The sequence below is a fragment of the Pinus tabuliformis genome, chromosome 7 (genome assembly GCF_031772625.1).
Source record: "Pinus tabuliformis cultivar Carrire ecotype Pingquan chromosome 7, CPIR1, whole genome shotgun sequence".
Lineage (NCBI taxonomy): Eukaryota > Viridiplantae > Streptophyta > Pinopsida > Pinales > Pinaceae > Pinus > Pinus tabuliformis.
Window position 1 is genome coordinate 601,831,376 of NC_142293.1, and position 72,089 is coordinate 601,903,464.

The 72,089-nt window shown below is 36.9% G+C and overlaps 1 protein-coding gene across 1 annotated transcript; it reads left to right on the plus strand.

The window, feature by feature from the left end:
* Window positions 1-20,906: 20,906 nt before the first annotated feature.
* On the plus strand, window positions 20,907-57,596 carry LOC149248878 (UDP-galactose/UDP-glucose transporter 4-like). The gene is made up of 6 exons (XM_089451302.1): window positions 20,907-21,115; window positions 56,185-56,422; window positions 56,512-56,747; window positions 56,880-56,988; window positions 57,144-57,251; window positions 57,345-57,596. The coding sequence occupies exons 1-6, from the start codon at window positions 20,907-20,909 to the stop codon at window positions 57,594-57,596; spliced, it is 1,152 nt and encodes a 383-aa protein (XP_089307428.1).
* The last annotated feature ends 14,493 nt before the right edge of the window (window positions 57,597-72,089 follow it).

Consider the following 72,089-nt stretch of genomic DNA (forward strand, 5'->3'; position numbering starts at 1 on the left):
TTGTTGTGCATGGGAACAAGCCACATTTATATTGTATTCCTTTCTATTCACATGTGATGTGCATGCCTTTAGTTTTCTTTAACCGAATTTGGCACTATGTCCCAATAATTTTGTCTCGGCCTCAAATTTTCAATTGGACCACCAATTGTTATTGCTTTCATCTCATACTCTTTTGTAGTGTCAACCCATCAAATACCATGGGCATCAATCCATTGATTTTACCCCTGAGAGTTTTTGTTGACTGTATTACTCTGCCGGATCGTTTTACTAGTTCAACTTTAGCTAGTTACTTTGCTACAAATACCTTTGGTGCTTTTAATTGTATTTGGTGCTCAAACACCAAAATTTATTTGCATTATTCCATCACTTCTCCAGCCTTTTTTTGCATGTGTTTAAGACCTGAAAACCACACCCTTAACAATGCCACATGACATCCTTTGAGTGATGCCACATGTTATTCAAAAATATGCCACTTGTCCGCCCAATAGGTTAAATTCTACCTGCCACGTGTATCTTTGTTAGTGTGCCATGCCATCTCTATGCCACGCAACTACAAATTGTCTGTCTGCCACATTATGAGTCCCACGCCAATTTTGTTCACCATTCATGAATTTACGTCTATCACTGTTGCCACCTCACTTGATATGGAGGAAAATCAGGTATCTGGTTGTTTTCCTGTATTTTTCTTTGTTAAATATGAAAAGGTTCAGATATGTGGATACAACATTTTACTACAAAACCGTGAAAAAATGTAATTGTGACAATCAACATTGAATTTACGTCAATAAACTCACTTCTTGTGATGGAAGTATTTTCCATCTCACCCTCTGGTTATTATTCAATTGCGTCAAATCTTTGTGAAACACTTTAACCTAAACCTCCATGACGCGACATGAAACTATGTGTCTTCTAATGGAGATATTTCTTGTTTAGAACTTACCGTCAACCATGCCATCACATTAAGTCTACGTAAAACTCTCAAATTACACTTTCGTAGCATCAGAGGAAAATGTGTGTCTGCTAATAGAGATATTCCTTGTTTAGCGCTTTCTGTCAAGTGCACCATCATGCCATCACACCAAGTCTTTGTGAAACACTTGAGTTAAAACCTCCACGACACTACAAGGAATTATGTATTTTCTAACTGAACAATTTCAGTCCAACACCACCTGTCAACTGCACCATCCACCACTGAGGAACCGAGCTCCACAATAACACCTTTTGTAAACTGCACCATCCACCACTGAGGAACAAAGCTCCATAATGATGTCATCATGCCATGTGTCACCCATTAAATATCCACTTGGGCACCCAAAAGTGCCAAATTAACCTGCCACATGTGACTTGCCACATCACCATTGTGTTGACCTATCATGCCAACGAGATGTCACATCATCTATCAAGCCCCTCATCTTCTACCACCTCATCTATGATTGTACATTGGTAGGACATAGTGGAACCATGCACCTTTGAATCTTTCCAAAAATTTAAATTGAGATAACTCATGATCCCTTAAGAGTTATAGGTCTCAAAGAGGACTATCCAACTACACACTTTGCAAATTTTTTTTAGCTAATTAAATACAGAAAAAATACCTTCAAATATAGGCCATTAGATCATACATCCAATAGTTGACAACCACTGTAGAACTCTGTAAATACCAAAAAAAATCAATAACTATTTCAATAGACTCCTCCTAAACTTGTAGTCCTTGAAATCAATGACAACCATCTTGCAATTTTCTGACTGAGATAAATAACCGTAGAAGGTGTTTCCCACCCCAAGGGGAAGTGACATGTCCCAAATTAGCCCATCAATCCATAGGTGTGTGTGAAAATGGTGGCTACAAAGTGGGAATGGCTTTAGGGAAAGGTGCCATTGTCATGTGGCCAACTAATGGAGGTACAACATCTTGAGTGTATAGATGTAAGGAGGGAGTAATCATGGAGGCATGAGTTACCTCTCTCCTTAGCCTTCTTTTTTCACTCCTATGGTGCGAGTTTTACTTCTTTATGATTTTATTTGATTTGGGTGCATAACTAAGTATTCTAAGATTAATTTTAATTTTTTCCATTACATCTTAAAGATGAGCCAATTTATTTCTCATCGGGGTTGGGACAATACAATATTTCCTTTTATGGATGAAGCATCACATGCTTTAGGAATTGGGTGATGGAGGATGAGGAGGGTAAGGCTCATGCTAAGATTTTTCCTATGTTATAATCAATTGTACTAGACATATTTTTCATTTTATTCTTTCCTTTAATTGTGTATTTCTTATTCTTTTATCTTTATTTTAGTTTCATCTACCTCAAGGGAAATTTTTTCTGAGCCTAGACTCGAGGATGAGGATCAAAGGGTTCCAATTCCCAAAAAATGACCACTAGTCTGAAGAATAAACATGAATAGTGGAAAATATATAAAGTGGTAAGAATGGAATATTCATGGAAATACTACCTCAATCAGATCCTCCTAGTGTTTCCCTTCCTAAATACCTAAGACCTTAGAAGAGATCCCACTAGAATAGAGTAAAAGACTAATAAGAATATAATCAAGATTGGGAAATCATCTAATTTTCCCCTTCACCATATTGTATACCCATAAAATTAATTGAAATCATGACATGATTAAAAAATGGTCAAATTACTTGTCGATGGATGACCCACCTTCCTTTCATAAATAATGCTGAATGAGAAGGATAAATCTGACCAAATCAAGAAGTGAAGTATCCTGGCATCATGTTACATGATAATGATATAGGATTGCTGGTTGCTTGACTGTCCAAGGAGGAGAAAAATTTCTCCTATGGGTCACCCACATTTTTGTAGGTAACATATAACAACTCAGGGACATGTTCCCATTGTAGAGTGCATGGTCCATGTGGTTGAATGAGTGCATGAGAACTCCACAAATCCCCCGGGGAACCTATACACTCATAGCAACTTGTTGATAACAACTGAGCAGGGTGCTGATCATCACTCTTTCATTATAAGATAAATATAATACCAAAAATAAAATTTTAATTAAAACAATTCATGATATATAATTGCTATGCATACACACAAGCATGAACAATATCGACAAAAGGATGCACACACAAGAATACAAGAAACACAAATGTAATGCACCTATTTACTCTATAATGAATAAGGATCATTAAAAGATGTGAGATTCTTGGCTTCTACAAGTTATGAAAATGGCTCCCCTTCAAGGTTGGCAATGTAAAATAACATACCACTTCTTTACCGTGGACCTTATAAGAACAAAGGTCATTGTCCATAGGTGATAAATCTCCAAATTGGAAATATTTTCCTTGCGTTTGGACCTATTGTTTCTTTTTATTATTTTGGTATGTTTGTATTTTATTTTTGGAGGAAGGTATTGAGTTTCCTTGACATACATTTCCTCCTATTTCCTTAAATATTCCAGGTCTTTCGAGGATCTTTGGCTCATAGTGATTCCAATTCACTTGTAGTTTAAAGAGTTTGTGCCTACATTCAATTTTACTAGGATGCTTGGAGAAAGGAAAATGGTTAATATCTTCCACATGCTCAACCACATGTGGTTCTCAATATAGAATGAACGTCTTCCCATTGGTGGTAGGTATTGTAGCATATGATAGATCCATTTGTAAATTCCCACCAATAGACGATGACCATTTTCTTCACGAGATCATGCCCCAAGCATATTGGACATCTATGAACATTAGGTCCATTAACATAGATATATATTTTCTAGTAGCCAAATAGATTTTGACATCCTTTATTAAACCATGCATAAGTATGGAATTTGATTCAAAGCCACACACATTCCTATATGGGTCAGTAATTTGCATCTCCAATTGGTTCATTACTCTCAAAAGAATATCATTTACAGAGGCTCCAAAATCAAGCATAAAATTGTGTAATATGAGATTATTGATTACCAATGATAACAAGAAAGGTGCATGCCTCTTGTTGTAGTGACTACTACCACCCTCCAAAATTTTTCCTATGCTTCAATTTTGGATCCTTCCTTCTTAACCACAAAAGCTCATCTCACACTGATACAGGTATTCGCGCTTTGATTGAGTCTTATTATTTTAATTTTTGCTTGTGTTTACTTAGTTGATTTTCTAACTTACAAGCTGATTTCCCAACTTGGCCCCACAACAGTTTTGGGATTGCCTCTAGAAATTATGAAATCCTTGACGAAAACCAACCATGCTGATGGGAATTGCGCAGTCCTGACTACCAGTGAGCCTTGAGTTCATAAAATGTAGATTCATGAGGAGGAAGCCCAACACTGAGCCTAGAAATTGGCGCGCAACCCTCACTGAGCTCAGAAACTGCGCAATGCACTGAGCCAGAATGTTGCCAATTCTTGGAACTGCACTGCCTTTCTCAACAGTGCACATGGAAAGTTTCCATAGAAAAAGAAAAAATAAAAAAATCCAAAAACATTGCTAAAAAATAGGGATCTATTTTTAGTATCCCAAAGGAGGCACTTGCACTATTTTTAGAAGCTTCCACCAAGTGTTGCTTTTTCCTTGATTTTAGGCATGCGCGTCATAAACCATAATTTTTCCAAATATATCTAATTGGAGCTCATTTCCACACTCGATCTTGGAGCTCTAGCATTCCCGAGGAGATCAAGGAGCCTTCGGTGAGATCGTCGCCGCTTTTTTGGGTGAGTTTTTCTTTTGTCATCTTTTGCCGTTTTTATGTTGCTTTTTGTTGTTTGGTTTGTGTGAGTGTTGTTTCACTTGTTTCTCTGAATGGTTTATGGAATTTTAACTTTTTTTAGCTTGTAGAAGTGTTGTTTCAAGTTATAGATTTCCTTTCCCAAGTGTCGCATCAATTTTCTTGTTTTTGAACCAATGGTCGCCATTGCAGCAACTCTCCTCACATACTTCGTTTTCCTTCCATTTAATCAATTTCTAAACTTGATTCACATGAATCTACCCACACTTGGTCAGATCTACACTCAAATTCACACTATCTTTAATATCTTCTCATTTTTCACACTTCCCTTGGGCATATCTAGGTTTCCCTTGGCTGGATCTCACTTTGCACAATTGGAACTACGAAATCTAGAGGCTTAAGCCACAAGCTTGACCTATGGAATTGCGCACTACACAGTCTAAGCTGGCTCCAACTATGTACTTCATAGTTCCAGGAGCTAGCCTCTCAAATTGGCCACTGAGACCACGTAATGCGCAGTATCTCCTTGGCCCTTTCCCAGGTTGAACTACGCATTGCGCAGTTCTAGTCATTAGGCTTCCACCTTGGCTGCAGGGACTGTGCTATGCACAGTTCCCACAATTAGCTGGCCCCCCTTGTCCATAAAAACTGTACAATCCCTCACATCTAGTGCCTGACTTACTACTTGAACTTTCCTTGAAATTGTTTTTATTTAAACTGACATTTGATTGCAATGAGTGTCCTCTCTGTCCCACAGGTACAACAGTTGTTGAGCATATCTCTAGCAGTCACAATTAACATGGAATCTAAGAGGGTTGCATCAAAGTAAACCACCGAGAGTAGTATTGGGGAAGAAGTTGAGAAAATATTAGTTAATTTATTAGTGTATGCTGATACTAAGCCACTTATAGACAAGGGAACAACACTAACATTGAAACATATCAAAGAAACTTTTGCAAAGGACTTTGAGGAATATTTAGAGGACCGTCAGGTTTATCTTAGCATCCGGAAGTTAGGGTTATACAAGGTTTCATGAAAGTACCCTGCTTTCTTGTGTGTGAACATCATCAGCTGGATTGTCTAACATAACGATGAACAAAATATGACATTGAGTAGTGCCAACGGGCAGAAGCTTGCCACCTTTAGGGCATAATACTTTCATCAGATGTATCACTTTCCCGAGTGAGTGAAGCACATGGAATTACTCTTCTACGTAATCCACAACTATGTGAACACAAGAGACATTTTCAAGGGCTAGGTGAAAGAGCCATCAAAGTTTCGACAGACACCCACTCATGTGTACAAGACAAAGTCCCTCAAGAAGACTTACCAATTCTTGATTATCTTCGCTTACAGAATATAAGGCCAAGAGAGCACAAAAACCTTTCCTGAAGGGTGGGCAGTCTTAATAGACTAGTTGTTAAGTAATGGGAGGTCATTCAACTGGTCAAATATGTTGGCTCAACACTTGAAGTCCCATATAGCTCAAGATTTAAATCCACCCAAGGATAAGCGAGCAAGGTTCTATATGTCCACATACTTACTGGATGAAATCTGTGCACATCATCATTTCCCTAGCATGAAATCGACATGGACACCACGAGATACTTCCGTGAACATCTATTGCAAGTTACTTTCAGAATGTAGTTATCGAGGAGTAATGGAATGGCTAGCTGACTACTTTATCATCCCGCTATACAAGCTTATATTTGAACAAGATCCACCTTTCATGTCCCGAGAAGAAAAGGAGTCGATAATAGACATTGTAGATTAGTATGCCTCACAAAGTGGCACCTTCATCAGAGTGTTTGGTGGAGAGAAGCCTGTGCATGTCTTACCAAGGTATTCCATAAACAAATTGATCATGAAAGAAGTATCATACCACCTCGCTATAAGGAAGAAGAACAAAGGCAAGGCGTGATGATAGAGGAAACAACACCGATACAGGTTGAAGAGTTGAAACAACCAGAAGCTGAGGAGGAAGGTGAACAAATGTAGGATTGGGAGCTTGCTCAATAGATAGAGAAATTGATTGAAATGACAAACATGGAGTTGGAATAGGATCTGCAACATGAATATGTTGACCCCATGCCAAGAGCACCATAAGTCATCCTTCAGTCTCCACTACCTCCAATAGCAGAACCAACCTCGAGCGAGAAAGGAGATGATGTTCTCCTTGATGATGATCTGGTCATGGATGTGTACAATCTATCATTCGATGAGTTCCAGAAGAGGATTGTACAAGCACAAAGGAAGAACTTTCCAGATGATCACGCATCACCTGCATTCATCAAAAAAATGGTAAGAGTTTCAGACACTAGGAAGCATCCAACTTCCATTGCTAAAGCCAGCTTGGCTTATGCAAGAGAAAAAAGATCAAATGTTCAATATTTGATGGCCGAGAATGAGCAACTTGGAAAGAACTTGCAGGCTACCAGGAAAAGGTAGAACAACTCTGAGCAACATCACAGAATTTGGTTTCCACATTGGGGGAGATGAGAACAATGATACTTGCTAAAGTATCAAAACTTGGAGGAACCACACGGAAGCTCTATGATAGGTTTGTCACCATGCATAAAGAAGTTGTCCGCTTGCATGGCCTACAAAAATAGAGAAAAGAGTTTGTTAAAACTCTTAGAAACATATATGCTTCTATTTCCTATGTATAAGAGTGGACAATGTGGTTCAAAGGGGCCCCGCTTAACTTAGTGAAGAAAATGAAGCCACATGTAGAGCTGGAAAAAGTGAAGATTCAAATGTTGATTCATAAAAACAAGCAAATTGTCTCATCATTGGAAACACACATGCCTCATATGTGCAGTTGTACATTAGTTTAGATATCCTGGTGAGAACACACTAGATCCCATCGACCGGTTCCCTCACCAAAGCGAAACCCAAGAACCTATTCTGGCAGGAGGTCGAAGAGTACTTGGAGCAGCTAGGACAGGAAACCACCAGGGAAGACTTGGAACTGAACGCACACAACATGCCGAAGTTCATTGGTGGTCCTGTCAAATTAAAGGCAATGATGCTCATGCTTTAGAATGAGTTGGACACAGATTCCAAGACAATATATTCGGATGCCATGGAGGCTAGAGTGCGCTTCTAGCAAGACACCGTGAAGCAATTTGAGGACACCATCACGCGGTATGAATCTTGGCACAAATAAGTGACCGAGAAGTAGCAAGTGGAGGTTGCTGAGCTAGACTTCTCCCAAACTCCAACATCATAGTGTTGTGTCTTGTTAGGCTGTCTCTACCCTATTTTGTCTTATATGGGTATGAGTGGAAAATGTAATATTATTTGTAATTATGTTGTAAGTGAAATTCCAAGTGTCAATATTGGAATATGAAAAGTCACCATGTAATGTAATGTGTCATTTTGTAAAGAAGTTGAAGAGTCATGAGGGTAGTCCAAAGGTCACAAAGGGGAGTTGAAGAGTCACCCCCCTCTTGTTATAAATAGAACCTCATAACTCATAGAACATGCTTTTGGGAGCCAAGCTTTTGGCTAGGCTTAGGCTTAGAAAGAGATTGGGAGTATTTTGAAGAGCCTTAGCTTCTCCATAGTGTAGAGCGAGTATACTTCTTTGGAGGAGAAGGTGTTATTGACTATAATGTTCCACTATTGGGGCTAGTGGTCATCAATGGTGTATATATGGATGAAACTTTCACTTATAATAATAAAATCAGAGCCAGCAGACTTTCATGCATATTTTGTTAATATATTAGGCTATTCTTGTTGTATTGTGAATGTATGTTATTTAACTTACGCATCTGCTTATGAATTATTTTGTTTGAATTTGTACGAATCTTGTTGAATGTGTGTTATTGGATTAAATCATCACTTAAACTTGTGGACTATTCGACATCTTAGCTTGCGATGTGATTTTGCTTGTGTGTTCCTTTCAAGCTACTTGCTATTACATGCTTCCAAGGGGTGCACTTCCTTTTCCTTTAATGTGTTGGAACCTTCATGCATCACACTTGACTCTCCGCAGGGCCATACACTTTCTCTCACCCAAAGTTATCATACTTTCCTTTATACATTTCCATGGTAAAAGCATTATATTACCACACATTGCTGGGACTCCTACTCCAAATAGTGTGAGGTCTAGTTGGGAATTTATATTGGGGAGATCACCTGAATTTTGGTGGGTCCAACACCGCCAAAATTTATGGCACTAGAAGGAGGACCAAATGACAAGATGAGCCCTTGAAGTCTGTTTTGAATTTTTGCACGCATTTGATGACTTCTCACCAAATCATAACCTCGACATGTTTTTCTTACTCTGCAAATTTGAAAGTTCCAGCCAGATTTTTAAATGACTTGTCTAACTTTAAGTTCAATTGCGAGGGTGGAATAACCTTGCTCATGCACACAATTTATTTTCTTATTTTCTGTGACAAGCATGCCATCCAATATGAGGATGATGCACATGGTTTGTTTTATCTCATATTTGAAGGGTGCACAAAGCAATGGTGTCACACATTACCCTTGGCCTCCATACACTCTTTCAAACATTTTGTTATTGAATCATGCCGCATTTTCATTCTCTATGATCATAGATCCCTTAATATGAAAATTTTAAAATTGTGAAAAACACCTGATGAATGTCTTAAGGATTTTCACGATCGTTTTATTCATTAATGTTTTGAATTTCCTGAAGATGAAGTTGATTGGGAATTTTTAATTGTAATATTTCAATATCTTGTTCACATTTATGAAAATCCACACGAGTTAGATATTTCGAACCTCTCCCAAAAAACCTAGGTGTTAGAGCTTCTAAATCTGAGGTAGACAAGGTTGTTGTTCCAAGTGACCCTCCATCCGCTACTCATAAAACAACTCTAGCTCCGCAAGTTGAGGTGGGAGAATTTGGGAATTCACCTGTTGATCTTCTACCATCTCCTCCTACCCCACTTACTCAAAATTTCTGCGTAGTGTTGGACTGTGATGCCAATCGTTGTCATGAAGTGTTATCTCCTTGTCATCTGTCCTTCGTTCCCTCTGATCCTCTTGATGTTGGTGTGTTGTGCTCACTTGTCGCAGATCTCTCTTGTGATGTTCATGAGGATCAAGTTCTGGATGGAGTTGGTGTGAACAACCAACTTGCGATATCATTTTTGATGAGTATGTGCGGGAGTGTGAACAAGAATATGTGGTGAAGTATGACCTGCTTCCATCCACACCTCTTCCATATTATCCTGACATCTTCCATGATTTTGTCATTTCTATTCAATCTTGTGAAAATTCATTTTCGGACGTTTCTAATTTTTATCATTCGTAGAACACATGGAATGCTAGTTTAGTGCGGAGAGGACAAAGCTATCTTCTCTAATCCTCCCAATCTCTTATCTTACCTCTCTAGAAACATAGAGGGTGAAATTTATCATTTTTCATCGTCCCCTTTTTATGATTCATCAGATCATGAGGACGCCTCTATTCGTGATCTTGAAATTTTTGATCGTGGCTGTCGTGATATTGTCATTCACTCATCTGATCACGACTCTGATTCTTCCAATATTGATCTTTCAAATCCATAGATCTTTGATGATCCATCTTATAATGAATTGGAACATCCCCAAGCTATTGAGGCACTTCGAGCTCGAGCTGATGGTTATGTCAAGTTCTCGTAGTCTTAAGGTCAATCCCACTTCAGATCAGAAATGTGTTGAATCTTTCCAGGCTCCTCATCACTCTATTTCTCACAGTGAAAATCAATCTATCTTACCAGTTTCACATCCTCCATCTATATCACATGATCCTATTGCTAAATCATTGGAGGAGTTGTACGTAGCAAGCACTGTTGCAAAATATAAATTTTCTTCTTTCTTCATGTTTGCTCATTTTTCAAGTTCGAAAGTGTGTACCTACTTTTCTTCGACTCACAATGTGTTAGGACACCATGGTACATATGTAGAGTGCCTTTCATGCACTTTTCATTTTTACTTTTCTGCGGGTTCATTCAAGCTTCAGACATTCTGGTTTGTATTGTCTTATCTTTCTTGTTTGTTGGTTTTCTTGTATATCTTTCTTGACATGCATGCTCTCACCTACATGGGCCAGCCAATGCACCGATGGATGCATTGGAAGTATCACTTTACATGAGTTGGCCTATGTTTTGCTTAGGTTAGGAGTAGGAGTAGTTATTTTCTTTTCTTGTTTATTTCCTTGATTTGGTTTACTTTTCTTTGCTTTCACTCAACTTCTTTCCTTTGTTTGTTTTATTTTTAGTTGTAGGTTAGTTTTCACATGAAATTGTGTTTGGCTTCTTAGACAAGCAAGGTGAAGTTCAAGAGGAACTTGTACTGCTATCAACACTTTTTTATCTGTCTATTCCCTCTCTTTATGTGAATCTTGAATTTCTTCTAGTCGATGATACCCTGATGGAAAATACGTTCCTTTCAAATAGAGTGATGGTGAAATCGCGAGGCTTGCACTTTTAATGAGTACCGCCTACTCTAATTGGTTTTCTATTTTTTGTTAACCCTTGTCAACTAAGTCAAGTAGAGTAAGGAAAGGAGGAAAACCTTAACAAGTATGTCATAGGTATATATAAATAACCTTCTCTGAAGGGACAACCTTTTCTGTTCTCAATAAGTTTGGATCCTCTTCCACCCCATGAAATAAATAAGTGCCTATGCACAGTTCTTGAAAAAATAAAAATGAAAAAATGGAAAAGGAAAAAAGAGGTGAAAGAAGAGAATGGATTCCTACACTGGGAGGTGAAGCAAGTAACTCTGTCGAGGTATTGTCCAGGCTCATTGGTAGCAGAGAAATTCTCATGTTCCCGAAGTGACTCCTCCGGGGTATTGTCTAGGCTTGCTGGTAGCGGAGAAACACTAGAGATGAAAATAAAACTTTGACAGTCTATCTTACTTTTGCATCCATATACCCCTCATCCCCAACAAAAAAAACTCAGTTTGACTTGGTTTGGTATGTGTGCTACCAAAAAAGAGAATGGTAGGGGAATACATATTTAACTAAAGCTAAGTGAAGAAGCTATGATAGTCGAAGAAATGAAAAATACTTCCGAAAGAGTTAGAATTGGTTTGCATGATACAAGGTCCACACAGAGAGCTGGAGTTCTACCAGTGTGTCACCAATGTTGTAGTGGCTACAACCATCCTCCAAAATTTTTCATATGCTTTGATTTTGGAGCCTTCCTTCTTAACCACAATATCTCATCTCAAAATGATCTATCTATTCGTGCTTTGACTGAGTCTTATTCTTTTTCATTTTGGCTTGTGTTTGCTTACTTAGTTGATTTTCTAACTCACAATCTGATCTTCCAACTTGGTCCCACAACAGTTCTGGGCTTTCCCCTAGAAATTGTGCAATCCTTGAGGACAACTAGCCTTGCTGATGGGAATTGCGTAGTCCTGACTACCATTGAGCCTTGAGCTCAGAAAATGCACAGTCATGAGGAGGAAACCCAACACCGATCCCAAAAATTGCGCAACCCTCACTGAGCTCATAAACTGTGCAGTGCACTGAGATGGAAAGTTTTTGAGTTCTCAGAACTGCATTGTCTTTCTCGGTAGTGTGCATGACAAGTTTCCATAGAAAAATAAAAAGAAAAAATTAAAAATCATCCCTAAAAAATAGGGATCTATTTTTAGTATCCTGAAGGAGGCACTTGCACTATTTTTAGAAACTTCCACCAAGTGTCACTTTTTCCTTGATTTTAGGCATGCACGTCATAAACCCTAGTTTGTTTAAATCTATTTAGTTGATGCTGTTATAACTCATTTTCACACTTGATCTTGGAGCTCTATAATTCTCAACAAGATCAAGGAGCCTTCGGTGTGATCGTCATCGCTTTTCCGGTTGAGTTTTTCTTTTGTCATCTTTTGTCGCTTTCTCTGTCGCTTTTTGTTGTTTGGCTTGTGAGTGATGTTTCACTTGTTTCTATGCATGGTTTCTAGCATCTTAGCTTGTTTTAACTTATAGAAGTGTTGTTTAAAGTTATATATTTTCTTTCCTAAGTGTCACATCAATTTTCCTGTTTTTGCACCAATGGTTGCCGTTGCAGCGACTCTCCTCACATACTTCATTTCCCTTCCATTTAATCAATTTCTGCACTTTATTATCATGCATCTACCCACACTTAGTCATATCTACACTCATCTTCACAATATCTCTCAGATATTCTTGTTTTTCACACTTCCCTTGGGTAGATATGGGTTTCCCTTGGCCGGATCTACTTTCCACAACTGACACTGCAAAATCTGGAGCCTCACGGCACAAGCTTGGCCTACAGAATTGCGTAGTGCATAGTCTAAGATGGCTTCAACTATGGACTATGCAGTCCCAGGAACCAACCTCTTATCTTGGCCATTGAGACTACACAATGCACAGTATCTCCCAAGCCTTTTCTGAGGCTAAACTACACATTGTGTAGTTCCAGCCATCAGGCTTCCACCTTGGTTATTGGGACTATGCAGTGCGTAGTTCCCATAGTCATCCAATCCCCCCTGTCAAGAAAAATTGTGCAATCCCTCACATCTAGTGCCCGACTTCCTACTTCAACTTACCTTGAAGTTTTTTTTCTTTAAACTAACATTTTCTTGCCATGAGTGTCCTCTCTGTATGACAAGTACAATAGTTGTAGAGAATTTCTGAAGTAGTCACAGTTAACATGGCTTTGAAGAAGGATGCATCAAAGGAAACCACTGAGACTAGTACTAGGGAAGCAGTTGAGTAGACATCAATTGATTTACCAGTGTATACTGATACTCAGCTGTTTATAGAGAAGGGAACAACACTGACATGGAAACAACTCAAAGACACTTTTGCAAAGGATTTTGAGGTAGATTTAGAGGACTGACATGTTTATCTTAACATTTGAAAGTCAGGGTTATACAAGGTTTCTTGCATGTACCCCGCCTTCCGTGTCCGGATATCATTAGCTAGTTTGTCTCACATATCGATGAACAAACTATGCCATTGATGTAACAACCCTGGTTTAAAATTCCATGTAAAAATGTATATATGGCACGGTTGATGGGACACGTATTCCAAGTTGAATGGTGGGGGAAACACCCTAGTGGGCATTGATTCAATTTTTTATCGCTAAGGAAATTGGAAAAGGCAGTGGCTAAGATTTTGGAAAGGAAAATATGAATTAATTGGCATTTTATTTATGAAAATAATGGAAATTAGGAGAAAAGGAAGGTGAAAGGTCACAAGTTGCATGTGAGGAGGAAAATTAAGGAAAATAATGGAAAATGAAGAAAATAGTGGTTTCATTAATAAAAAAGCTTCTTAGGATTAGTGGGCAAGACTTGATCAGTTCAATTTTGGATCTCACTCATTATTCTCTCTCTCTTATACTCTTGGAGACTTAGAGTTTTCTTGGAGCACTCTTGGATTGGCATACTTGGTTTTTTGGCGCAAGAAAGCAAAAGAAGAGAAAGAAAGCGCAAGAGGGAATCATGAACATCAGCTACATCAGATTTTCTTACAGGTATCGATTTTCATGTATGTCTTCCTCACTAGTTTTGGCATGCATGACACATGCATGTGGTTTCGTAGATATGATCTGTCATTCACATGTAGGATTTCCTGGATTGAGAGTGGATTGCCTAGCCTTTCCATTTCCTAGATAGCCATGGAGTTTGTGGGTTTATTTCCTTGTTGTGTTTTTGGTTGTGTTACACTAAAAAATGTCACCATGACCACTTACAGTTAGTATGGCTCAAATCAACAGTCATGCTACCCTCTTAGGCAAGTCTTATGCCTCTGCTATCCATCTCAAACTCAAAGAAGAGAGAAAGTCTTGTCAAAAATATGTTTATCTCTGGGGTCGCAGGTTCTCTCTAGCCTTACCTGCGGGGACACTGACCATGTTCACAAAAGGTGCGTCCTTGGACGCTCTGTATGTTAAGGGACAGGTGCGTCCTTCTGTAAAAGGAAAAATGCGCGAGTTTCATCTTAAAAAAGTTACTTGTGGTTACTTCTAGAACTTTCTAGAGGTCGGTTTGATGAATTGGATGCGCCTCCAGTTGGTTCATGTATCTCTATTAAGGGGGAACTTATCCCATCAATAAGGGAGCTATCCCACCCAAAGAGGGGGATTATCCCATTGATGGTGGACCTGAATAACCTCTTTACAGCACTATAAATAAAGACATTGAGCCAGAGGGAGGAGAGGTTGGAGCTATACATTTTCTTTGGGTAAATGCTGCAGGAATTAGGACTCCCATTTAGAACCTTGTGAGGAGAGATTGTCTTTGCTTGATTCTACTCCCCAGTGGAGTCGCCAATTTGTCGTGGCGGAAAAAGTCGTTTGTGCGGACACAACTGACCTCCCTAGGAGTCTAAACTCTCTAGCGACAAACAAGACAACTAGCCATGTGATTAAATGATTCGATGTCGAACATGTTAGAAACCACTTGATTACCAGTCGATGATGCAAACTGTTAACAAGCGTGAGAGAAACCACCAGTTCGGGAAGTAGAAGTGAAGACCCTGGATCTAGTTTCTACCATCCAGGCTGCGAGGAGTTTTGTATTCATTATCTATGTAGACTAATCATAAACAGATGGCTGCGTCCATACTGTGTCTACAAAAGTCTATAAAAAATGATGTACTGCAAGATCATTCCTGTATCAGAATAGTTAGTCCATTAGTTAAAGTTTTGAATCTGAGTATGGGAATGCCTACCTCAGTGATGATATAATCTTATCCATGTATTTTGTGTTGAAAATTGCAGGTTCCAACCAGGCCATCCACAAGACAATCCTTGAAATGATAAAGCGCTTCACCCTTCCTAGAATTACAAAACCCTAAATCTATTCCAGGCTTCGCACTTTAGGGGGCAATCTGTTACACTAAAAAATGTCACCATGACCACTTACAGTTAGTATGGCTCAAATCAACAGTCATGCTACCCTCTTAGGCAAGTCTTATGCCTCTGCTATCCATCTCAAACTCAAAGAAGAGAGAAAGTCTTGTCAAAAATATGTTTATCTCTGGGGTCGCAGGTTCTCTCTAGCCTTACCTGCGGGGACGCTGACCATGTTCACAAAAGGTGCGTCCTTGGACGCTCTGTATGTTAAGGGACAGGTGTGTCCTTCTGTAAAAGGAAAAATGCGCGAGTTTCATCTTAAAAAAGTTACTTGTGGTTACTTCTAGAACTTTCTAGAGGTCGGTTTGATGAATTGGATGCGCCTCCAGTTGGTTCATGTATCTCTATTAAGGGGAACTTATCCCATCAATAAGGGAGCTATCCCACCCAAAGAGGGGGATTATCCCATTGATGGTGGACCTGAATAACCTCTTTACAACACTATAAATAAAGACATTGAGCCAGAGGGAGGAGAGGTTGGAGCTATACATTTTCTTTGGGTAAATGCTGTAGGAATTAGGACTCCCATTTAGAACCTTGTGAGGAGAGATTGTCTTTGCTTGATTCTACTTGGAAGTGGGTGAGCTTTGTCAAAGTAGAGGAAAACCCTTGATGGACCCTGGGAGGAACTTGCACAACACCAAGGCCAGGTTGTAAGAGTTTCTTTGTTTCGTTATTAATACAAACTGGTTTATTTTTCTCAATAGCTTGTGTTAATGAGTTATTTCATGTGTTCCTTGGTCTGCATGTTAAATATATGTTTTATTATATGAAATGCAAGTGCTTGGTAATTGTTTGATTGTTTGTGGTTGCAGGAATTGACTTGAAGGAGGAGCTCATCCGGATCGGCAAGGACGGACTACAACAACTGCGTTTTGGAATAAGGTAAGCCTAAACACTTGTAGTTTTCATGTGTTAAAAGATATATTAAGAGAAAGATCACTCCATTTTGTCTTGTTTGTCGCTAGAGAGTTTAGACTCCTAGGGAGGTCAGTTGTGTCCGCACAAACGACTTTTTTCCGCCACGAGAGGTTGGTTCTCATGTTTCCTTAGCTTGGGTTGAGTTATTAGTTCCTAGAGCCTTGGTTGGACAAACACTCTTGAGCCCTGTAACAACTTGGGTTGAGTTACTAGTCTCATAGCCTTGGTTGGACAAACACTTTGGAGCCCTTGGTGGGTTGATTTACTAGTCCTGGAGCCTTGGTTGGACAAATGCTCTGGAGCTCGACACAATTGTGGGTTGAATTACTAGTCCTGGAGCCTTGGTTGGAACAAACACTCTAGAGCCATGGATGGTTGGGATAAAGCCCGATCTGATGATGGTTTTGTGATGTCCGATCGTGAGGTGGAATCACTGTGTGGTGGGTTGAGGTGGATGGTGTTGTAGTTTTTTTGGAGCACAAGTGTACCAAAAAACACTCCCTTAGCAATGGATTGTTACCTGCAAAGGATCATAGTCAAAATTGGTGCTATTATTGGACAAACTTAAATAAAAATAACATTGTAAATAGTGGAAACAATGCATACATAAACATAAACTTAAAAAAAGAGGTGCATGAACAAAACAATGCTCAAATGGAGCAAACAAATCAATAATATATGGAAAAATATCCCTTTATTGATTGCTGGTGGTAGAGGTTGAATACAATTAGAATCTCAGACACTTGAAGAGAATTATTTGAGCTGGGGAGCTCAAAAATCCTTAGCAAGGGGGTTTATTTCCTCAATATCTTTGCAAGTTTCTCCTCTCCCTCAAAGAAGTGTGAAGACTCTCCAAAGGGTGGATTCCTCTTCAGTCACTAAGATGTTGGGTTTCTTAGAAGAAATTTGGCCAACATGCTAGTGCTCTTCACTTCCTTTGTTTTAACAATGTAATGGTGGTTTTTTCAAATAGCAATTTGGCCAGCATAACAACATCTCTTGTTTTGGATTTCCCATGGTTTATTTATATAGAGTTTTTTGAATCCCTCTTCCCTCTTTTGGTACTGATGTATGATAAATACACATGAGTAGGAAAAGAGGACTCCATTGAGTGTTGCACTTCTCCAAGGCGACTCGAATTCAGCTGTACTATCTCGATCTAGTATCAAAAAATTGGCTCCATGTTTGTGGAGTGGTCTTGGACTGCTAAGTCATATTTTCTGCAACCGTGCGGATTTTTGATGATATTCCACTTGTGCGTTTATCAAAAAAATATATGTGTGACCTTAATTGATTTCCTTTATAAAATATGGACCTTAGGAGAAATTTTGATTTTTGAATCTTCATAATGTATTTGGCTGGAAAAATGTCCACCTGTGCATTTTGCTGGACACTTTTAATGTCTTATGATTTGTACTAGCATGTGTATGATGTTTCGGTGTTAACAATTTCCCCCTGATGTATGAGGTTAGGAGAACACGTATAGCCGAAATACATCATGTTTTCATTTCCTTTGGAGAGTCTGATTAACTTTTTGAGAGAGAGGATAGCTTGTTTCAGAGATGAGTAGAGAAAAAACCCCTTGACTGATTATGAATGATATCCATACTCTAGTAAAAACTAAAATAATGGTGTGTCTATATGAGGCGGGCATGTCCCATGCTCGTTAGTATGGTTAATTGGAATTGATTACAATCGGAAAATAACTGATTTTTTTCTAGTCAACGTGCTGGTTGTTGACGTGCTAATAGCTGACGATGAAAAATTTCCAATGCCCTCAGGGGCGCTTTCTGGTCAAATAGATGAAATATTGTTTTCCAATGCATATCTTGGTGAAGTAATTTTTTGATGGGTGCTGTGTTATGCATAGGTATTTGGCAGTAGATACCTGCCCCACATCATAATATAAGCACCGCTGAATGAGGTTCCTAGTGATTGGGGGGTCTTCGACTAAGTGAATGAATTGCAACAATAAATAAGCATAACACCACCTTGAAATGAATCATTGAGTTGATGTTGAATGTCAAGGGGACCGATGGCATCACTGGGAAATAATGGTTCCCAATGTGCCACCTGAGGATATCCCTATTAAGGGAGGGAGTATCCAAGGTACTACCTCTTTCCTGTAATATATTTTTTGAAGTCAACAGGAAAGGGGTGTCATCTGCCCAACATGGTGAGTTGGGAAATCAATGTGAAATATTAACAAATTGTAATAACTTGGGTTAGATAGTCATGATAGAAATGGCTATCGACATTTGGAGGATACTGATAGATATTCTGAGGTTAGATCTTGATATACAAATGGTGGCAGTCAAAAACATGCTTTCTAATGATCCTAGAGTTGGTAGAGTTTCCAAGATGCGTGTAAGTGATTTTTGATGGACGTGAAAAATGCGGGTGATTTGATGATGAGCTGTGACCAAAGGTGATTAGAGACTGAAGATGGACGAGAGTCATGAATTGTAAAAATCAAATGTGGATGGGAATTTTTTTTTTTGTTTTTCGAAAAAATCTTTGTACACTTGCCAAAAGAATAGGGGTTGGTTTGGATGTACAACCACAGAGATGGGTGCCCCATGATGATAGTAACCTACATGAAGGAGTAATGTATCTAATCAGGGTGGGGGCCCCATTATTTGGTCTCCATGTTGGGTGGGTGGGTGAAGTGGCACAAATGGGTTATGTGATGTGGATGAATGATATGCCAAATGTAGGACGCAGAGGTGCATCCGTTAGTATTGTGAGAGGGCCTGGGAAATGGGGTGAAAGCATAAGGAATGAAGCATAATGAGGCTAAGATTTCAGATATGCATGTGAGAGGGTTCCTGGGCTGGAGTGAGTGGTCATGGCTCCTTTGTGTGAAGAAGGATCTACAATGATCAAGGGAGCCATGGGGGAGGAGGGGTTTCTATCGACCAACGTGAACGATTATCATGTACAAGTGTGAGACGGTGATAAAAATGGTCGAGATGTTGGAAATTATGGCACATTTAAAAGAAATGATGTCAGGATATGAAAATCTTTTTAGGGGGAAGCCTATCATGCTGAGTGGAGAATGATACCTGCTCTCTTTTCACTTGTCGAGGTGTTGGTTGAAGTTGACCATGTGTGATGTTCCTGCAATGGATACAACCAAAATATGAAGTGAAAGAATCTTTCAAGGCATACATATGCAATGAATGTGATGGATTTAGAGAGCTGGAGAAGTACCTGACATGTGCAATAGGCCAAAAAATGATTTTTTGTGTTTACCAGAATGGAGGGTCCCATGGTGAGGATGTTGTGGGACCGATCTTCACGTCTCTTTCAGTTTTGTCAACGGATATCCCAGGATTCTATAATGTACCCCAAGAGATGGAAAAAAGGATAATAGATAGGGCCATGGGGCCCAAATATCAATCATTTTCATTGCTGAGTTGTGGAGGTCAGAGAGTTTTTCTGGAGCATTTCTTGCTCTTGGAGTCAGCTTGTGCACCCGGGATTTGTGTGGAGAGAGACATGTAAGAGCTTGAGCCCTAGACTTTGTGATTTTGATTCTTTTAGGTTAGGTGGGTTGAACAGGGGTCCCCTATATGGCCTATTTAAGTTCAACCTAGGTGATCGCGCGTGCGACTCTTCTTGAGTTGCACGAATTTTGTGCAAAACCAGAGTTTTGCATGAAGACCCTACGTTAAAGGAATACTCAAACGTGTGAAATGCATGTCTCAGTTTTGGGTTTGGGCGACGAACCCTTCCTGGGCTTGTTGCACATTTCCCAAAATTTTATGCATCGTGAGCGCGCTTGTATGAAATACAAACTTACGCACTGTTCTCAAGGATAGGTGCGAACACTGTGTACTTGTTTAGGAGACATGCACGCGGTGGGGGAAAATTGGTTTTTTGCCCCCATCTTGATTTTTTGAGGACCTAAGGAGTTCTCTTTTCTGACTTGTGGCATCCTCGGTGGCAGGATGATCTGGAGAGAGAGAGACTGGGTGCTTCACCGAAATGATGATTCGCAGGATGCTGGAGTAAGGCATCAGTTAGTGCAGTGGGGGTTAATGAGTTTCTTAAGAACCCATTGATGAGGTCACAGGACAGGTTCCTGGGATATCTGGTTAGTTTATAGGATGTAGATTGTCAGGTGATGAATATCTGCCATACCAAATTCCCAATATTGGTGCAGAATGATATCTGTTTCATTACTGTGTTGATGCTGTAATGGGTGGTGCTTCCTTATCCACTCCCAGGATGGGATGCTGGCATGAGGGTTTGGACTGATAGGCATTGTGGTGCCAACCCTATTTCAGATGGCTATGTGAGGATTGCAGTGGTGGAGGATCTAGCTGAGTGAGAAACACTAACTATGATTGTCAGATTGGTGGGGTCGATGTCCCCCAACTAGTGCTCGGGGCCGCATATATCAATTTTGCAATGCTACGTGCAGGGGCATTCTTTGACTGGGCATGTCTATTGCATCAGGGGATGATGTATCAAATTACCTGGGTTCATTGTTTGAAACTGAAGAGTTTTTTGCTATAGGAGTGTTCTTTGCAGCATACTCTATGAGCGAGTGGTTATGCTCTGCTCTATTCTTGCAGTACTGGCGAGGCCTTGTCAGGAGCCTTGCATGCACCGTTGGGGACGGGAGATTCTGCGGGAGGGCGAAGGAGAGGTGGGTCGTTACTAGGAGGATGTGGTTAAAAATTGGTTTGAGTCCAACCCCCAACTGATTTTGGACTACTCATACCATGGAGTTGACTTCTGGGGAGATCTGGAGATGGGGCTTCCTCCAGGTGCTACAAGGGGATCACCAGGTATATGCTTGTTATGGTTAGCTTGGTGGGATATTCTGTTGCGGTGTTGGGAAAGGAGAATATTGGTTCTCTTGTCCCTGGTTAACATACTGATTCGGGGGAGTAGACATCTTATCCATACTCCAAGAGGAGTATTGATTTCCCTAAGGGGGATGATACGAGCCTCCTTATGGGGGCTGGTGTTGGTTAACCCTATTGACTATATTCTGCATAGGTACGGGTTGACCATTATAATACCTTGTATTTTTCAACGGTGGTGTAGCATCATATGATGGGCCATTAACTGGATATGCAGGGTATTGATAATTATTGTTGTGATGTCTTTGGGATAGGGCCCCAATTAGTTTGTCAGTAGTATTGGATGCACCTGAAATTTCTCAATAAGACTGTAGATGCGGGGCATATGAAAGCACATGATAAATGTACCAACACTGGTTATAGATCATCTCCAGTTGTTGGGCTTTACTAATGGCTTCTTCCTCAGTTTGTTGGAATGTTTTATCCATGTATTTAGAGATTTCAAAGGTGAGGGATCTTAAGAAAATGTCTAGGAGGAATTTATCTTCAAAGCTAGTTTTGCACAGGTTGCGACATTTATGTGATTCATGGATATGATCTGAGATGTGTGTAGCTTGTTTTTTTTTTGAATTTGGTTAGGAGTTCTAAACCCTAATCATGGCAGTCTAGGAGTTGGAAGAAATTAAGGAAAGCAGTAGCTAATGAGATAAAGGTTCCGTGAGATGCATAGGGATGGTTTATATACCACTTCGTGGTGGGCCCTGTTAGGGTGAATTGAAATTACCGTAATCTAATAGTATCTTTTGTGATAATATTAGATGAACACCACAGGTGAAACTTCATGACATGGTTCCCTGGGTATTCACCCTGATTTTCCTTGAACTTTGGAATATCCGAAGGGAGATTTGTGGGCATAGCTAGCCAATTTTGGTCATGTTCGATCGGGTCATTGGTGAGGTTGCTTAAATTTGGATGATTTAACGAAGCTAAAATGGGATCTGTGCATTACCTGCCATCGCAAAATGATTCTGGAAAACTATATGCAATGGAGTCCTCTGTGGGGATGTCACAGGAGGATTAACCTAATGGGTATCTTGGGGATTGTCCAGAGGAGAGGTGTGTGCGCTCCCAAAGGGGGTAGTGTGTGGGGATCCTTCAAGAGTGGTGAATGGTGTACTTTTTCGAGGAGGAGTTCCAAGCAAAGTTACACCAATAAAGGAAGATCCAATAATGGTGGTTGAGTGACATCCTCTCTGCCTAAACAGTGGGAGTCCTAGCACACCTCCTGACAATGGGGGGAGGTTTAAAAACCACCTAGATCAACAGGGTGCTGTGGGGTCCCCTATGGTGTTAATTTAGATTTTGCGCTACTTTGTGTTTGGTGAGGAAAGGAGATAAATATCAATGCAATTGGATCACATACATAAAGAAAAGCGAAAATATAAATGTTTTATTTTCCTTTAATTTAAACTATGTGACCAAGTAAACACGAAAAAATGGTTTTTGTTTATTGCGTATGATAAAGAGTCCTATGAAGACCTAATCATCTTGTCCTCTCTCAAAGTAATTGGGCCTTACGGAGATAACCTTTGATGGGTCCTAGGGCAATGTCCCGAAAAAACTAGCGACACCTTCCAGTAGCTGAGGAATCAACCAAGGTAATGTTAATGAGGCTCAAGTGCTTCCTACACTGTCACATATAGGGAAAGGATGCCATAGATTTGGTCACTAAGTACCTTCGTCCCACATGAGCATTCAAGTCTTTAGATTCTTGGTAATTGGTTACTATTTGAAAATGCTATTAAATAGGGGAAGGGGGTAGTTATTCCAGTCTAATAGCATTTATCTATGCCCTTTCCATTGTAAGCTAAGAAAGTAGACATGCCCTACGCGTGGGAAAGAAACCTAATCGCTACAGGTGAGCATTTCCAGCCAGCTATGCTGCAGTTCTGGTGGAAGGTTTTTTCAGTATTGTAGTTCAAAATAGACCTTCTTAGATTACTGAGCACTAGATGGGTCAGGTAGCCCCAATACTGCACGTACTAGACCTAAGCCGAACCCCCTCTAAATCGAGTCTCTACCATGCTCAGGTTTTTTTTTTTTCCATGGGATGATTGAAGAATTTTTAAGCTCCATAGAAATTCAACAACTATGTTTCAATGGTGAAACATGACCATGGAAGATTATGGGATGCCTACCCCCAATGGTCCTAACTTGAACTATAAATTTTTTGGTGGCCCCTGTGGGGAAATTTAATTTGTTCAAGTTATGGTTGTTTTTAAAGAGGCTTAATTCACTTATGGAGTGACTTTGTAAGCCAAAATATACTAAGTAACCAAAAATCCAAAAGATGGATGATCTTTGAGTACAAAGCGTATGAAGGCTTAGTGTGTGATGCAAGTGAGCATACAAAGTGTGATAAGATTTGGATGCGTGATGATCCTTTTCAGTATCCTTCTAATTACACTAAGTGTTGGTTTTTCCTTGCATGGAAAAAATAAAATTGTTTGTGGATTATGGGCCACTTAATTTTTTCCTATTAAACTATGTGGAGTTTAATAAGGGAGATGGAAATTCAAATGTTTTTGAGAAGGTTTTCATATGCAATACCGGGTTCAGCTAGGAGACGAAAGGGAAGCAAGGATTATTTACTTTCTCTAGCTACATTTTCTCCTAGTCACAAAAAATGCTTTGGTTAGTGGTAAGATTTGTGGATAATGGGCCACTTACTTGCTTCACTAATTAAGCTATCATGATTTGCAGAAAATTAATCAAAATAGTTTGAAAACATATGTGGATTATGGCCACTTACTTTCCTCCCTAATTAATCTATGTGGGTATTTGTTGGAAATCCAAAAAAAATATAATTTCTTGATGAATTTGGGTTCATTCAAGCAATCAAGGGTACTAAACATAAAACACAGAATGCAAAGGTGAAGGAAATTCATTAAAGGTTTCCAATCACCCGAGAAAACTGAAAAATACAAGGTTTTTCTTTACTTTCTGTTTGTCGTGCGTGTTTTGTAGAAATAGATGCACACTTCACGGTTTTTGCAGAAATAGACGCGTGCTCCACATCTGTCAGTGAAAAAATAACCCGGGCAAGAAAGATTTGAATTTTTTTTGCTTCCGCTAGCTCATAACAGATCTTGGGGGACTGTAAAGAATCCAAGGAGGTGAGGAGCACCTTGAAGGGTGTTTGTGCAAAGAGGAGGTCCTGCAAACAATCTCTAGATTAATGAAAAGAGATCAGTATGGTCGCCATTCCTATTGTAGTGTTTTTGGAGCACAAGTGTAGCAAAAAACACCCCCTTAGTAATGGATTGTTACCTGCGAAGAATCACAGTCAAAATTGGTGCTGCTAGTGGATAGACTTAAATAAACACAACATTCTAAATAGTGGAAACAATGCATACATAAACTTAAACTTAAACAAATAGGTGCATGAAAAAAAATGCTCAAATGGAGCAAACAAATCAATAATATATGGAAAAATCTCGCTTTATTGATTGCTAGTGGTAGAGGTTGAATAAAATTAGAATCTCAGACACTTGAAGAGAATTCTTTGATCTAGGGAGCTCAAAAATCCTCAGCAAGGGGGCTTCTTTTCCTCAATCTCTTTGCAAGTTTCTCCTCATTCTCAAAGAAGCATGAATAATCTCCAAAGGGTGGATTCCTCTTCACTCACTAAGATGTTAGGTTGCTTAGAAGCAATTTGGCCAAGATGCTAGTGCTCTTCAATTCCTTGTTTTCAACAGTGTAATGGTGGTTTGCTCAAACAACAATTTGGCCAACATAACAATGTCTCTTGTTTTGGCTCTCCCATGGCCTGTTTATATAGAGTTTTTTGAGTCCCTCTTCCCTCTCTTGGTACATGTATGATAAAGACACATGAGTAGGAAAAGAGGATTCCATTGAGGGCTTCACTTCTCCAAGGTGACTCGAATTCCACTGTACTAGGCCGATCGCGTATCAAAAATTTAGCTCCAAGTGTGTGGAGTGGTCCTGGACTGCTAAGTCATCTTTTTTGCAACCGTGTGAGTTTTTGAGGATATGCCACAAGTGCGCATTTATCGAAGAAATATATATGCGGCCTTAATTGATTTCCTTTATAAATTGTATACCTTAGGAGAAATTTTGATTTTTGAATCTTCATAATGTATTCAGCTGGAAAAATGTCCACCTATGCATTCTACTAGACACTTTCAATGTCTTCTAGATTGTACTATCAAGTGTATGATTTTTCAGTGTTAACATATGGCCTCTAAAATACTTGGATGAGTTTTGATTGATGTGTTCTATGATATCCCACATTCATGCTTGGAATCTGGTACGAGGCTGAATGATTGAAGAGAGATTTGGCTCAACCATTCTATGATCAGGTGGAGCATGGAAGTCCCATCTTGGGTTTGGATTTTTTTTTATCATTAATGAAAGGTTATTTCTCCTTGTATTTCTATGAGAATTTTGATGAATTATATGTGGCCTATATGGCTATACTTTCATGAGTATTTTTGCTACAATTATGCTGGTTATGGATATGTTTAATCACAACAACTATGTATGGCTCTCATCACGTTTTTACTTGTATATGAGTGATCTATGGCCTAATGGATGGAATGGCAGTTAATGTGTTGAGGCATCAATGCTTCATGGCGAATCTTAGATAAGTACGAGAGCCCTATGTTCAGATTTGTTATTTACACCTGTAGGTTTCATATTTGCTAAGTGTTTGAAGAAATGCTTGTCATGGTTAATAGGGGTCTAGTCAAGGTCTTGCACAAGTATTTTCTTTAGTACTATCATTTCCATGTTATTTTACTGATCTAAATATATGGTTAAATTTTGGGCAGTGACCTGGGCTTTGGGCCTGAAAAATTGGCTCAAATCTTGCAGTCGTTGGCATAACACTGACAATTTTGGTCTCTAGTCACTGGCAGAAAAGCTAGTGAGAGCAACTTTGGCTTGTTGGTCACACTCATTCCTATAGCTTGGGAGATAATGAGCCTTAAATTTTCCAAAAGCTCAATCAGATCCCAAGGAAAGCTCTCTAAATTCTTGGATTGGTTCCTGAGGGTCTTGTAGCTGATAATTAATATCTGTATGGTGTGTTTCCATCGGGTCCACTTCCTTAACGTGACTTATGGGGTTGAATCATATCATAGAGGCCTCTCGTCACATGTTTACCCCACCTAGACGATTACTTGGGTAGATGTGGGAGGAGGGTGTTATAGTGGTATTAGAGCATGGTTGCACTCTCCTTGGGCTGTCTGTGGATCATGCTTTCATGTTTACCCCACCTAGACGATTACTAGGGTAGATGTGGGAGGAGGGTGTTATAGTGGTATTAGAGCATGGTTGCACTCTCCTTGGGCTGTCTGTGGATCATGCTTTCATGTTGGTTGCATATGTGTTCCTTATGCATGTAGTCCATGTGCTTGTTGCATTTGCATGGCGTTGATCATGGTTGTAGTCATGTCGCCATGTGAAGGTTGAATGTGTTGTCATGGAGTATGTATTCATGTGTGCATGGTTGATTATGCATTGTTATGCACATCAATGTTCACATGTTATCAAGTGCATGTGATGTGGTTGTTGTTGTCATGCATGAGGTCATGGTTTGTGTAGTTGATATGGTCATGCATTCATGAATAGACTCTAGCTAGAATGGTGTGTATATGGTTTTGCACTCATGTGTTATGTGTCTATATGTAGTTGTTATGCATGTATAGTATTGGTTATAGTTATGCATGAATAGTAGGTCAAAAATTCCATGTGAAGTTATTATATGCAAATCTAGGTCATCATCATGCTATTGGTTTTTATGATGCTAATGTGTTGGTTGAGATAGAGCAGGAGATGTAGACAATCATAACGAGGTTGTGGAATTGGACTTTGGGGTAAGAGAAGATTGTCATACAGGTATTGTATGTTTGGCATGCAAGTATGTAAGTTAAGGATTGTCATATGCATTAGGTTTATGTACATGTCTATTGATGTTATGGTTACATACATGATAGATGATAGTTGATTAGTATAGTCACATCCACATGTGTCAGATAGTCATGAATGATAGTAACCTATGGTTGTATGCATTGTTATTTTGTTCTATGTTAGATAACTTGATGATCATGTTATATGTTGTTGGTGAGTATGCTATAGGTTAACTTGTTGTTGTTATATGATAGTTAGCTTGATGATTAGGTTATATGTTATTGATGAGCATGTTATATGTTAGATTATTGTTGTTATATGTTAGTTAAATTGATGATTAGGGTTATAACAATTATATCTTGATGTTATATGTATATTGCTAAGTTGGATTGGCCTATGCAGATGGCTATGGTTACAATATTTAGATATGAGAAAACATATTTGTGATATGGTGTTGTACTAATATATGTTGACCTTGAATATGTGGTCGTTATGTATGAATGATAATTGTTTATGAGTTTATGATGTGAACATGTTATTTAGTTACTATTATGGATATCATGATATTATTTTTGGTTGAGTCTATATGTTGTAAAGTTATATCATGCTAACTAGATTGATTGTGCATACAAGATAGCCTCCCCTGAGATACATTAAGGTATGAACTTGCTTATGTGTTAGATTTTCTACTCAACTGTTTGCTTATGTTGTCTAGTTGATTAATTTAACATGGTACGTTTGCAAGTTGGTTGAACGTTTGATGAATTTCATGATATGAGTTTGCATCTATAAGATTGCATGAAGGAATGATCTTGTTTTAAGATGATTTTACTAACACATATGTATCAAGACAGTTGATATGTACTTGCGTATAGTAGGTGATAGTTGTAGCATGATGTCTAATAGCTTTGAGTTGACTATGGATCATGACGTGATTGTTAATCTTGGTAAAGGTTGATTTCAAATTGATAGATATGATTGTCTTGATATCTGGAACATGTGGTTGACATGTGTACACAATTTTAGGAAAAATGCTTGGTGTTAGCATGACCGAATATCAATTGATGTGTTTACATAACTAACAGTTGGGTGATGTGACAATGCATAGTAAGCCTCGATTGTGACAAGGCAAAAAGGTAAAAGGAAGGAATTGGGCAAGAATTCCTTTGGCTATGTTTGGAAACCCTATTTCCAAGTGAATGAGTGCTTTGCGTACAGGAAGCCTTCTTAACCTTAATTTCATCTGACATTATGTGGATATGTGTTATATTCATGAACATGTATTTGTAGGTATATCAACCAATTTTTAGTTACAGGTAAAACTGTCAAGGGAATTGGAGTCCCTTGAGACATGGCACAAATGTGTTTAGCTACAAGGCAATGTTCTTAACATAACAAGATAAGGTAATTGGTGTATTTTTATGTTATATATACACCAAAATTTATGTGTTTATGGAAGTATGATGTAGGGGATTGCATGGAAAAAGAAATTTCCATGAAATTTTGAAGGCTTAGGTTGAGATTTCCTTGGGTACCATGGGGATTGAGTCATGGTGTCTGTTGCCAGTCTTGTGATTTTGGTCTTTTATGAATTGTTGAACTTGATTGTGGTTTTTATTATGTTTTTTGCAAGGCCTTGCCACTTTGTTGTGGTGTCATATTGTTATTTACTTTCATGGTTTTCTTCTTAGTTGTTTCTTATCTTGCCTTTTAAATTTTGAGTCTTCGGAATTGTTTGGGAAAGAGGAAAGTTGATGGAGATCTGGATAGATGTGTGGTACCTGAAAGGTAATGTAAGATTAAGATGAAGCTCAGTGCATGAGTAAGTGCACCAGAGGGTAAGACTATGAAAACCAGTTGGACTGGTTGGGTCCATTGGTGTAAATGGACGATGGTAGGATAGGTAGGAGAAAGGTAACCCAAAAAGGTAAATTAAATGGACCTAAAATGTCGGATGGATTGACTAAGTTGAGAACAATGGTTCTCAATGGTGTGCATGAATAAAGGAAGTTCTCTTAGCCTTGACCTTGATATCTAGTACTTGTGTTGTGATCATGATTGCTTTATGCTAATGATTGTATGCATATATGTATGTATGTACGTTGTTATCTCACAGGGTCATAATGGATCGTGGTTGTTTTATGTTAATGTTTATGTATATGTAGGTATGCATCTATGTATCCATGTCACTATCCGACAGGGTCATCAGGAATCATTCTTGTGGAGGAATGATTGCTTACGTAGGAAAATGACATGAAGAGGTTCGTGGTCTTACGAGTAATCAATTGAGAAGAGTAGTCATGAAAAATATATGAGGTCAGTATCATGTGATTATGAGTTTATATTATGTCTAAGTTATGGACATGTTATACCAAGGGGCACATCAACGAAATGAAAGCAGTGTGGTCCGCGGTATGCTAGGACAAGCATGGATAAGACTTTGTAAGCAAGGTTGCTTGGTAGAGGTAGTGTGGTTTCAAATATGTGGTATTACTGTTGTGCATATGGCATACATGTTGTACATGTTGCATCTGTGATGATTGTGCGCATGTGGTACTGTTCATATGTAATGTGTGTACATGTTGTTTATGAAATATTATGTATAGGGTATTAGTACATATAGTGTTGTATGAATGTTGCATATTCAGTGTTGGGTATAGATGGTGCTATGTACATGTTGGATATACGGTGCTGTGTACATATTGTCCTATGTGCATGATGGATATGTGGTGTTGTATGCATATGGTTCTCTGTGCATGTTGGATATGCGCCACTGTGTACAGATGATGCTATGTACATGTTGGAGGTGCAGAGCTATGTACATGTGGTCTTGTGTGCATGTTGTACATGTGGTTCTATGTACATATGGTGTGGTGCATGATTGTACAAGTGGTGATGTGTGCATGTGGTGTTGTGTACATGTTGTACATGTGGCGCCGTGTGTAGGTGGTGCTATGTACATGTCATGCATGTGACACTATGTACATGTGGCGTCACACACATGTTGTGTATGTGTTACTATGTACATGTGGTATTGTGTACATGTCGTATAAGTGGTGTAGTGTACATGCGGCATTGTGTACACGTTACACAGGTGGCACCGTGTACATGTGATGTTGTGCACACGTTGTGCAGGTGGTGCGGTGTATAGGTGGTACTGTGTACATGTTGTACATATGGTACTGGTGCATGTGTGGTATTGTGTGCATGTCATACATGCTGTGTTGAGGGCATGTGGTACTAGGTATGTGCATTGTGTAGGTGCATGTATTGTGTGGTGTTTTACATCAGGTATAGATGTATTGTGTTGTGTTGTACGCTAGGTGTAGGTGTATGTATTGTGTTATGCATTGGATGTAGGCGTATGTATTGTATTGTATACACTGGGTGTAGGTGTATGTGTTGTATGTCAGGTGTAGGTGCATGTATTGCATGGAGTTGTATGTCATGTGTGGTCATATGTGTGTGATGCACACTATGTATATGTGCACCTGGTTGAGGAGAAGGCATTGGGTGTTTTTCGGGTGTGGAAACTAATCCGGTGTATGCATGAAATAAGAACAAAGGCAAAATTAAGGATCGATTAAAGGATAAGTATCGGTATATTATTTCAGTTTTATTAAGCATGTGATTTATGATTTTGATATATAATGATTACATGTGAATTATGATTCTGGTTTATGAAATTTAAATGTGATTTATGATTTTGATGGTTATATTTTGAGCTAACCCGATGTGATATTCTTATACATGTTGATTTGGTCAAATATGCTAGTTCAAATTGTTATGATGGGAAGCACACATGATTGCAAATATAACTCATTGATGAGCTACTAATGAGGTATGATGTGAATTTATTTCAATTTCTTTTAAATCTAATGGAAGGTATGTGCTTGGTACAGGAAGCACGGAACTGCCCAGTTGGATGGTTGAAATCGACTACAAGAATTAACAATAACAACAACAAAAGGAATCGAAAAATGAAACAATATGCTGGTAAAGCATTCAAAGTAGGGCCATTGTGGGACACTGGTACCCAATAATATCCATTGTTTTCCATGAGCATGCTATGACCGGTATGATGGTTTTAAAGCAGGGATATGCCTTGGTTTTTGTATCTTCTGATGCGAGGAAGCATTTCCAAGGGATGGGCTGCTTGAGATGGGGTTTCCATTGGAACTTAGAAGGTGAGTGACTGCATGGAAGAGGTGAATGGATTCCCGAGGGACTGTGTGGAAGAGAAGGGGAGGTCGTGGATGGATTTGGTTTTGGTTATTAGCATTTCCAGATGGAATTAGATGCACATTGGGATTGCGCCCTGAAACAATGAGTCGGTAACTGTTTACTGAGAGGGCACGTGGCATAGGATTATAGCACTGGACATTGGATGCAAATTTGACTTTGATAGTGGGTTTTGGATTTCATGGGAAGGAGCCGAATCCTAGTATTACTTGAGGGTGGAGGTGTGAGCCTATGGATTCCATTTTTGTGGATGCATGCATCATATCCTCTTATTTTTTGGTTGAGAAAATGTGTATATGTATATATTATTGTAAATACTGTATCGAGCTAGATTTATAAAGCTCCATAAACACTATGGTTATTTACTGGTTGAAGAAAATGTGTATGTGTGTATGTGGTTATTGTAAATACTAGTTGTGTTATAAAGCTCCAGTAAACGATATGTTTTTCATGTTCAATGTGGTCAATGTAAATGCCACAATGAGCTATGTTATAAAGCTCCATGGACAATATGTTTTTTTAGCATTCTTGTGGTTATAGGCGTCATTGAACACTAAGGATGGTGTTCCCCCAAGGGGGAGGGTTTTGTAACAGCCCTGGTTAAAAATTCCATGTAAAAATGTATATATAACCATGGTTGATGGGGCACGTATTCCGTTGGGGAAACACCCTAGTGGGTGTTGAATTGGTTTATTATGGCTAAGGAAATTGGAAAAGGTAATGGCTTAGGCTTTGGAAAGGAAAAGAGGCATTAATTGGCATTTTATTTATGAAAATAATGGCAGTTAGGAGAAAAGGAAGGTGAAAGGTCACATGTTTCATGTGAGGAGGAAAATGAAGGAAAATAATGGAAAATGAAGAAAATAGAGGCCTCATTAATAAGGCTTCTGAGGATCAGTGGAAAAGACTTGGTCAGTTCAGTTTTGGAGCTCCCTCATTATTATCTCTCTCATACTCTTGGAGACTTAGTGTTTTCGGAGCACTCTTGTAGGGTCTGGCATAATTGGATTTTTTGAGCAAGAAAGAAAAGGAAGAGTAGGAAAGCACAAGAGGGCATTGGGATCAACAACTACATCATATTTTCTTGTAGGTACTGAGTTGCATGTATGTCTTCCTCACTAGTTTTGGCATGCATGGCACATGCATGTGGTTTCTTGGTTATGATTTGTCATTGGCATGGAGGATTGCCTGGATTGACATTGGATTGCCTAGCCTTGCCATTTCCTGGATATCCATGGAGTTTTTGGATTTATTTCCTTGTTGTGTTTTTGGTTGGTTATCATGTTTCCTTAGCTTGGGTTGAGTTACTAGTTCCTGGAGCCTTGGTTGGACAAACACTCTTGAGCCTTGTAACAATTTGGGTTGAGTTACTAGTCCCGGAGCCTTGGTTGGAAAAATTCTCTAGAGCCCTTAGTGGGTTGAGTTACTAGTCCTCGAACCTTGGTTGGGCAAAAAATCTAGAGCTCGACAACAACTGTGGGTTGAGTTATTAGTCCTCGAGCCTTGGTTGGAACAAATTCTCTGGATCCCTGGATGGATGGGATAGAAACCGATCTGATGATGGTTTTGTGATGTCCGATTGTGAGGTGGAATCATTGTGTGATGGGTTCAGGTGGATGGCCTCTAGAAGACCTGGATGAGTTTTGATTGATGTGTTCTATGAGATCCCACATTCATGTTTGGACTATGGCACGAGGGTGAATGGGTGAAGAGAGATTTGGCTCAACCATTCTATGGTTGGGTAGAACGTGGAAGTCCCCAGGTTTGGATTTTGCATCATTAATGAAAGGTTATTTCTTGTATTTCTATGAGAATTTTGATGGATTATATGTGGCCTATATGGATGTAATTTCATGGGTATTTTGGCTTCTATTATGCTGGTTGTGTATATGTTTTATGACAACAACTATGTATGGATCTCATCATGTTTTACTTGTATATTAGTGAAAAATGTATCTATGGCCTAATGGATGGAATGGAAATTAATGTGTTGAGGCATCAATGCTTCATGGCGAATCTCAGATAAGTACAATACCCCTATGCTCATATCTTTTATTTACACTTGTAGTTTTCATATTTACTAAGTGTTTGATGAAATTTCTGTCATGGTTAGCAGGGGTCAAGTCAAGGTATTGAACAAGTATTTGCTTTAGTACTATCATTTCCATGTTATTTTTCTGATTTGAAGAGATGGTTTAATTATGGGCAGTGAATTGGGATTTGGGCCTGAAAACGTGGCTCAAATCCCATAGTCGCTAGCACAACACTAGCAATTTTTGTCTCTGGTCATTGGTAGGCAAGCCTGTGAGAGAGAGTTTGGCTTCTTGGTCGCACTCATGCCTATAACATGGGAATGACTGAGCCTTAAATTGTCCAAAAGCTTAGTGGGACCCCAGGGAAAGCTATCTAAAGTATTGGATTGGTTCTTGAGGGTCATATAGTTGATAATTAATGTCTGTATGGTGTGTTTCCATCGGTTCCACTTCCTTAACATGACCTAGGAGGTCGAATCACATCATAGTGGCCTCTCATCACATGTTTACCCCGGTTGGCTTGTTACTTCGGTAGATGTGGGAGGAGGGTGTTACAATTGAGTAGTGCTAGTGGGCAGAAGCTTGCCACCTTCAGGGCAAAATAATTTCAGTAGATGTATCACTTTCCTGAGCCAGTGAAGCTCATGGAATAAATCTTCTATGAAATCCATAGCTATGTGAACACAAGAGACATTGTCAAGCACTGGGTGAAAGAGCCATCAAAGTTTTGACAAACACCCACTCATGTTTACAAGACAAAGTCCCTCAAGAAGGCTTACCAGTTCTTGATTATCTTCTCTTGCAGAATATAAGGTCAAGAGAGAACAAAAACATTTCTTGAAGGGTGGGAAGTCTTACTGGATCAGTTGGTAAGTGATGGGAGGCCATTGAACTAGTCAAATATGTTGGCTCAAAAATTGAAGTCCCATGTAGCTCAAGCTTGGAATCTGCCCAAGGATGAGCGAGAAATGTTCTATATGTCTGCATACTTATTGGATGCAATCTGTTCACATCATCATTTCCCTAACATGAACTCGACATGGACACCATGAGAGACTACCGTGAACATCTATTGCAAGCTACTTTCAGAATGTAGTTATCGAGGAGTAATGGCATGGCCAAGTGACAACTTTATCATCCTGCTATACAAGCTTATATTTGAATAAGATCCACCTTGCATGTCCCGAGAAGCAATGGAGGCAATAGTAGACATTATAGATTAGTATGCCTCACCAGGTGGCACCTTCATCAAAGTGTTTCGCAGAGAGAAGCCTCCGCATGTATTACCAAAGTATTCCATAGACAAATTGATCATGTAAGAAGTATCATACCACCTCACTATAGGGTTTCCAGCATCACTACACAGGAATAAGAAAGCACCATGGTCTAATATTACTTTGTGGATCAAATTATATGAGATTGAGAACTTGAAATTTGTAGATGCTGAGGCTAAGGACAGTTAAATTCGAGTTCGACACCAAGGAATTTAATCAATATGATCCCCAAAATCTTTAAAAGGACCACTGCATGAGAGTTTACTTTTTGTGGATCAATGGGGCATTTCATTGGCCAGAGGAGGATCCTTGGAGGTACTACTATAATGCCTCTAGACTCAATTAGCCAGTTGGTATAGCCAGAAATTTGAAGGTTCCTCCATAGACAACAACAACTCCGAAGCAACAACAACAGCAACATAAGGAAAAAATCCTGTGTAGGAGAAGGGAAAGAGGAAGATTGCTGACAGTCCAAAGGGAGAGCAAAGATAAAAAATGAAAGAAGATCCTCTTTTCGTGAAGGAAGCTCTGGCAACGAAAGCAAAGAGGAAGAAAAATATGTAGAAAGCAGAGAGGAGGAAGAGAGAAAAGCAGAGGTTGCACAAAGTAGAAATGGAGCTGCAGGATAAAGAGAAGAAGTTGAAGGAATAATAGGAGTTGAGGAGGAGAGAAATAGAAGAGAAGAAAAAGTAGGAAGAAGAACAAAGGAAAGACATGATGATAGAGGAAACAACACTGATATAGGTTGAAGAGCCAGGACAACCAATAGTTGAGGAGGAAGGTGAAAAAATGTAGGTTTGGGAGCTTGCTCAACAGATTGAGAAATTGATTGAAGTGACAGACATGGAGTTGGGATAGGAGCTGTAACATGAATATGTTGACCTCATGCCAAGAGCACCACAGGCCATCCTTTAGTCTCCACCACCTCTAGCAGCGGAGCCAACCCTGAGCGAGGAAGCAGATGTTGTTCTTCTTGATGATGATCCAGTCATGGATGTGTACAATAGTCATTTGATGAGTTCTATAAGAGGATTGTACAAGCATAGAGGAAGCACTTTCTTGATGATCACACATCACTTGCATTCATCAAAGAAAGGGTGATAGTATCAGACACCACGAAGCATCCAACTGCCATTGCTGAAGCCAGCTTGGCATATGCAGGAGCAACAAGATCAAATATTTAGTATTTGACGATTGAGAATGAGAAACTAGAAAAGAACTTGCACATTGCTAGGTAAGAAGAAGAACAAATCCAAGCAACAATGCAGAATGCAATTTTCGCATTTGGGGAGATGAGAACAACGATACTTGCTGAAGTCTCAACACTTGGAGAAACCATGTGGAAGCTCTATTATGAGTTTGTCATCATGCATAAAGAATTTTCCTGTTCACATGGACCGCAAAAACAAAGAAAATATTTTTTTAAAACCCTTAGAGACATACATGCTACCATTGCCTATGTACATCAGTGGACAATGTAGTTCAAAGGGGCCTCAGTTGACCTAGTGAAGAAAATGAAGTCACAGGCAGAGCTAGAAAAAGTGAAGGTTTGAATGTTGATTAGGAAAACAAGAAGATTTCCTCATTCATTGGTAGAACACAAGCCTCATATGTGCAGTTGTATAGTAGTTTGGATGTCCTGGTGAGAACACACCAGATCCCATCGATATGTTCCTTCACCAAAGCTAAACTCAAGAACCAATTCTAGCAGGAGGCCGAAGAGTACTTGGAGAAGCTAAGACAGGAAGCCACCGGGGAAAGGCTTGGAGCTGAACACACACAACATGTAGCAGTTCATCAGTGGTCTTATCAAAGTCAAGACAATGCTTCTCATGCTTCAGAATGAGTTGGAACCAGTTCCAAGATAGTATACCCGGATGCCATGGAGGCTAGATGTTGGAAATAATACTGAGAGGGGGGGTGAATCAGTATTATCAGATCAATAAAACTTTTTCAATGCTCATACTCAGAAACATATACGCTACTTCAATTAAGTGAACCCGCGTGTACACGCTACTGTGTCTAATGCAACCAGCGTATATCTAGAGATCTTATAATTCAGTTAGCTTAATCTTCAGTAAATGCATCAGAACATTATTAAGCATATTAACAGTAAACAGGTGCAGTATAACAGAACAAATCATCACACAAAAGCCACACACATGAACACAAAGATATAAGGTGGAAACCCAATGTGGGTGAAAACCACCTGCTGCAAGTCATCTCAATCTTCTTCTTAATAAGAAAATCCTTTTACAATATTTGTACTGGTGTAGTCTTATACCAGTACGGGAGCTACAACCCCCTTTGCTCTTGTACTAGCCGATCCATTTACTAGTACACAGGCTGCTACCTGCTACAATGCTCCAAAGATCTCCCTTAGCTTTTGTACTAGCTTAGATACTAGTACGTAGGTGCTTGCCTACAATCTTCTCTCCTCCAGGTACCACGTTTCATCAATTTTCAGACTGGATACACTGAAACACATAATCTGAAAGGCCACTTTTCATCCAATTTTCATACTGGACCCATAACTGTCATTGAAGCTCAAAACAATCATCAAACTCTGAATCACTGAAACCCTGTTAACAACACCGTCACCAGAACACAGAGCAGAAACAGAACTCTGTAATAACCATCAGACCCATCTGCAACTTCAAATATCAAGCTTTACAATGTATACGCTACTTCGATGAATCAAACCCGCGTGTATACGCGCTTTTGCCAAAGACAACCCGCGTACAGATCTAAAAATAATTTCTCATAACTTGCAGCTGTACCAGACATCAGTCATACTCATAACACTTATAGAACAATACATGCGTCAGTATGTAGATCTAGAATAAGCATCATAAAGATAGTTCATTTCAAACCATTTGATCCCGATCTCTCCTTAGATCTTGTTCTCAATCAGCCGGTGAGATCCCTCCTTAGCTCAAATCAAGCAATGCATCATCAACCCATAACCTGCATACTGGATCTCATACTTCTTCAGATATTCAAGACATTTCAGATACACTAGCCTAATGATCTTCTTCTCCTTATATAGCATTAGGCCCTCCTCAATACCACGAGCCAAAACCATAGTAATACAATACCATCAACTTCAAAACTAGGGATCAACACGTCCGTCGAGACACCATGGTCCAAAACCATAGGCACAACTTCCAAGGAATAACCGCTGTGGACCAAAGATAAGTTTTCCACATACACGCGCTTTTACTGAAGCCAACCTGCATGTACACGCGACTTGGTATATAGCAAACCTGCGTATACGCGACTTGGTATATAGTGAACCTGCTTGTATACGTGACTTGGTATATAGTGAACCAACGTGTATATATTTTTCTTCATACTTGTAGACTGATCATCAATTCCTTGCTGCTATCCTTCTGCACTATGATTTTTCATCAGTGTGATTTGCCATCAAGGACAACACTTGTCTCATAATGCCAACAATCTCCCCCTTTGGACTTGATGGCAAAGCTGACTTGTTACACTTAGAACTATCATCTGATTCCTTTGAGCTGTCCTCCATCAGTCACATCTGACATCTCTTCTAAAGATTCATCCAGTTATACATAAGTGAGATATTCTTCTATGAGAGGGTTGCCATCAAGTACAACACATGCATCATAATTCCAACACTAGATTCCACTTCTAGAAATACACCGTGAAGCAATTTTAGGAAACCATAACGTAGTACCAAGATTGGAACCAATATGTGACCGAGAAGCAACAAGTGGAGGTACTCCAACATTGTCTTGTTAGGCTATCTCTACCCTATTTTGTCTTATATGGGTATGAGTGGAAAACGTAATATTATAGTAATTATGTTGTAAGTGAAATTCCAAGTGTTAATATTGGAATATGAAAAGTCACCATGTAATGTAATGTGTCATTTTGTAAAGAAGTTGAAGAGTCATGAGGGTAGTCCAAAGATCACAAAGGGGAGTTGAAGTGTCACCCCTCTCTTGTTATAAATAGAACCTCATAACTCATATAAGAGGCTTTTAGGAGCCAAGATTTTGGCTAGGCTTAGGATTAGAAAGAGCTTGGGAGTATTGTGAAGAGCCTTGGCTTCTCCATAGCATAGAGTGAGTATACTTCTTTGGAGGAGCAGGTGTTCTTGACTGTAATGTTCCACTATTGGGGCTAGTGGTCATCAATGGTGTATGTATGGATGGAACTTTCACTTATAATAATAAAATCAAAGGCAACACACTTTCATGCATATGTTGTTTATATAGTAGGACTATTCTTGTTGTATTGGAAATGTATGTTAATTAACTTATGCATATGCTTATGAATTATTTTATTTGCATTTGTATGAATCTTGTTGAATGAGTGTTGTTGGATTAACTCATCACTTTCACTTGTGGACTATTCCGCATCTTAGCTTGTGATTTCATTTCACTCATGTGTTCCTTTTAAGTTGCGTACTATTATAGGATTCCAAGGGGCACACTTCCTTTTCCATTTGTGTGTTGGAACCTTCATGCATCACACTTGGCTCTTCGCAGGGTCACACACTTTCTCTCACCCAAAGTTATCATATTTTCCTTTATGTATTTTCATGGTCAAGGCATTACATTAACACCCATTACTAAGAATCCTACTCCAAACGGTGTGAGGTCTAGTTGGGTGTTCATATTGGGGATATCCCCTGAATGTTGGCAGGTCCAACATAGTCAACACCTCCATTCCTACGATTATAGTACGTGTTTTTAAATATAATGGGAGGGACCTTAACTTGTTTATCTATGTTGAGGATTTTCTCTTTAGGGTACAAGTTTATTGAGATCCAAGAGTAGAAAAATCACATTTACCTTAGATAGGACATTTCCTAAGTCCACATCTAAGGATATTCTATTATCAACACTAAAAGAGTTAGGCTTACTAGGAGGTGAAGGTTCTTTAACACTTTTGGGGAACAATAATTCTACTACTACCTTCTTCAAGGTGGTTTGGCTCATTATTATTTCTAGTATAATGCAACCCTTTGAATCTACCTCGAGATTCAACAACATTAATACACTCATCACATTCGTTACTAGGTTCTTCAGTTAACTCTTCATGTCATTGTTGATAAAGGGATGGGTATTCACCAAGTAAGGTAGTAAAAGGGGTGGAGTCATTTATCATATTGAAATGCTATGGACTATCCTATTATTCAAATTTATTATAAGGGAAATCCTCTTCACCACGTGATTCATTACATGTTTGAAAAAACATAAATATCTCTTGATTTACCATGATTGTAAGGGCAAGGGTGTTGGTCAAATTTTGTTAAGAATGATTCTTACTGCTACTGGGATTTCTCTAATAAGTCCAGGCTTTGGAGGATAATTTTGACAAGACTCTCTTTCGCTATCTAATGCTGTCAACTTGTTCAACATGGCCATTTTCCCTTGCATCAACTCATTAATGATCTTATCAAATTTATGGGAAAAATATTACAATGTGGGGTCAACCTGTGCACTTGGCTTAGAATTGAACTCCACTTTCACCCTAGGATATGAAATAAAATCAATATTTGATGTGGCTAGATTGTGTTTAATGATAAAAACAAAATCCTTGGATTATATATGTTTTTTATGGTATTTATCCTTTAATTCATAAGATATATGTCCAAGAAAAACATCATGTATAGTACTAGGATAGTCTCATCATTTGGTCATAGGTTAGGCACTTCTTTGATGCATTTATCAAACCTTTGAGTGAAATAATTGACACTTTGATTATTGGTTTTCTTATATTTCTAGAGCAGAGCCAAGAATTGCATGCCCTCCTTCATTGTGGCCCATCTCTTACTGAATGCTTCATGGAGTTGGTCCTAGTTCACAAGGAAAACTGCAAGAAAATCTAGGTAACAATATCTAGAATTTACTTCTAAGGATAATAATAATAACGACATGAATACATCCTCTTGTTCAATCGGACTTCCACCAATGTACTATTAAAACTCATGCAAATGCTTCTTAGTTGTGATTGTATCAGTTCCATTGAACTAAGGAACCCACTCTTCATACTTCTCAAGGAGCTTGTGAGGAGCATTTAGAAAGCCACTCACATCCAAGGTATTGGATGCAACATTAGGCCATGGCTTAACTATTATGGTTGAGGTGGAAGGACTACCATAGAGGTTCCTAACTATTGGAGGGAAGTTGAAGGGGTAGTAGTCTTACAAGTGGTTCTCTTATTTCTAGGACAAATGACTCTTTTTGACCAACTACCAAGGGGAAAGGAAGGGGAAATAGCTATAGGAGTCACTAGGTGAGATGTTTTAACGTAGGCTTCAAGATAATATCATCAAAATAAACTGAAGCATATAATTCAGATCATAAGGAGATGGACTGAACTTCTCCCTAGTAACGACACCAAAAATGTTTCCACAAAATCTAGCAAACTTAGTGAAAAGCCCCACTAGGAAGAACCATACTTTATGAAAACAAGAGAAAGGGTTGTCATTATCACCTCAACAACACATCTACTGATCTTTAGTTATATTTTACCACAAGGGAGGATTCCCTAAATCACCTAAAGGATCCTCTAATACTATGGCTCAAGGGGATAAATATTAGGTCTAGTAAATGGATGTTATAAAACTAGCTCAGAAAAAGATAGAAAAGATAGATGAATGACTTCAAAATCAGCCTCTTCAAGGGGAAAACCTCCTTTACATTACACAAATGAACAATTCTTGGATAATACAAATGAAAAGACCTCCTTTATATATATAGGAGTCTAAGGGGTCCCAATACAATTAGATCCTCCATAACAATAATATTGTAGGGGCACAACAATAACAATAGTGGGCTTCTATGGGGCATAATAATAACAATAGGGGGACTATATGGGCATAATAATACAATAAGGGGGTTGCATTAATAACAATAAGGGGTTACACTAGTAGTACAGGCCCTAACATGCCCCTCTCCTTCAAAAAATGTTGTCCTCAATGCTTGAGTAGTTCTGGATGCTTCTGTATAAAATTATCATCCTCCCATGTGGAATCTTTAGCTTTAAATTCTTCCACTTGATGAGATACTCTGAAATTGATCAATTTCGTAGCTTTCAATTTCTTGTTTTTGTGACTTCTTCAGGTTCCAATATGATTTTTCCTTCCTCATCAAGTTCTGGAAATATTTTTTGAACTAGGATCTTCTCACCTATAACCTTCTTTAAGCATGAAACATGTAAAACTGGGTGCACTTGAGAAGATCCAGGAAGCTCCAATTTGCATGCCATAGTACCAATATTTTGTAACACCTTGTACAAAACATAATACTTTGGTGATAATTTTATTATCCTTCTTAGCTTGCTTGAGGGACATTTGGTTGTATGGTTGTAGTCGTAGAAATACCCAATCACCTACATCAATTTTTTTTTCGCTGCGATGTTGATCTCCCTGTTGTTTCATTCTATTCTGCACCAAAGTGAGGTTATCCTTTAAGAGTTTGAGAACTTGTTGTTGATGCTCGATGTGATCTTCCATTGCTTGACCCTTAGAATTTTCTTTTAAAGATGATGTGATGGACGGTGGATGATAAGATGAGCTATGAGCTAACTGAGTACCCAAATATTCCACCTCTTGTACTCCAAAGAAACATTTGGAGCTTTTTGCATATAATTGTTTCTCCTCCAATAGTTTGAGCACCCTGTCAACATGTTGAACATGATCCTTCCAAGACTTGCTGTATATTAGTATATCATCAAAAAATACTAACACAATTTTCTAATGAAGGGTTTTAAAATGGAATTCATCAAACCTTGAAATGTAGAAGGTGCATTGGTAAGGCCAAAAGGCATGACCAAAAATTCATAATGACCCTCATGAGTTCAAATTTTGTTTTTGGAATGTCTTCAGTATTCATTCTGATATGATGATATCCTGAATGAAGATCCAACTCAGTGAAGTAAATTTCTCCATGTAATTCATCGAATAATTCATCAATAACAGGAATGGGAAATTTATCTTTAATAGTAAGATTTTTGATCTCCCTATAATTTGGACACATGTGCCATGATCCATCCTTTTTATGTACCAATACCACTGGAGCAGAGAAAGAACTTTGACTAGGTTGAATTATGCCAACTTCTAGCATTTCTACAACCATATGTTCAATTCCACTCTTTTGGGCATATGGATATCTGTAAGGCCTGATGTTTCGGGGAACACTTCCTGGAATCAAATGAATAGCATGATCATAATCATGAATAGGTGGGAGGCATTTGGGAGTCTCAAATACCTTGGAATGATAGTCCAAAATGTTTTGGAGATGTGTTGAAATAGATGATTTTGATGTGGGTACCTCTAGTGAACATAATTGTGCAATTTCACCCTATTGTTATTTCTTTAGAAGCTTTGTCATGCTGTTAGAGATGATTATCTTTCCCGGTTTCCATGCGATACCCCTTAATTCAACCTTCTTTCCTTCCCAAAAAAATTTCAAGAAAAGTTCTTGAAAATTAAAAGCTATCATACCCAAAGATGGTAGCCATTGAACTCCTAGTACAATATCCGCACCACCCATTGGAATGGAAATCATTGGACTATTGAAGATATATTCTCCCATGGATAGCTTAATATTATGGCACTTTCTAGATCAATTTATGGTTTCTCCATTTGCATCCATTACTTGAAACTCTGGTGTTGGATATATGAAGCAATTCAATTCCTTGGCTATCTTACAATGAATAAAATTATGGGTACCACCCAAATCAATCAACACTGTTACCTTTTTCTTCTTGATATGTCCTTCTATCTTGAGAGTTCGAGGAGTGGTAATTCCTGCCAGTGCATTACAAGATATGGTTGGATTCATTTCTTCTTTCTATGGGGTTGGTTCTTGGTGTATATCCTCTTCTTTTGACGTTTCTTAATCCTTTTCTTCCTCCTCTTCACAATCAATGTAAAATAATTTCTTCTCAGCACACTTATGACCTTTAGTGTATTTTCTATCACAACTGTAAAAAAGGTCATTTTATCCTTTTTCTTCCAATTGTTGTGGTGTCAACCTTGTAGGTTGTGTAAGTCTAGGAGCAACAACACTTCCATCTTTATAATTGTGAGTGGTAGGATTTCTTGTTGCCATAATTTTGCTTTCAATTTTTCTTGCCAACTTGAATGCCTTCTCCAATGAATCAGGTTCCAAAAGATGAACCTCATGTTGAATGTTATCCTTTAAAGTCCCTATGAAGACATCAATCCTCTTCTTCTCTGGAATACCATTTACCCTTATATTTAATTTTTGGAAGTCTTCAATGTGCTCTGCCATTGAACCCTTTTGTTTGAGATTTATCAATTGGATAAAGAATGTGGTTCTCTTTGTATCCTCATAATGTGTTATCATTTCCTCTGTGAAAATTGACCAGGTGACAAGTGGTTTACGAGAACAAATCCCTTTATACCATAAAAATTTATTCGGTTCTAAATATAAAGATGCAATACGTACCTTTTGTAATAGTTTCACATCATGTAGATCAAAATATTTCTCCATCTGTAGTATCCATGTTATGGGATCCTTTCCATCAAACATCCTCATATTGATATTTGGAATATGGCGGGCCTTCAATTCAATGTTAGATTCTATGAAATCATTATTAACATTTATTTTTTTCTCCTCATGAGTTTCCTTTACTACCTTTTCGTCATTAGGAGGCCTTTCTTGTAGTAGCTTTGTCCCACCTTCCTTCAAACCTTCTATGTCCTTCTTCAAATATTCCATGCCTTTATTCAAATCTACTTCCCTACTATCAATATTAGCTTCCATGGCACATATAAAACTATTTATCTTAGCTTCGATGTCATTATTCGAATCATCCATCCAATTTTTCTTACTAGGTGTTTCTATTTTCTTGATTCAAGCCATTCTTTTTCTTGCTTTTAGTAGCTCGATTTTGAATTTGTTGTATCTTTGAAATTTCAGATATCCAAGGTCTGAACTTACGAACTATGCTATCCCTCTGAGTTCTCTTTTCAACTCCACCAATCTGATAAAAAATGGATTCTCCAAGAAAGCCTTATCCCCATTCTCCCAAAATGACCTGATTATAAACTTTTTCAGTAGAGCGAACTTGTATGAAGTTCCACGTGTCACTGTTTCAACCTTCAAACCTGAAAAAAATGCACATATAACTACAGTCCGTCCTCTTTCTTTAACTTCTTACAAAATATCAATTTGATACTCAGAGAGAAAGGTGTGATGCTTTTCCCAAGGTAACCCATTTGAGATGTAATTTGGAAGCGTGTAAAAACCCTAACTTACTTGGATCATATCTCCGTAAATATAGAGAAAAAAAATCTGAAATTCGGATCCGAGATTAAAAAAGATTTTTTCTCAAATGGGTTTTAATTTCAGAGTCTGAACCTTCGTATAAAATTTTTTATAGAAAAAATTCCACGATGACCTGTTTGAGATGGAATTCTAGAGCTTGAAAAAACCCTAACTTCCTTAGGTCATATATCCAAAAATATAGCAAGATAAGATATGAAATTGGGACCCGAGGTTTAGAACGATTTTGTTTCAATTTTTTTTTTTTTTTAAATCTTCTGAAACTTCGTAGAGAAAACGTTATAGAGAAAATGCCACAATGACCTATTTGGAGCAACGAAACACTAGAATTCAAAGCTCTGATACCAAATGTTATGAAACCAATTCACAAAAAGATAGAAAAGATAGATAAACGACTTCAAAATCATCCTCTCTAAGGGGGAAACCTCCTTTAGATTACACAAATGAACAATTCTTGGATGATACAAATGACAAGACCTCCTTTCTATATATAGGAGTCTAAGGGCTCCCAATACAATCAGAGCCTACATAATAATAATATTGTAGGGGCACAACAATAACAATAGTGGGCTTCTATGGGGCATAATAATAACAACGTGGGGACTATATGGGCACAATAATACAATAAGGGGGTTTCACTAATAACAATAAGGGGTTACACTAGTAGTATAGGGACCTAACAATGGAACAAGTACAAGTGGATCCTACAAAGGATAGAGGATATAATATCTCTTCTTAGATATTCTATGCTAATATCCAAGTGCTTTAATCCAAGAACAAAATTATGGCCATTATGAGTTATGGTTTTTCTGATTTGCAAAGATATGTTACACAATGTCATATAACAACCAAGAAAAAGAATTTCAAGGATAACCAACAAAAGGGAATAAAAGCCTTCCAATAAACACCTAGGGTTAGGGTTACTATCAAAGTATTATAAATGAAAAACACAAATAAAAAACCAATTAGGATGACATCATCCCTAATTAGGAAGAATTTAACCATGCACAATGCTATATTTTCCTTTTATGTGATTTACTGATGCAATTCCTGATTTATTAACTACAAACATCCAACACAAACACACCTTTATGCACAAATATACCCTAAAACCCTAACATCTAACCCAATATGTATAGGAGCAAGGAAAATAAGAATAAATTAATAAATTTATGGATGATCAACACAATAATGATTAGTTACTTATCACAACTGGTCTTAATGGAGTCTTCTAGGGCTAAAATTCCATGAAAATATTTGGTTGGAGTGGGAGGGGATGATAAGGGAATACAATTTTAAAACCCTAACTATTTTCCTTGCGAGGGGATAAATTATAAGGAATGTACAATTTGAGTTTTCTTATAGGTTTAAAGAGATTTTTTTTTGTATAATATAATGGAATAGGATTTCAAAATAAAGTTATCATTTAGTCATGGAACAAAATAGAAACCCTACTAGCACAAACATAATATGAAAAATATGAAAGATAAAGTAGGAAACTTATACAATTCTCTAAGAAACACTTCTTTTAGTCCTAGGAAAACATCTCCATGCAAAATACCATCTCTATAAGAATTTCACACCATAGAAAAGTCACATCTTTCCCAAGTAGTGAAAAAGGACTAACTCATACTCTTTTCTAGAGAAGAGTGATAAAATATGTGGTGATGAAATGGAATAAGGGGAGCATCTATTTATACTAGGCTTACCACCCTTATTTTTACAGAACTGCAACTAAAATTCCCAATTTGAGTGTTCCACAAGTGTGAGGTTACAAGCCAACCTCAATGGCTTAAAAAGATAACAAATAATTCCAAAAGAGTTGACATATCTGGGAGAAAATCCTTCTTCAGTATGACATCATCCTCTAAAAAATATCAAAATTCCACAAGTAAGTGAAAAATATCTTGATGACTTCTCCAAAGTCCAAAAAGTAGCTCCATGTCCATAGTTAATGCCTATAAAACATGACATCATCATCAAGATGCCTTACATCACCCTATAAAGGGAAATAACAGTGGCATGGCACCAATATACTCAATATTTAAGGTCAAATATTGATGCAAAATACCTCCCCTATCATCTCAAGGATAACCATGATCATCCAGGCTCTGAAACAAGTAATGACCATCAAATAGTGTTAAGGCCAGCTTAGGGGCATCTTGGGTCCAATCGAGACATCATTTATAAATACAAAAACAAGACTTATTGGTTTAGTGTTTCAACATTTGGGGGTACCTCAGAGTTTCAAGTATCATGTGGAACCATATTATAACCCAATGATTTACTCTAGGTGGGAAATGCTACATAAAAAAGGTCATATCTCCTCCCTAGAATGGGAAAAATGTCATTTCGAATGCTATTGAGAAGGATGATAATCATCTCTCAAGAAACCTCTATTGTTATGAAAAAATGACCTAACAAAACCCTCTCAAGGTCAAGCTTAATGAACAATTAGTAGTTACAATAACAATAAGTGCATCATAGTGGGCCATGCACAATGTCAGGGGCACAATAATACTTAATACAAATCTCACCTTCAAATGTCCAACTAGATAAAGTCTCATAAAATAGTTACCTCCTTATATTATGGATGGTTACATCAATATCCCTATTAGGTGTTTCCCACCACCAAGAAGAAGTGTCATGTCCCAATTTAGCCCATTAATTCACATGTGTATGTGAAAATGGTGGCCATGAAGTGAAAATGACTTTGAGGTAAGGTGCCATAGCCATGTGACTAGCTAATGGAGGTCCAACATCTTGAGTGTATAGATGTAAGAAGGGAGAAATATTGGAGGCATGAGTTGACCCTTTCCTCGAACTACTTTTTACACCCCTCTAGTGCACCTTTTACTTCTTTATGAATTTTCTTTTATTTGGGTTCATATATCAGGAGGCCAAACTTGATTTTGAGTTTTTCCATTACTTCATAAAGACGAATTAGTTAATTTCTCATCAGATTTGGGATAATACAAGATTTCCTTTTATAGATGAAACATCATGTGTTTGGGAAATTAGGTGATGGCTAATGAGGAGGGTAGAGGTCATTCTAGGATTTTTCCCATGCACTAATCAAATTTCATAACCATGTTTTGTATTTTTTCCTTTTCTTTCATTTTGTCTTTCTTATGCTTCTATCTTTCTTTCAGCTGCATCAACCTCCAAGGAAATTTTTTCTAGGACTAGAGTCAACGATGTGGATGAAAGGGTGCCAATCGCACTAACCAATGACCACTAGTCTGAAAAGTAGATATGAATAAGAAGAAATATGGAAAGAGGTAAGTGTAGAATAATCATGGACGTGCTACTTCAATCAGACCCTCCTAGTAGTGCTCTTCCTAAATCCCTAAGGCCTTAGAAGAGGTCCCACTATACTAGAGTGAAAGACTAACCTCCCAAGTGAAGAGAGGGAACAAGAATACAATTAAGATTCGTCAATAATCTAGTTTTCCCCTTGATCCATATTAGTACGTCCATATTAAGTGAAAACATGTGATTGAAAAATGGTTAAAGTACAGGTTGGTGGATGAACCACCATCCTCCAAGAAGGAATTTTTTACAGGAGAGAAAAATATAACCACTGTAAGAAATGGAGTATCTAGGCAACAATTATGTGTTTATCATAATGGGAACCTAGTTTGCTGGTTGTTTAAGGAGGAAAAAATTCTTCTATGGGTCACCCACTTTTTGGTGGATAACAATACGTAATTTCTGAAGACAACACACTTACATGATACATAGATATTGACTTTTCTAGTAGTATTGTTGATGGGAAGAACATCTCAAAGTATAATTTTCAATTGAGCACAAATTTAAACTAGCACGATTCTAAGAAATATCTCATTGTCTTAGTATCATCTGTAGAAGCAGAATATGTAATAGCTACTATAACATCATGCTATGTAATATGGTTAAGAATACTATTGAAATATCTTGCACATGTGGAGAAGCATTCGACTTATATTTTTTGTGATAAAAATTTAGTAATTACTGTTAAGACCTAGATCTACCTCAGGTTGAAGGAAGGCATGTCTAGGGTAACATCAAAGCACGCTGAACCTGGTAGCTAGCCCTACCAGGTAAAGAGAGGGCTCTCTCCTTGTCAATCTCAATTAGGATATTGGAAATTAGGGCTTGAGATGATTGAATTTAATATAGATTTTAGGCTAGGCATAGTAGCTCAGGGTTTTTGGTTTGATTTTTAGGTTTTGGTTGCTGGATCAATTGGAGAAGGCAGATTGGGTTCGGGAAATCAAATTAGGGATACAGTCATGTTCTATGGGGCGAGGTAGAAAAGGGTTTATGTAATAGAAATGGATTACGACAGTAGATTAAGACAATTAAGGAGTTGAGGAGGGCATAAAGAAACTATAAATCCTCTTCAAACAATTGAAAACATTGAAAACCAAATGCATTCCCAAGACAAAGCACAACAATGTATTTTGTCCATTCACCTTGATTCATTTAGTTTTAGAAGAGAAAGATGGATTTGGATACATATAAAACATACAAAAAACTCATTACAAAGAAGAAACAATACGTAAACTCATTTTCACAAGAATCCCACAAAAATAGCTGTGAAACCTAGTTTTATTCCTTGCCAAACTACTGATACAAATGTTCAATGAGTGCCACCACTTCCACCAAAGTCCAACCTTTACAAATGAATAAGAGAAAACATAATATAGGCATCAAACAACTCATGCTAGTCATCAGGGGTCAAGGAGTTGTTTCAACAACATCTAAACTAGGAACAAGAAAATAGGCAATGGAATAGTTTTCCTCTAAAACTAAGGAAACTGATACATTCAGTTCAAAACCACTTTTGATTTGATGTATCTACCCCATCAAGTGTTTTCCATCAATATTTACATCATATTACATCATTTGCCATGCAAAATTTTCCAAGACAAGAAGAAGAAGTCAACTGTTGAAGAAACTAGGTGAAATTTGACTTTTAGGCAAAATTGACAAAAAATTGCCTGATGCGCAGTGCCCTGAGCCTGATGCGCAGCGCTGCTTTAGGGAAGCTTTTGGAGGCCTTACACTCATCCAAATCAGGCCCAAGATAGCTTGTTGGAAAGCTATGCCTATCTAGTTTCTGGAACACTTTGAATTTTCTGATTTGGAGTTGATTTTCCCCTTCAAACATCAATTCTCCCAAGACTGCTTCTTGTGGGTCCAAAAAGTGGCAGAGAGGGCATTTTTTGAGTGTTTTTTGCCCTTTTGGTGGCCAAGATCTTCTCCAAAATTGATGAAACTTTCTGGGTTTGCTTATTTTTTGATGTTGAATCCAAATCTATAAGCCATTTGTCAAGAGGATGCACCAATTCAATGCGTAGTGCCGGTGGCACTGCGCATCAGCCGAAATTTTCTGTGTTTCTAATTCAAAAATTGGAAAATGACAAAATTGTCTCAAAATTTGCCCAATTTTGGCTCAAAGCTGCATCATGGGTTACTTTGTTGGGCTAAAGTCACATCAGCCAAAATTTTGAGCTTTTCATCCTTCTTTTTTCCTTTTAAGGCCCTCCTTAATCTTGCCTTAAGTTGCTTAATCCTTATGTTGCATATTCTATTCCGGGTCAAATAATGATAGGCCATATGGCGAAGCATTTTCTTTTCTTTATTGGCCTTCTCTAGCAACTTCTCAAGGTGAATGTTCACCCTCTATAACCAAGTTTCTCGGTCATTCTCAATTTCTTGCTCAATGGAGGTCATTTTGACCTTTGCCTTCTTTGCCTTTTGCCGGTTCTCTTTGATTATTTGTAACTCCATGAGGTCTTGTTTGTCAGTCAACTGTTTGTTTTCTTACTCAAGATATTTGATGACCCATTTAGCCCTCTCTAAATTAACCATCAAGGCTTTTATTTCATCCTCTTGCTCCTTGATGATCATGTCTTTGACAGTTCTTGGATCCTGAGCATCCAAGTCAATGACATCTACTCCTTGTGTCTCCTCATGGCCAACAAGGACAAAATCTCTCTCTTGTCCATCACTAGGATCATCCTCATGCATATTTTCCTTTCCTTTATCTCTGCCCTTCTGTTGCTGCCCAACCTATACCTGTTTAGCTGGAGAAGAAGGCAAAGCCCCTTCCACTCTAGGTGGAGATAGCATTTGCCTGTGGTCTATAGATGAAGGCGAGACCCCTTCCACTCCTTGTGGAGATAGTACTTGCTTGGTAGCTGCAAAGAGCATCCTAGTGCCTCTTTCATAGGTAACCAACACAGGGACCTCCTCTGTTTTATTTTCAGGCTCCTTTTGTTGCCTAGAAGGTTCACCTTCCTCTTGGGGATCTGAAAATATTTGAGGCCCCTTGAAGCACTCATGGGAAATGAAAGTTTCCCATGGCATTCCAAATTGAGTGAGCTGATGCAAAACAATAATTTTGATGACAAAAAAATGATAAATGCTATTGAGTTGCTGTGGATATGGTTTTCTCTTTGCAATCACTGTCATCCTCTCTATGTTTTTGCATATGAAATAAGGGATGCTCATCATTCTGACCCTGGTGAAGTGCATGAGCAATCTGATGTGGTAGGCATAAAGTCTGGAGAACCTACCCTCACATGTAAAGTATTTAATGATAAGTTTCATGAGTGGAACATACCGGTCCTCCAGGAATTTAAAAGGAAACACCCTGTTGAGTTTGCCATGGTACTTGGCCTTGATATAAGGCTCATAATGTTGCTTACTAATATTTTTCCTTTTGTTCCACTTTTCCCCTACATCTGGAATTCTTGTGGCCTCTGCAATGATAGTTGGTGAAAGAGTGAAGTTTACCCCAACAAGATGTACCATATTGTTATCCATGTTTATCACAAACTGCCTTGCTAACTCATGGTGAAATTTGACCCTCTCAACCATTTCACAAAACTCAAAACAGGACTGATATCTGAAACATGTGGTGGCTAGTGGGCAAGCAAGGAGTTCACTCATGCTGATAGGTTCCTCCTTGATGATTTTTCCACCTTTGTGAGGTTTCCTTTGCTGCAAATTTCTTTCTCTTGAGCTATCACTAAGCGTGTCCTCTTCAAAATCTGATTCACTGCCTCTTTCCATGCTTGTCTCTATGAGATAATGTGGTGATGATATGGTGAATAATGGATAATAGGTGGGAACAAAAAGGTGAGTATGAAGAGATTTTGTAAATGGAACAATAGTAATGAGATGAGGTAGGGGAATGAAGGGAAGGATTTGGGGAGCTAGGGTTTTGATGTATGAGGGACTTAGGGTTTGATAAAGGGGATTAGTTTCTTAGGGAAAATAGGGAAAGGGAAAATAGAATCAAGGGGTAGTTTTAGTGCAATGAAGTTGGGAAAAGGGACAAGGGATTGTGGTTTTGCAATGATGTGAAATAGAGTATAGAGGCAAGCTAGGGTTTGACCTTTAGGAAGCAAAAATCATGAACCAAACATGAAAAACCCTATTTAAGCTTAGGATGTATTGACACTTACTTGTTAGGAGGTGAATGCAGCAAAAGAGTTGATGGAGGATGAATTTGGGTGAATTAGAACCTTGGCAGCTCAATGTGCAGTGTGGTCCACCCAATGCACAGCGCTGGCCTGATGCACAGCGCCAGTGTATTTTAATGAAGGAGAAAAGTGACTGATGCGCAATGCCCTTTTGATGCGCAGCGCCATGCTCCCAATGCGCAGCGCCAGGCAAACTTGCACCAAATTTCGATTTTTCTTCCCTTTTTGCTCACCCTTCCTTCAAAATGCGATTTTAGCTCTCCACTTGACCTTTTTTACAATGAAATGACTTTCTATCATGATTTTTCTTTATATACCTTACACTTTAATCTTTCTTCATTTCAAACCCACTTTTCTAAAGTCTTGGTAACTTTTTCAAAAACTCTGTTTTTCAGTTTGAAGTTTGACTCTTTTTCTTGGCAATTTGATGGACTGATGTCTTGATACTTTTGCTTTTGCAGTGGCAGGAATTGGCATGGTGACCAGGAATAGCTGCTGAGTGCTTATTACATATAAAAATAATTGAATTTACATGAAAATCATTAAAATAGAAAAATACTCTGTTTTCACCTCAAAATAGAGTTTTGAGGTGAAAAAGATTTATTGAGCATATCAGAAGTAAACTTATGACTTTATGAACCTTCATGTGCCTGCTGACCTCTTTATTTGAGCATGATTGAAAAACCCTAAGACCTAATGGGACTAAACCCTAGGACTAGTTGTTATACATGAAATGAAACAAGATGACTGTGAATGACTAAAAAAAATGTGTAAACAGGTCAGCAGGTGGATGTCATGAGGGAAACTGACATGAAACCACTACCATCAGTTGATCCATGACCTAATGGAATGCAGCTGATTGAATGAGACACCTAATATGCATGCAAAAGAGCAATTTGATCACCGATGGAAGTGTGAAGACACTGACACTAACAATTACATTGTTAGAGAACCATGTGTTTCACAAGAAAGGCAAGTGAATTGACACTCACTATCACTTCATTCATGAGTTTTCCTATAATTCTAACATATCTCTTCAATTTTGTGGATCTAGAAATCATGTATTAGATATATTGACCAAACCATTGGGAAAATTTCTTTTGAGTTTTATAGATAGAACTTAATGCTAATGAATGTAAAATTTTAGATTAAGGGGGAATTTTAAATATAATATCTCTTGTTAGCTAATTTAATTGAGCAATTGCTTGTTAGTCCAAGATTATTTTTAGAAAGATACAACTCAAGAAGTTGTTAGTTTAGATATATCTAGAAAGATATTCTTAGTCCTATAGATATATATATATATATATATATATATATATATATATATATATATATATATATCTAGAACCTACTAAACCTAGATAATTCTAGAAAAATAATAGTCTATTATAAAATATATTTAATAGTGAGAAGGGAGTGCAATGCTCCATGAGTTTCCAATTGATTTTCATTCATGTCTTTGCTTGTGATTTTTAACAAAAAATACCTCCAATTTCTGCATAAAAGGAACAAATCTATGCATTAAAATCTCATATAGGTTAGAAAATGGAGGTCCTTGTAGGTATCACCCCATCTGCATGCAAATAACTCATGATAGAGATCTTTAATCTTACATGCCAAATCATCATACCCCCAACTAAATAGTAGACACTCTCCACTAGAGTGTTGGAGTCCCACGATCAGGCTAAGCCCTAATACTCCATGCTTACTGATGTCCACAACAAGGAAGTTTCAACCATTCAATAAGATAAGTGGTTCAATGATCCATAAACTATTGTGGATATTCCATTGGAGAGTTCATCACAATATATCTAATAAAGATTTTATGAAATATAAAAATATAAACTATTATGGTTAATTATCCTTAGTTTTCCTCAATTTATTAATTATTATTTCTTCTTATGCACGCAATATGTAAAATGTGTAAAATAGAGAAAAAAATAGAGCAATCGCTTACAAAACCAGAATAACACAAAATTCGACATGGGAAACCCTTTTGGGAGAAACCTAGTTAGAAGGCGAGGTTTCTCTTCTCTCTCTTTATGTAAATGGAAATGATGCAAATACAAAGGAGTGATACTTGCGACCTATGGGTTTCCATGAAACACAAACCTTCTCTATTCTTCCCTATTGCTACCCACTCTCATCTACTCTACTATATTGTGGATCAAAATGAACTAAAATAGAATTAAACCCCTTTTCCTCTTAGTATCCCCATTATAACACACCACTATAGCCAAGTAGCAGTTGAATTTGACTCTTGAAACCCTTAATAGGAGGTAAAACTTGAACCTTTAAAGTATTCTACATAGGACTAATGTGGCTAGCCCATTTTAAATGAGTATTGATGTTGATGTGGCGTCATCTTGAATCATGGTGAAAAAAACAAGAAGGTCAACTTATAGGTGGTATAACTTTTCCATATGGACTTCCATTTGAGGTCTTTCTTATGCCTTTGGAAAGGCATCTGAATGTAGAATAACACTAGGGGGTATCATGCCAATGAGAGTTTTGGACCCCAAAAGCTTCATTAAATGTATCAAACTATGTCTAGAAAGACTCAAGCCTCAATTCATTTGTAACATACCCCAATTCACACATAAAAATAATTTCTTGGGACACAACCATTGAGTTTTGGTTGTAATAATATCTAAGTGGATAAATCAACTTCCTTATTATTCTTATAAATATATATATCTGATTGTTTAATTTATTTTCATATGATTGCATTAGGGTTACCTTCCCTCCATATGCGAGGTGGGTTTGTTCTCTATGTATTTTTATTGATTTTTTCAAACATGATACCTAATTTTTATTGTCTTTAAAGGGATAGAAGTGGATCCCCCACCATGCCATATCATTTCCATTGATATTGAATCCTTACTATTATATGTTGTGGGGAAATTATTATCCTTGTTATTAACATGTTGTGGTTGTATTGAGCCCCATGACAAAGACTTAGAACAAAGGTTTATTTGTGTATGCAAACCCATGTCCATACATAAAAGGTGGATTTATTGATATATACATATCACACCACTTCCTTATATTTATACCGTAAGGCGTTCCCCTCTGAAAATAACTCCCCTCTCACATTACGTGTACATTTGTGTGCCCTTGATTTCTAGTGTTAGACGATTAAAATGGTTTCAACCATCTGATTAATTATACCGATATTAAATTAGTTACAGATTATAAGAATGGCCACAAGTAGCCCTTGCTCGACACTATCTATTGTGTGGAATAGACTGATGATGCAAAATCGGGGAAGAAGACACAACAAAATGATGGCGATGATGATTAATGCGATGATGCCTTCTCTGCCAGGCTAGGGATTAGGGCACTGTTTTTTCTTTAGATAATGTTGAAAAGGAGAATATTTTCCCCATCATCTGAAGCATGGTGATCCACTTGTTATATGTTGTTATTCACCGGGTTATGGGAACCATCCCTCTCATAAAATGGCAGCCATGCGATAAGAGTCAACAGAATGATCCTGCGGGTATTTGGAAGCTATTGGAGCTGAACCTACGGTCCATGGTCTGGGCCTACAGAATGATGAACATGTTTTTTTGTGTGACCGTGAATTTATTAGCTATTTCGCAGGAGAATATGGGTTTTGTTCTCTATGAAAACGTTTGTTGCAGACTTCCATTCATTTATTTTGTTTATGATCAGTGTAGTTATGGATGGTATTTCACTTTTATACAAGAATTTGTGTATTTGGCACTTATCTGTCTCAATGGCTTCAGAACAAGGGATATACAGAATCCATGGAAAACGTACGTAAACCTCCGTGCTGTACTCATGGGATCACAAGGATTAACCAAGGGATCTCTAATTTTTCTTAATTATCCTGCCCAAATCATGTACAAGTCTACCAAGGTAGGGTTTCTCTGTGTATATACTCATTGAGTTTACAATATATTTCTTTTGAGGTTTCTACCATGGCTGATAAATTTGAATCATTATAGGTTTTTCCTGTTATGATTATGGGAGCCTTTATACCAGGCTTAAGACAAAAGTATCCCTTGGGGGAATACATTGCAGCTATATTTCTTGTCGTTGGTTTGATAATATTCACACTAGAAGATGCCCAAACATCCCCAAATTTCAGTGTATGGGGAGTTATTATGGTTCGTGGAGCTTTGATTTTGGATGCCTTTTTGGGAAACCTACAAGAGGCCATATTTACTCTGAATCCTTCTACTACACAAATATGGTCCATACTTAGAAAACCCTAATGCAAATTTGTGAATTGATCCTTTATTAATTTTATATTATTTGAATTATATAAGGCTCAATGCAACTTGCTCAATACTGAGCAATATTGTAATTGATGTTCCCAGATGGAAATGTTGTTCTGCTCTACTACTGTGGGAATCCCCTTCTTGATTCCTCCAATGATTTTGACTGGAGAGCTCTTCAAAGCCTGGGAAGCTCGCTTACAAGTATATGATATTTCCTGTTAATTTCTATTCAGATATTTGGGTTTTGAAACTAAATTTATCAGTTCCTGAAATCTCTAGCCATAGTCATCTTTTGTGAAAAAATTGTTATTCTTTCTGAAACTGTTTTTGGTTTTTTTTGTTCTGATCTATGGCAGCACTTGTATGTTTATCTCATGCTGATATTCGAAGCAAAATCCACCTTCATAGGCCAGCTATCTGTTCTGTGTTTAATAGCAATCTTCGAAGCTGCCACAACTGCCATGGTTTGTTACAGATTGGATCATGACCATTCTGGTAATCTTGATATGCTAAATTTATTATTGAGATTCACTTATTGAGATTTTGTTTTTGTATAGGTGACAACTGCGAGAAAGGCGGTAACATTGCTTCTATCATATATCATATTCACAAAGCCTATCACAGAGAAGCATGCAACTGGATTGCTTCTGATAGCCATGGGAATTATATTGAAAATGCTTCCAAATCCCATGCCTAATACCGCGAGAAAACAAAACAACAGTGAAGCTTTTGCGAACCAGCCCTCCAAAGTGGTTGCTTCTTCCAAAGAAGATTTAGAAGAAAGAAGGGCACTTAAATCAGATACATAATCATGCTGTGATGTGCTGTATACTATATTAACAAATGGGTGGTCAAGGTTTTGAATAGTTAATATTGTTAGTTGAGTTAAATATCCTTTGAGTTGGTTAAGGATGTTTTACTACATAAAGCAGGTGCAGACCCGATCAAGTTCTACCTTGTTATGTTGATACATTCAATACATTCAATTATATTAAGGGTTTTTCAAACTTCAAAAGATGAAAATTGACAGTATTCATGCAGAAAAAGAAATGACTACAATTTTGAGTTAAATAACTTCTACAGGAGTTATGTTATGGATATATTACTGCAATTTTGAGTTAAAAAACTTTTACAGGAGTTATGTTACAAATATTTTCGGACTTGTAGGTAAATTCTTGTACAAATGGACCTATAATCATTGTTTCTCACTTTTATTTGGAAATGAAATAGAATTGACTGCTGTAGTTTGTGCTACCTGGGTTCTATTAAGAGTTTGTTAGAGAATTAAACAAAGTGGTAGTATGAGAATTGTGTGGAATTGGGTAGTATAGTTATCGTATGAAATTTGGTAGTATGACTGAAATAAATGCCACACAATTCATTTTTCGTCTTACTTGTTTGAATGGACTTTAAAACAAGTGAACGTATGGAATCCCCCTAATGCAGTGGTTTTCTAGGAGGATTGGATATTAAAGTGAATTGTCTAAGTTTGTACAATTGAGGTGTGTTGTTTTAAAATGCAGCAAAAATAGTGAATCAATGGGGACATCAAAGAAATGCCAATGTTGTAAAACATATTTTGTATTTGAGACCTCTCAGGCAACTTAAAAATTCTCTGGGTGATCTTCTTTCACCATAATTCTTTACTCTTCTGTGGTTTTTCCCCATCTCACCTTGCGACTTTAGTGTCTATCATTTTTTTGTAGAGCAACGTTGTTGCAACATCATTGTTGCATTTACCTTCTTGTCATCCTCTGCCATGCTGAAAAGTTGGTATCCTTGAAATTGATTCAGATTGGCATGAGGTATAGGTTGAAAAATTCTTTGATCTTGTAGAAAATTATTGTCTATTACTATGGGACCTCTGTGAGCTATAGTGATGACTGTACATCCATGACACTCTCATTGTATTATTTGTAGGATCATGGTGTCAGTTGTCATATCCACTGAGGTTGTGGCCTCATCCATTACTAGGATGTGGTTGTGCTTTAACAAGGCATGTCCTAAACAAAGAAGCTGCCATTGGCCCTGATGCAGGAGCATCGATGCCCTCCACGTCAAAGTTGAAAAGAAATTACGTTGGAAGCATCATGCTTAGTGATCATTGATTACAGAGGGTTGATAATTAGTGGAGGTTCATAGGTAGTTAGCTATAGGAATATAATATTCTTGTATAATGAATTTAAGGTCATTGTGAGATTCTTGGTTGAGTTTATGGTGTGATTAGAACTCATGGCCTTGCCGACTTCAGTGTCTGTCATTGTTTTGTAGAGCAACATTGTTGAATCTTTCTAGGTCATTAAGAAATCTGAGGTTAAGATGGATCTATGGTTTCCACCTACATTTATTGGTTTTGAGGGAGAGCTTATCCAAGTTAAGCAGTCATCTATCTTTTTTATTTAGAAAGATCAATTTCTGATGTCTATGTGCTTATTCTTTGCCAAATTTTCTGCAATTTTTTTTTCAAAATTGTTCATTTGAGATGCTTGTTTGTTGCACAATGCATATACTCCTATTCTTCTTTGCGTAACTTAGATGCAAGATTAATGTCATTTCTCCTTTCCTTTATGCTTTTTCTGTTGTAAAGCATACATGTTGCGTAATTTAGATGAAGCTTAATGTCATTGCTCCTTTCCTTTATGCTTTTTTTGTTGTAAGGCAGACATGAGGACTGCCTAGATGGGAATGGTTTTAGATTAATGACACATCCTTAGAATATGTAGTCTAGAATCCAGATTTCTCTTCTTGCTACTTGCCAAAAGGTTTTTTGTTTATTGGATGTTTAGTTTTGCTTGTTTGTGTCTCTGTTTTCCAGCTTTATCATCCTTTCTTTTTACTCTTGCTGGATATTTCTTTTCTACTTTTTGGTTTATTTCTAGCTTTATAGAAATGTATTAAAGGAATATTTAGAAGGCATGTCACCTTGTTTGACCTAGTGCAACTAAGCTTTTTAGATTTCCTGAGCTTGAAATGTCACATGTTCTTGAAGTGTTCATGAAGTAATAGGGATCTCCAACCAAAGGGATACCTAGTCATTTTAATTCTAACTACTATTTTTTCAAACCATTCTGAGGAACCCATTATTGAAAGAGACAACTTTATCATCCTTTCTTTTTACTCTTGCTAGACATTTCTTTTCTACTTTTTGGCTTATTTCTAGCTTTATAGAATTATATTAAAAAAATATTTAGAAGGCATGTCACCTCGTTTGACCTGGTGCAACTAAGCTTTTTAGATTTCTTAAGCTTGAAATGTCACATGTTCTTGAAGTGCTCATGACGTAATAGGGATATCCAGCCAAAAGGATACCTAGTCATTTTAATTCTAACTACTTTTTTTCAAACCATTATGAGGAACCCATTATTGAAAGAGACACTAGGAATGTGCTGGAAGAGTAGTGAAGTTGCAAGGTTTCAGGCTATGGAATCGTGGAAGGCATTATCACATAAGTAAGTCAAACTTAAATCCATTTTATGTTTCGGTGAGTGAGATTATTGCTAGGACTTGAGACGTTGTTGTGGTATATGATTTCAAAAGGGTTCTATCTACAAATATACAAATATAGAGAAAGAGATTTAAAGCCTCAATAAAATAAAAAATGCCATGGTGTAATTCCATTAGTTAGAACATTACTTGTAGCAAGAATCAACATTGGTTTGGTTGTTAGTACTTTCTTCTCATGCAGTCATGTCACAATCCTTGCAATTTTGTTTTGTTTTGATATCAAAATGATTGGAAATCCTCCCTCTGCCTTTGAGTGGTCATCTTATTCCATAATTAGTGTTCTACATCAACTTGGGAATGCATGTTTATTAGAAGAAAAATGTCCCAAGTGCATTTGATAGAAATATTTTATTTATAGTTGCATGGGTGCTTCTTATGCTCCCCCCATCAACCACACTTCTACAAAGAAAATTGTTGCACCTTTACATTTATAATTTTAAAAATATTAAACTAGTTGCATCAACACCCACACCTACGCTTAGCCACACCCATGCATCATTGGTCTTATTCTTTGAGCATTTTAGTCACCATCTACATAAATTTGATAATGGGAGGGATTCATGTGTGATTTCCATTTTTCTGATCTATGCATATGCTCCGTGTAGGATTTTCCTTTGATGATGCATTCTAATGTACTATAGTTGAAAATGTAAATTATTTAGTCAACGTTTGTGAGAATATTATTACACCACGCCACACTTCACTTGTGGTTTTGATGTGTAGTTTTACCGTAAAAAATAGATACACAATCTAAGTTCATTTTTCTAGTTGTCATTAGTAGCTCTTTAATCCAAATCACCCATAAGAGCATGTGATGAGGCATGTAGTTGCAAATATTGAGGGAGAAGTTGTCCCTCTTATAAGCATGGGGGAGTGCTCTCTTCTTGAATAAATTATAGTATGTTCTTGTACAAAGATATGTGATTATAAAGAGTCAGGTTCTCATCCGTCTTCTAGTGATGCTTAGAATAGTCTAACATAAACCTTTGGGCAGCAAAGTGAATATCATGTTTAAGATTATATAATAGATCAGGCGCGTGAATATGAACGTATGATAGTGAATGTGAATGAGAATGAGAACTATAAGTATTTCTCTTATATTTTCCCTACGTGAAGAGGGTAGCTATGAAGGCAATTTTAGGCAAAATCCATGAATCCATGGCTTTATTGGAGATTTAAAGAAACTAGAACTCCTACAGGCCAACACTGGTTCATTTGAAGAATAATTTCATGAGTTGACCTAGACTATTTTGGATCAGATAAAGGTGATCGAATAAAAATCAAGTAAATTGGCTAGATTAGAGGGATGCCTCTTAAACATAACCCAAATAGTTTCAGATTGAAAGAACATAATTGAATCTCGAAGCAATAGTATAATATGGTTAGAATAAAACTTACTTGTTGCTAGCCTTTAGTGCACTAGACATGTCAAAGGAAATTGAAACTCTTGAAGGTATATATTTCATCTAGCCTAGAAAGTGCCAATCTAGGGGTGACTGTTGTTGATATAGATCGAGATGATAATTTTTTGATGAATGTGCAAGAATTGGCCAGCATCAGGGTAGAAAAGCTGCCTGTTAAGATGATGGTATTGAACAATCAACACTTGGGCATGGTGGTTCAATGGGAAGAGCAATTTTGCAAAGAAAACAAAGCACATACTTACCTCTGGGATCCATTTGTTGAATTATGTTTTATATGGTGGGATTCTTCTCCAATATATGCCTTACGACGTTTCCATTGTACATTTAGTGCAATTGCTAGTTTAACCTTGCCCTTGAGGCTTGAAGCATTTGTCTACGTGGTGTTTGTGACATGTGACTTGTTCTACGTGGCTTATCATACGGTGGTTAGCCTTGACCACCCATGTGAAGGAACAAATAGAATCTTGTCGAAGGATATGACAGTGGAGAGGTTTTTGGTGCTGTTTTGGTAGGGTTTCTCACCACCTTAATGGTTCATTTTATGTGTTCGTTGGCTGCCACGGTCTCTTGCGGTGGGGGTTGAGGTTTTCAACCTCATACTCTTGACCATCCTGGTAATGCTTCATCATAAAACTTTACCTATTCCCTCTTTGCTAACTAATTTCTCTAATGAATGATTGTTTCCCGAGGGTGGTTTCATTAGTGTTTGTCAATATTTTGCAGCGTATCTACAGGTAAGAATCCATCATTATTTTATAAATTTTCCCTTTCTTTTCAATCTATCTGAGCACATAATATATTTTTGTAACCATCTATGGTTTTTGTGTTTTTGGTAGGTCTCAGAAGATTCCCCCTAAGAAGTTTGATCCTATTTCAAGATTTTTCCACTTTTCCCCAATGCCTTTTTCTTCCAGTGAGTCTACAAACTCAAGTATTCCTAATCTGGTCACAAAATAGCCTTTTATGGGTCTCCCTATAGGTACATTAGAGAGATTTCATGCTCTTATTGATAGTCAGTTGCAAATTAGTCTACCTCTTTCAAGTTTGAATTGGTTGACATTGTTATTGTAGGTTATTCAAGCTACGATATTCTCTTTGATGATTGAGGGATTCCAGCAAACCTTGGACTTAAATTTGTTTTCTATAAAGGGGAAATTATATTACAATTCCTTCTGAGTTTTAATTAGTAACTTCCATGTCTTATTTTTCTTCACACACTCTAGCGAGTTCTAAATTCTTCCCTATTGTTGTAGGTTCATTCTCATCCAACTCTGGTCTAGTTGCATTTGATGATTTAACTCCCTTTTTCTTCCTTTTAGCATAATATTAACCTCTTCTTTCGGCTAAAATTCACTCAGAGGATTTATTTTTGGTACAGTGAAGGGTTTTTAACTAAAACTCTCCTGATTTTTGACGCAAACTTCCTTCTCAGAAAGGAGAAAGTACGTTCCTCTCGGCTATAAAGGTGTTTATGGAATGAATATCCAAGTACTATGATAGTTTATCTTCTATTGCATTACAAGCACATTCCTTTATTAGTTAACTTGATTTATCAAAAGGGTTTCCTTTTGTTCTTTTACACCATGCTCTTGTTCAGTTATTTTCTGGTCATAAAGACCCAAAATTGTCATTCCTGTAATTGTGTTTGGTGTTTATGCATAGCTCTACTAGAACGTACTCTTCCATAGCTCAGTCCAAAATATTTTCGGTTTCCTTCAGGTAAGGTTTTTGATGTTTAAATGTCTTCTAGTTCCTATTCGCATACACATCATCCCTAAATACTCATGTTTGATTTTTCCTTTCTTTTCTATGTTATCATTAATTTATTAATGGTAATAATTTTGATGAACATGACTTGGATTATAAAAAATAAGGGGAAACCTCCCTTAGGTAATTTCACAATTATTCTTTTGGTTTTCTTTTTTTAGGGTTATTCCTGTAACCATAAAAAAAGGACTATTTGCTGAAGGTTTCCAATATTGTTACTCTACATTCAACCTGACTTTAGCCTCGTCCTCTAGTTAGTCCAATATTGTGTTTCTTATTTGTCCCGTAACCATTTTGTTCTAGGTACCAGATTCCCATTACAATATTCTCTTTATCATTGTAGGGATTGCATTTCACTGTAGTTGGCCTAATATGGCTACAGATACTCTATCTACTTTCAGGAACCCCAATTAGCACACTTAATCTTTGATAGATTCCACGTACGGATTGAGTTATACTTTAATCAATATTGATACTTTTAATTTAGGAAATTGGTGATTGGGCTATAGTTGGCTTGTATTTTTGTAATTGTTGGATTTTATACTATATTTTCATTTATTTGATTTTATAATTCTCATTTTGGCCACTATCAGCATGAGATTTACAAGCATTTATAATTTATTAGTTTTATTTTCACTAAATTAAACTTATAATATTCAACCCTATTTGGCTCTCTTATCTATGATGTACGCATTTGGACTTTAGTAAAAGTTTGGTTCTTTTATACTAGTTATTTAGCATTTCTGATTGGTATTCTTGACTTCCTCTGAAATGAATGGTCATATAATGTTCCTTGGTCTTGTCAATGTTTCATTAATAATACAACTTTTCTTTTTTCTAGTTGTAGAGTTTTGTAATTGCCGGATTACTTCTACCACCGCTTTTTCCTCGCTGTAATGCATACCATCTTTATAATGAGGAAATGTAATGCATACCATCTTTATAATGAGGAATACAATAGTGGTAATACATGGGGAAAACCCATTAACTATTGCATATGACTACAAATAATAGATAGGAAAATTTTCCTATCTTACCCATATCCCGTGTTTATATAGAGAAATCAATATACTACACATTAGTAGCTTGTCTAAATAAGTCTCCTATTCCCATTTCAAATTTAAATAAATTCCATCTTATATATGAATAGTTACCTCAATTTGTAACAAACTTATTTTATACCATTTACACTATACTTTCTCCTAATTGTTCAAATTTATAAACAGAGGCAAAATTCCATTTAATTCTTTGTTGGGCAATGTTTTGTTTTTTTGTTTTTTTGCTGATACTACCTTTATAATAATGGTTTTATGCTAATACTACCTTTATAATAATGGATTCTATCATTTATATTCACATTGTTGGAGTTCGTATTTATCCAATACTACATGTATTCAATAATATGTTTGTTACTAGCTTATATTCCCTTCCTTGGGCCACCTGCAACAACCTTTATTAGATTGTTTTACATGCTATAGTTACATTTAGAGCCACATCAAATATTCTTTAGGAATCCCAAGTGGTTTACTCATCATAGCAATTACTAACAAAATATAAAAATCATAGTTTGATATCACTTCCCATGGAAAGCCTTTATAATTGTTTCATACATAGGTCTACACAAAATGCACAACATATGGGGATATTCCACCTAGGATTTTTCCATACAATTGTTAGAGAATAAGTTAATATATAATTTTCTATTCCATGTTTCTTTTCCCTGAACTATTATAGTCAAGTCCTACTGAGATAACAATCACCATGATTACTAATACTATTAGGTGATAATTATAGTTTGAATCCTCAACAATACTATATGTATGCCAATTTGCATGCATCAATAATCCTTATCCATTATCTAATCTGTCTGAATAATATGTTGATTCTAACTTTTTCCATAATGAGTATTGGCAATTAAATTTCACTAATTTAAAAATGAGTAGTTCCATAAATATATAATCATTCCCTAAAATCAAACCAATACTTTACTACACAATAATAGAGTTAACATTGCTCTTAAACAAAAGTAACGAATTATTTGACCAACAAGAGATCCTTTGTGAAAATGATGGGAGATGGCACATTCCTCCCAACCAATGAGTCACACTACGAACAACTCCCCCCGAACTAGAGTTCTTGCTTCCTCTTTCCTATTGTCGCAAAAATTAGTCCCAAGCTATTTTCACTTAGTGGTATATAATGTTTTCTTCCTAACATATTTTTCCTTGCAATGCCTTTTAAGGTCCACCTCCTTTTTGCTTTACCTAGGTTTTTTTCAAGATGAGAAAAATCTTTTCTTTTTTTCCTTCATAAACAAACCTTTCTCTCCCGTTGTGCTTATTCTCATCATTTTATCCAAATTAACATTTCTCTCTAGCTAAACTAATCTTTCCACTCAACATAACATCTCTCTCCAATTATGCATTTTAAGTGACAATCTTTCCTTGGGAATTTTGGGAAGGTCCACCATTTGGATATAACTACTTAACAATTTTCTTGGATAGAAAGAAGCCCAAATTAGTCACGTGCTATTTTCATATCATTCCCAAGGAAAGAACATTTTTTCATTATAAAATTTATTTACATACATGATTCAATTTAAGTCATGGCTCCACAACCAACATGTCGAAACGACATTTACAATTAAATATAAGATAATCATGTCTATAAAAGTAATTGCGCTAGTGGCATCACATGGCTAAATTAGGACCCAATCATAAAAATGGTCATGAGAGTTGATTCCTCTAATTTTTCTACTTTGAAAACATCAAGATGAATTACAAGTAATATAATCATCCAATCTTCGATCATTTAATCCCATTCCTGAATCTTCAACAATAGGAAAGTAAGCAAGTTTTGCAATGATTTGAGAATACTACTCACCACCTTAAATGAGTTGGATATTAAATTAGAGTTTTGAACAAAAACTCTTCACCAAGGTCCCATTCATCGCCTTAATTTTTCTAAACAAGTTTTGCAATGATTTGAGAATACTACTTACCACCTTAAATGAACTGGATATTAAATTAGAGTTTTGAACAACAACTCTTCACCAAGATTCGATTCATCGCCTTAATTTTTCTAAGCAAGTTTTGCAATGATTTGAGAATACTACTCACCACCTTAAATGAACTCGATATTAAATTAGAGTTTTGAACAACTACTCTTCACCAAGGTCCCATTCATCGCCTTAATTTTTCTAAAACGGAAGTTGTCGGCCCAAGGATGACCCAAATAATAACAATGGGCCTATTGGCACGACAGCAAGGCCAAGGTTATAAAAATGCATATGGGTTGTGTCCACGAGAATTCGGTTGAGCACAAGTGGTTATGCATGAGGTGTTCCCACCTTGCAAATGCACCATGGGCACCAAACATTTGGTAATTGTTGAAGGAATGTCATGCTGAATATCGCAAGTGTAACTATTTGTGTAGCCGACCAATTGGAACTTAGACAATGTAACACTCTATAGGGATTGTCAGAGAGAACTTTATTGGAAGAATTGTCAAAATGTTCTTTGAATCGTGTAGGCTTCTAGTGTTTTTTTGACTTTTCTAAGAACTAGTTTTCACTAGATGCCTATTGTAAATGTATATGATGTAAAGATCTGATCTCTGAATAAAAATTAATGAAATATACTTACACCTTATGTTGTTGTGAGATAGGAAACTGCTTAAAAAAAAGAGAGGAAAAGACAATGAGGGCGCTAGATGGTGCACCAGATCAGGCACTAGCACAGTCAAATCGTTGAAGTGTGAGAGAGAAGAAATATTGCCCAGCTGAATTCCTAGATAATCCATCATTCCAATTTTCATATTGGCAATATTAAAGGTTTTTGGATCCAAATATGCCCAGTTTGGAACACATTTACTTCGGCTACAATCACCGTAGTGAATAGTGAATGCTCACATGGATAATTGGCTTGTCCAAATGTAACACAGAGAAATGGTTGGAGATAAACATTAATAAGAGAAAAATATATACCAGTAATACATAAAATCATAAACTATGTGTTAAAAAACTATAAGTAAATTTATTTGATTTTTTAATTCTTTAATCCGGTTTCCTTTACTCTTAGAGGAAAATTTAAAAAGCATAAACAAAAATCGAAAATTAGGTTGAATATCAATGATGGGCAGACTAATATTTCGAAGTGTATAACCACATGAATGAGGTACACCATTACACCATTCGCATGGTATGGATGTAAAACTGCTTAATTTCCCATGACTAACTGGTCCATAGACCCTGCAATCTGATGCCTAACAAACAGGTGATTGGAGACTCCAAGAAATACATACTCACTTCGGTCCAATTAAAAGGATTAAGTCTGTGTTGCCAAAAAATTTGGTTTTGGGAAACCTATACACATTGATATAGAAGAGCAACAATCGAAGAGGAAAGAGAGTAGCCTAGTAATTATTCTGGACATGTATCATATATTTAATTATATATTTTTTTCATAGGTGGGAAAATTTATCATAATTCAGTTGTCAAATCAACAGTGATGATAGCTATCTCTAGCTGCTATCCTGAAATGCAGATTGACTCATTACTGTTATTCAAGGAAAACCACACCACCTGGAATAACAGACTTTCACTAAACTGTCTGATCTATCTCAAAAATTGCTTTTCAAACTTTATTCTCTAAAGATTCAGAGACTATCCAGCTTTCACAAAAGTTTACTGCATTTCCACGGCTGCTCAATCCAGCCAGTCTTCATTATTATGCGCTTCTCTCAAAGATTTTTGTTATGTTTCAGTGAATTTTCCTGTTGACTAAAACTTCTTGATTATCTTTTACTTCAAATTAATCTTCTTTATCTTCTTCTTGAATTTCTTTTTCTTCCTTCATATCCAGAATCTCTTCATACCGCACGTTGAACCATAATTTTAAATCTTCTTCTTGAATTTCTTTTTCTTCCTTCATATCCGGAATCTCTTCATACCGCACGTTTAACCATAATTGTAAATAAATACTTTCATTCAAACCGCTTCGATCAAATCATCGCAGAATTTCAATGTGAAGAGTGCGTTACCTCCGCCAGAGTCGTTTAAGTCTCTGCTTATAATGATGGCCGCCTTATCCATTATGATAGGCCGAGACACAAACAACTCTGGTGGAGGCTGCAACGCAGCCTTGCCCATTGATTTTCTGGGAAAACTGTGTTGAACGTAAAATCATACGACCCCTTAAATCCTGATCCGTCTCCATTAATTTCGTGGATTCCTCAAGCAGGCATTGTTAAAATAAAATTTCCAGTATGGTTCTAACTCTTTTGACTTGAACTTCTACTGGACCGAAATGGATTCGTTCAAATTTTTAATTCATTTACTATTCATAGCATTTTTCTTGGAGTTTTACACGAACATGACAGAGAAAGAAAACGCTTAATAGTTGCCATGTCGTTAAACGACATGGATCCACATCATCACCCACTCATAATATACTTGATCTCCAATGTTATTCCATTTTAACAGTTGTTTAGGTTTTTACAAATAATATAATTGATCTCCAATGTTATTCCATTTTCACAGCTGTTTAGGTTTTTACGTTAATGGTACATTTTGGAAATATTTTGAAATTTTAGGAATAATCACCTAATTGATTTTAAAATATTAAATTTCAATTCCTTTTAATTGAAAATATGTAATCTAATTTATAATAATAATAAAAATATAACTAAACAGATACATAAATTAAAAAAATCAATATATATATTATTTTTTATTATAAATATTTAATCATATTATTATTGAAAATATATTAAAAATAAAATTTAATTGATATTTAAACTAAAATAATAATAATTAATATTATATTATAGTGGCTATATAAATTAAATGATTGACAAATATTTAAATTTAAGCGTTTGTAATTTATAATATTCATTTGCCAACTGGTTTGGATGTAAACCATCTAGTGTGGTTCATCATCAACGTAAGATAGAGAATCACATCTTGGCATAAATGTTGATAGACATCAATTCATAATAAGCATCAAGAGACTTTCTTCATTATTAAAATTAAAAAATCATAAAATTAACTAAATTATAATTATAAAATTATCTTGTTTTGAAGATGAACCACACTGGGTGGTTTGAAAGGCGTCGAACAAATATTGGCAATGTAATTTTTTCTGAAAATCTTCATTAATGAATAAATTATAATTTAAATTATTATTATTATTATTTATTAAAAAATTAATATATAAAGTTATACATATATACATTTCCAAAAACATAGAACACTATTCTTATCAAAAGAGATTTACCCCCACTTTACCATGGAGATTATTAATTTGTAAATAAACCTTATTACAATAATATGGGTCAATATCATAGCTTATCAATACCACATGCTTAAATAATCACTCATTCTATATGACATTTGTTCATAGACATTAACCATAATTACTAAAAAAAAAAGTTTCAATTTTAATTTTATATATATTAATAATATTCTAAAATATTTCATAAAAATTAAATCCCTACCATCTATCTACTAATTATGAATCATTAAATTAAAACTTAAAAATCTATTTTTAAAATAAAAATACCAATCATCATATTATAATATATCAACTTCATACTATAATGTATCATACGTCCTGAAGATTTCAACAATCATTCATATATCCGGAAGATTTCAACAATCGAATCATTCATATATCACATATCCGGAAGATTTCAACAATCATTCATATCATTAGAAATATAAAAAATTCCTTTCATACTATAAAGTATTATATATCCTGAAATTTCAACAATCATTCATATCATTAGAGATATAAACGAATCCTTTTAGACATAAAAGAATGAAAAGTCAATTTAGACTATTAAAATCAATGGACTGGACTAAAGATTGTGTTTTTATATATATATATATATATATATATATATATATATATATACTTTTAATTATATAAAAAAGTCAATAATAATGTATCATTAAAAAATGGAATAATTAATTAGGTATTCATTATTATTTTAAGTAATAAAAAAAAGTCAATAATAACATATTATTAAAATAAAATAATAAAATATATTATTATTTTAGATTTATTAAATGAAAAATAAAAAAATTTAATTGATATGACATCATGGTTATTTAGGATGAAGATGGTTTTAATTTTTTTAATATATTTAGGATGAAGATGGTTATAATTTTTTTAATATATTTAGGATGAAGATGGTTATATTTTTTTTTAATTTAGTACAATGATGTAATATTAATTGTTTTTTAATTGATTTTAAAGTTGCTATTTTGATAATTTTTTTTTAGCTAAAATACATAAAGATATTCATATTATAAACAAAAAATTAAGTATAGTTAGTTATATATGACTGTTTTAAAGAAAACATTTTTTTAAAATTTGTCTATTAACTATTGTATCAAAAGGGAATTTGTAAAGGTTAGTTTTTTATGATTAAGAAAATCAACATACAAATAGAAACATATAAAATAACAATTCTAGCTAGGGCTCAAACGATGTTTTTCACATTCCTTGAGCTTTTGGCACTCTTCTCTTAGTTTTGAGCTGAGAGTGAGGGCTAGACCCCACCCTATAAAGAGATAGGGTCGGTCTAGGTGTTGTATAACCCACTCTCCTTTTGAATGGTTTCTCCCTTAGGGACCTAGGTGACTAAAATTTCAATACTAAATACCTCCTTGAACATTGCTTCAAATTTTCTCTTAAAGATTTCGATGGCATGCAGAATGCCTTCCTTTTCTAGCTTGTTCTTCCCCAAGGCTTGAGCAATGAGGGTATTCACTTGTCAATATGTTTCAACAATTTTGGAAAATTTAGTCTCCATTGTGTGAGAATGAACTAGGTAAAACACAACTCCCTGAACCTTCTCAAAAATATTTGTTTTAGATAGTTTCATCCTTCTCTGCTACACCACCTTCTCTAACTGTTCCATTTCTTATTTTTTTACTTCTAAGCATATACCAGGGTATATTTTTTAGCTTCCCATGCCTCATCAATAACCAAGGACAAGCATATTTTTTCAACCTCTTCTCTTCATTCCCTTTTCCTCCCTCCACCGACTCAACTAACCCCACACACTATACAAACTCACTAACTAAAATTCTTCACAAGATACGAAAAAACCACTAACATGAGTGGAACAACACAAGGGAGTTTAGGATTGGCCTCCACCCATTGAAACTTCTTCTCCACCTAGACCAAAACCTCAACTATGAGAGCACCCAATTAGGATCAATACCCATCCCAACCCAACCAAACAACATAAGCCAAATGAAACATAACAGGTAAGGAGGTGGGAAGTTGTAACTTATAAAACTTGTACAATAATTCTTAATAATTTAGAAAAATAAAACAATGACAACCACATATTACATAGAGATTTACCTTTGAGACTCGAACTAGGAAAACTACAAAATCTTTTAGAGTTGCACCTATAATTCTGTTATCATTTTTAGTTTTTAAATATAATATATATGATCTTGCAACATCCAAAACCCCTAATCCATTAACCTAGATTAAATTACAACCTGAATTCCTTAACCAAAATTTGAAAACCATGGGTTGAACCACTATGCACCATAAAAATGTCAAAAATAAAACTTGTTCCAAAAAT

Bases quoted from the DNA above. Each gene is read 5' to 3' on its own strand.
- LOC149248878 (XM_089451302.1), top strand. From the start codon at position 20,907: ATGTCTATTGCATCAGGGGATGATGTATCAAATTACCTGGGTTCATTG. The intron at 21,116-56,184 runs GTGGGTCGTTAC...CGTTTGTTGCAG, and splicing joins TGCGGGAGGGCGAAGGAGAG to ACTTCCATTCATTTATTTTG. The intron at 56,748-56,879 runs TACACAAATATG...TTGTAATTGATG, and splicing joins TTTACTCTGAATCCTTCTAC to TTCCCAGATGGAAATGTTGT.